At 39.3% G+C, this 72,089-nt stretch overlaps 1 long non-coding RNA gene across 3 annotated transcripts; it reads right to left on the reverse strand.

Moving 5' to 3' along the window:
- Positions 1–14,488: 14,488 nt before the first annotated feature.
- Positions 14,489–36,820, reverse strand: LOC130609089 (uncharacterized). Of its 3 annotated transcripts, none has more exons than XR_008974712.1 (4): positions 36,663–36,820; positions 22,106–22,262; positions 20,828–20,895; positions 14,489–14,624 (listed from the first exon to the last, which is right to left on the reverse strand). It is a non-coding gene; the product is annotated as an uncharacterized LOC130609089 (long non-coding RNA). The 3 variants fall into 3 exon arrangements; XR_008974713.1 differs by having other exon boundaries at positions 14,489–14,670; XR_008974711.1 differs by lacking the exon at positions 14,489–14,624 and having other exon boundaries at positions 20,376–20,895.
- Positions 36,821–72,089: the final 35,269 nt, after the last annotated feature.

Here is a 72,089-nt window from a genome sequence, read left to right on the forward strand (position 1 = left end):
AGCTCTGGGGCCTCCAATATAAGAAGAACGTGGACCTGTTGGAATGATTCTAGAGGAGGCCATGTAGATGATCAGAGGGCTGAAGCACCTCTCCTATGAAGACAGGCCAAGCGCAAGGGGGTTGTTCATTCTGGAGAAGGCCTGGGAAGACCTTTGAAAAGCCTTCTAGGATCTAAAGCGGCCTATGAGAAAGCTGGAGAAGGACTTTTTACAAAAGCATGTAGTGACAGGACAAGGGGGAATGGCTTTAAGCTGAAAGAAGGTAGATTTAAATTAAATATTAGGAAGAAATTCTCACTATGAGAGACATAAGACACTGGCACAGGTTGCCCAGAGAAGCTGTGGCTGCCACATCCTTAGCAGTGTTCAAGGCCAAGTTGAATGGGGCTTTGAGAAACCTGGTCTAGTGTAAGGTGTTCCTGCCCAAGGCAGGGGGATCGGAACCAGATGATCTTTAAGGTCCCTTCCAACCTAGACCATTTTATGATTCTCTGAATATTGGCAGAAGGCCCATTAAATAACTAGAAATGGAATCATATATTCAGTTGGAAGGTAGAAGGGATGATTTTGAGCTTTAGGATGATAGATCAGTCAGAGCTGATAGTGCCAGTGTCATGAAGGATGCAGAACAAGCTACAAAGAAATATTGAAAGAACATAATGTAGCAAGAAATTACAAAAGTAGATTCAAACAGAGACACAGCTGTGAGTCCTTTTGGGGGATACAATGTAAAACTCAAAATCAAGGAAAAACAAATTAGGCTGGGTGGCAGGAAAGTCTACGTGACAAAGAAAACTATGAAAAGATGGAAGAGTTCCCTACAGGGAGACATAGGCGTTCCTATGCAAGATAGTAGAACAAAGTGGTAATTAATCTGAAATTGGCAAATGACAAGGTTGGATTAATTGATTTCATGTTCAAGCTTACATACCCCCTCTCAGTTAAAGGAACCTCCAAGTTGCCAGGTTTTGGTCCCAACAAGGTGCTGGCTGGATTAGAATTAAAAAAAAAATAGCATTATGAAACCCTTAATGAAGAAGAAACCTAGGGAAATTCCAAACACAGGTTCATCCCATTTTTTCTGTTTCCTTTTTCTGGCATACTTACCGTATGAAACATGAATATAAATCAAATAATAAAATGATATATTAAGTGCAATGGAGTAAAAGCATATCTAAAAGCTATTACAGGTAAACCAAGGACATCCATATCATGTTCTTCATCCAAGTAATAATATAAAGCCTATTTGAGTCCCTTTTGGGATTTCACACTTAGAAAACCAAATATGCAGTTTATTCCTGCTGAAGAGACTTTCTCTCATTATGAGCCCTCAGACTGCTGTGTTAAGCAAAACACTAGAGTTACCACAGGATGAACTCTGAAGCTGCCTTACCCATTTCATTTATTCTGTCATATTTGTTCATTCCATACATTACCAGAGCATCTAAATCCCAGGCTTTCTTCCCCAAATCTCCATTGAAGATTTTCTTTACTGCTTCAGTGAGTGTCACAAGGCTCTCTTCTCCACTGGGGCTGGTGTTGACTGTCTTTTTGGCAGTGTCTTTATCTCGTAACATTGCAAGAGAATACAGCAAGACTATCTGTTTATCTTTCATCAGCTTTGAAGTTGTTTCAGTGTATACAGGAGCCTCTATGTCAGAGGACTTCTTCTAAGTACAAAGTCTTTTCTGCAATATCACCCCAACCATGCCACTCTGTCTTGCACAACAGCAGCGGGAGAGCTGTTGATCTAGAAATCTGAAACGCTGCCTCTAGATTTTCAGGCATATCCTTCAAATTTTGTTGTCCACATTGAGGAGACTGAGCACTTCTTTCAAATGTAGATGTCAAAAAATATTTGCAAATCAAAACTGGAAATGAAGTAATATACTTGCAGGCATCCTTGAGAGAATGTGAGGTTCTTGAAGGTGTGCACCTACCACTTGTTTATATGTCACCCTCATCCAGCTGCCTCTATACACTACCAACGTACAGTATAAGCATACTCCATTTGCAGTAAAGTAGTTGAGTTCTTGGCCTGCTTTGCCACAGCTGTCAGATTAGTCAGTTGTTTTGGGGTTTGTTTATTTCTGTTTTATCTGAGTTGGCTTTATTCCCAGATTCCAGATAAAAGTGATATCATTTTGCTCGACCATCCCATTCCAAGCATTAAACACCCTGACTTCAGGCTTGGATGCTCTAAAAGTCTGCTAAAACTCTCCAATATTCACTATCTGCCCTCCCCTCTGCACACACATGCACACACATAGTAAGCCACAGGAATACAGTACTGGGGAGAAGCCGGTGCATAGAAGCTTGAGAGTGTGCTTGGCTGCTAGTGGTTGGAAGCTACAGACTAGTCAGCAGGGCTAAAATAAACACAACGTAGTTTACTAGTATACTAGAAGGCTACTGATATAAGTTGAAAACTAGTGGTATTTTCTTTAAGATTTTCCCTTTAGCATTGGTGGGTACTGACATCTCACATTTTTGTGATGAGAATTTACTGAACAAGTTACTGACACTCAAATGAAACAAAGCCTCCATCTTCTGGAAAGTTTCATCAGCAGGGTGACTTCTGATAAAGTGCTGGCATCATTTGGTATTTTGTTTACCCCATTTAGGTCTCTGTGTAGTACAGTAAATCTGTAGTATAGGACTATCTATTAAAAACAGGAGATGTGTAGAACACTTCGCAATGCAGCACAGTTCTGTGCCTCCTATGCTGGACTGCAAAACTGCATATCCCTGCATTGCTTCAACTTTTGTTCTGTCCATGCCACCTATGGTCAGCTATCTAAATGGTCCAGTTTAGTCAATATGTAATTGGTATACTAAATTTAGTTGTTAAAACTGAAGTTACTCTGCTGTTATACTCTCCTAGTATACACAAAATTGCAGAAATTTTCAGCATTCATGTCTTCGATATGAACAGCTAAATCTACAAGTTTGGAGAGCTGCTCTCTCCTACCTCAATAACAAGAGCTTATTTGAATGTGATTTTAGCTTTAGCTTTTTCTTGAATCAGGAGCACTACTTCTGTAAAGATCTTTTCTTGAGACAGATGTCAAAGTGCCCGGTATAAGCACCATTATTGGGAAGATATTTCTTCCCTTTCTGTTGTCTTGCCATGTGAAACATGAGAAAGAAGACTGTGATTGCTTTTGGGTCCCCAGTGAAAGAGATATTGACAAACTGGAAAGTATTAAGTGAAAAGGTCATTAAGATGTTTAGGAGGCTGCGGAATATGACAGGTGAAATGAGGCTGAAGAAGTGGGTTTGCTTAACCTGGAGAAGAGTAAACTAAAGGGGACGGTGGGAATCTAATTGCTGTCCTATACAACTTACAGAGAAGATGGTGTCAGGTTCCTTTCAGAGAAGAGCAGTTACAGGAGAAGCAGCAAAGAATGGAAGATGCAACAACAGATATTTTGATTTATGGAGAATAACATTTACACAAGGGCAGGCAAATATTGGAGCAGGATGCCCAGAGATGCTGTGAAATCTCTGTCCTTCAGTCCTCAGAAGGTCAAAGTGCTCTTTTACCTACTCTAATTTTGTCTTGCTTTATACTGGGGATTGGATCAGAAGATCCCTAGACATCCTTTCCAACTCAAGTTATTCTATGAGTGTATAATTCCATTGAACAGTCAAAATATTGGTGGAGGATGCTCTAATCTCGAAAGGCAATGGAGAAGCACATTAGCATTTTGTGCTTGTTTTCCTTTTCTTTGGAATTCCCCAGGGTACTATCATTTGCTATTGGTTGCATTAGAACAAAACAGTGCATCTTTTGGCACATGTAGCATTTTATAAACAAAGGAACTAAGTTGTTTGGATTTAGTAGGAAGCCAGAGGGACATTAATAAAACCATGCAACACAGTTAGAAGAATCAAACTGCAGAAAGAGCTTCTTAATTTCAGATCAATCACCTATTTCAGTGGACATCATGAAAACAAATGTTGATTCTAGAAAATCTAAAAGGTAATTGGGAGCTTCTCTTGTAAATTCTGGACACTGCTAATGTGAAAATGTTCCTTGAAGCTGCTGGCATCCATGACAACCTCAGAATCTGCCACTTTCACAGATATCAAATATATACTGGAAATATTTATTTTCTCCCTCAAGCCAAGATCTTATTCTTCACCTCTATGCAGCTACTTAGGGATGTAGTATGTATATGTGAAGAGTGAAAAAGAATCACATGATGGACGTAAAACAAAATCCCCTTAGAATATGCCAGATGCATAAATCTAGAGCTTCTTCAAGAACTGGATTCTGGGCTGCAAGACTTCAGTACAAGGTTAGGTTCTTAAATTAGGGATTTTATTCCACTTTAAAAGAAGAATGATATACAGAAAATGACAGAAGACAAATGAAGAGACCACATGCTAGCATATAAATGGACAGAGACAGAAAATTGTTTTTTGTGTTTATTTAACACAGCTTAAAACTAGCAGCAGCTTATTAGCCCACATTTGAACCATGCTCCTCTTAATAGATCATGAACTGCTACATCTAATTTCTTTTTTCTACTCACTGTTTAAAATTGATGGCAAATGTTGCAGTTTGACCATTTTTTTTTATCACCCAGTAAGTATTGGTCAGGCATCTGAATAATTGTTTCTGCATATGCATTACAATAACGATGCACAAAGCTGTCTTGAAACTGATGAGGCACAAAATCTCTCCTGATATCAGTAGACCACAACTCCCTCTTTCCTAACTGTCGCATTTAGTCCATTTCTTCACTGTTTAAGGCTTTTACCTAGTCCGCAGGCTTATCCTTAACCTCACTTGCTGGACGACCATTCTTTTTTCCTTTTCTTCTGGATATGAAGGTCATCATTGTGTTCTCCCTTCTGTATTGCTTTTAAAAATACCACTGTTTCTTCCTGCTAACACTACCTGTATCCTCCTTCCCTGGTTTTATTGGGACAGCTAAGTGGGAGAGGTGGGAAGGGATATGGAGGTGTGAACTATGTATCTCTTTTCTTCTCAGACTGGCTTAAATTAACAGGGTTAGAACTTGAGGTCTTAAAAATATGAGGTTTTAAAAATCCCCTGGGAAATTTAAGAAGACCCACAGAGGTTTAGCTGAATCTTAAGATTAATGGCCTACATATTTTTTTTTAACTAAGCTGTTTATTGTCTGGAACTTGACTTATTTTACTGAAACTAGGGAGAAAAGGGAGGATAAAGACACACACAAAAAAGTATTTTTCTAGGTAGGTGAAAGTAATTTATATGTATGTGTGGCTAAGCAGACAGATACATTGTATCTATAACCTTTCACAGACACAGGTTGGTTTGTATTTAAATGTAACTCAATAAAGGCATTTGGGGAACTAATTTTAGGCTGACAGTTTGCTTGTTTCAGGTCATTATGCGTTCAAAAAGCTAAAATCCTATTCCCGATATCCTGGCCTTGAAGCACAGCAGCCATAATATGCTAGTACGGTATGTAATGCTTGTGTCACTGTATGGCTGCCATAGCAAGAAAGAATTTTTTACAATTAAGTGCATTAAAATAACATTCTCTGGAAGTTCAGATTTTGTGATATTAGACTCCACACCTGAACTGTTCAGTTCAAACCCTTTCTTTTTCTTTTTTCTTTTTTGTATTATGCAAAAAGCAATTTTACTGTTAAATTTGGTTTTGATATGGTCCAATAACAATGCAAAATGGATGGAGTCTAATAAAATAACTCAGAGTTAAAGGCAGGTCTGAATTCTTGGCTTCACTATCATTTTACCTGGACTTGATAAATGACATTGCCTGCATAGTAGACAATATGAGTTGTCATATTTTTCTAAGATCTTGTCTAGTGGAAAAGTTAATGTATTTTTTTTTTCTCCTTCTGAATTTCTCAGTGTGGTAATTGCTATGTATTTCTTAATTTAATTTAATTTTATTCTTCTAGATGAGAACCTTTAAGTTGTTCTGTCAGGATGTCCTTTGATGCCAGGTGCATGTCAAATCTGTGGACACACACTTGGGTTAGAGACTCTATTCATACTCTGCACATTAACAAATGAATCACCTAGAAACCATGTTATCAAATTTTCTTTGACAGACCGAAATTCATTTACTTGACATTAGAGGTTGCTTTTTTCTCTAAAAAGCTTGCATGATTTTTTCCTTTAATCTACCCATTTGCTATGAAAGAAGAATGTAAAGAATTTGAACTAACTGATTTATTTTTTTTTCCCCCATTTCTGACTTACTAGAGATTTTGCAAAAAGTTTTTTAGGTCTGTATTAACAGTTGGATTTGGAGTTTTTTTTTTAGTTTTGGATACTCCTAAAGATTAAATATATAAATTCAAGCAGATTTATAGAATCATGCTATATTGTAAGATATTGCTGTTTTTTTTTTAATAAAATAATCAAAGTTTTAATAAAGGAATAAATTTACCTTGGTTTTGGGGAAATCATGTTGACAAACCCTTTACAAATCCTTGCAAAGAAAATGGGGAAGATCAGCTAAAAGAATTGTGAGTAATAGAAGTTATGGAATGTAGGCGTTTGGAGTGGGATATTAATTTTGTTCACAGTAGCTCTTAAGTTGCTGTATTTTGGATTGGTGACCAAACCCATGCTAGTAACATACCGATGTTTTAGCTTCTGCTGAACAGCGCTTACACAACATGAAAGCCTCTTGTATTTCTTGTGCTGCCCTGCTCTAAATAAGCTAGGGATGCACAAGAAGTTGGGAGGGGACACAGTCAGGACAGCTGATCCCAAATGACCAAAGCGGTATTCCATAGCATACAGCATCATGGTCAGGAATAGAAGATGGGGAAATAGGAGAAGGTAGGGCACACACACGCAAGCACATGTTCAGAGTTATGGCATTTTTCTCCCCAGGTAACCATTCTGTGTGATGAAGCCCTGCTTTCCTGGAGATGGATGGACACTTGCCTGCTAATGGGAGGTGGTGAATGAATTCCTTGTTTTGCTTTGCTTGCAAGCACACCCTTTGCTTTCCCTATGAAGCTGTCTTAACTCATAAACTGGGATGCATGGTCTTCTTGGTGGAGGTTCACATTCTCAGGGTCAAGCTGATTACTAGACATATTTTAAGAAAGAATTTTGTCCCACATAAGGCTGAAAACAATAATATTTTTTTTTTATCTTTCTTTTCTAGTGTTTCGTGACCTTGAACTTTCAGGAACCACTTTGCCTTAAGGATTTGGACAATGCACTTCATCTCTCCTGTTCTCCCCCTGTGGGTTTGGCAGTTCTCCAGGCTTCTGGTCTTTTGTTCTCAAGGTTTTGAATCTGACTTAGGATGCTTTGTAACATGTTTTATAGCAGACATGAATGGATATTCATTTGTGGATACAGATTTTGCTTTCTGTCATGACAGCAACAGTAGAGAGAATGGACCACCAATGCAGTCAGTGTGATCCCTGTATTCCTCTGGGAAAAAAACAACCAGTTGCTGAGGTCAAACAAAAAGTGCAGAGATAAGAATCAGGTCAGTGATTAAGAAGAGGGCTGTTAAGTAGTGAAAGCAATCAGTGAGCCTAGAACCATTCATTGCATGTAACCTGATTACATTAAGACTCCATTCTTACCAATGCCCTGCAGAAGTACAAATAGCTAAGATAAGACTAATAGTAACCCAGTGAGGGAAAACTGAGTTTAAGATATATGAGCTTCCCTTGTTAGCTGCAATTACATCTACACAATACTTCAGCTCTGGGTAGAGCTGCCTGACACCACTGTTTCTCCAGGGTTTATATCCTTCAATTGCGTACATGACTAGAAGTAGGAATTAACCTACGTAAGTGTGAGATAGTTGGAGAGTATAATAGGAAAAATTGCACACATTACATTTTTTTTTTCTCAGAAACTTGATCCTTTTCCTCCAGCAAACCAAACTACCATACTCATGTGTGACTGCTCTTCTGAGTATGTTGAAGAAATTGTCCTTGTTTAATTGCTGTTTTTTCTACCAGTTTCTTTTGCATCAACGTTTCTGTGAAGAAATATTGCCTGCATTTCTTCTTGTGAAAGCTACTTCTCCTGCACGAGTTTAACATAAACTTTAGTATTTTAAAGAAATTAATTACTATTCTAATCAGTTTGCTGGTGTCTATCTGATCCCTTTGGACTCATATATACTTCTAAGATAGATAGCTTTTTTTTCTCTACTATAAGCCAATCTTCCTTCATAACTCATGCACTCAGACCCTTAATCATATTGCGTGGCCTTTGCTGTGCCTTTTCATTATCAGCAATGTCCTTCCTATAATAAGTAGAGTTGATTCAGCTGATACTCATTAGATATGCTGTCTCCTCCAAATACCAAATGTTCCTGCAATATTCGGAGGAATTCCAGTGAATGTGCTATGGGAGATGAAAGTGAGAGAGGCAGCCATCTAATCTTCCAAACTTAAGTGTCATCTGGTTTTCAATGACTTTGAATATCAGTTTAGGTAGTTGTGAATTGGCTGTTGTGCCTGGTTGTACACTGTGCTGACTTCATGCCCCTTTCTAACACTTTCTCCTCAACATAATGTTAGAGAGGGGAGAAAATTCTGCATTTGCCTAAGATACGGTAATGTGAGTTAATGGAGCCCCTTCAGCCCCTTCAAACAGATCCCAGTTCACCATGTTAGGAGACAGATGGGGCACTGACGTCAGCTTCTGAATATGCTGGCTTATTTCTCTGCCCATGGACTTGATCTGTAACTAAATTATATCTTGATTTGCTCTTGAATTTCATTAACAGTATGATCAAAACTAAAAATATGATGTCAAATTATGGCCTCTGTAAATCTGATGGCTTTAAAAGAGCTGTGTGACAGGTAAATTAGTAGGGAATTTGGCTTAAGGAGACCAGAAGTGCACAATATTCCTAATGTAGTCTCATTACTGCCTTATTTAATAGAAAAAGACACCGATTATATATACAATGTAAATCCTAAGGCCTTTTCTGCTTCTGCCAAACACTGTAGAGAGGGATTTACTGCATTATCCATTATCACGTCCAAGTCTATTCTTGGTTTGTATTGTGCTTCATTTTAGGCTATAGTCTCTGTGGATAGTTTTGATCCTCCCTACTCTTATTACTTTATATTTCTCTATGCTGAACTGCATAAGCCAATTATCAGACCATAAACCTCAGCTATCCAAAACATTTTGAATGTGTATGCTCTGTGCCTTTGTGGCTGCTGCCCTCCTCCTATTTTGTGCCATTATCAAACAAAGGCATATTTTAAATATTGTCATACACGCCCCCCCCCAGCCCATTTCAGAGTCATTCTTAATTAGATAATGATTAATTAGATGTTTGTAAAGTACTTCAAAGAAAACCCAACAAAAACCAAAATGCTATAGAAGTGCAAAATATTAATATGCATCATTGCCAATGTTATTAACAATGAGCTTTGCTGCAACAACCCTGTCATTACTGTTCGTCATCTTGAATTGTCCGTTCCTTTCCAGCACGAACCATTTCCTCTTTACAAGCCAGCTTTTAATCCAATTCAGTGCATTTACTCTTTGTAACATGCTCTCTGACTTAGTAAAAAAGTCTCTCTGTAGTGTCATGTGGCACCAGGAGCAATTGTAAAATGCAGACAGATTATATGACCATCCTTTTTCCCCTGCATTAACAATCCAGCAATGTGTTCAAAGAATTCAAGCCAAATTGGCACACATGCTTTTCTTTTCAAGAATCCATGTAGTATCACCCTTACCAGGGGGTTGCGCTATATTGTGAGTACCCCTGTTGTGCAGAAAAAAATGCAGAGAACAAGACTGCTGACCTCGTAAGATGAAACTCGATAGGAATGCAGATGATTGTCTTGGTTAGTTTCAGGCGGTGAATTGAAAGAGAGAAGAGAGGGAAGGCATGTTTAAATGGGACCATGCTCTTTTCTATGATAATGCCCTGTTCCACTCCAAGACGTCACCTAGCTCTAAGTTTACAGAGGTCCTGAGTTTTAAAGAAAAAATCTGCTAAATGGCAGTAAACCAGTTCTAAGCCTAAAGCTTTCTAAACTGTAAGTAGCCTTTTCAGCTGAAAATTATGCTTTCAGTTAACACAACTGATGCAAATACAGTCACTTGGCAGTCTCTGCTCATCTACATCTGTTAGAACAGCGTGAGATCTGCTTGCCTGTTGGTCAGAGCCTTGCTCCAACATTCAGGTTCCAGGCAATTGTAAGTTTACATGGGCAGACTTGAAAACACTATGGAAAAATTCGCTTTTCTTCAGGAAGTCCCTTCACTGTGCCAACTGAACAACACTGGCAACATATGCCAGCTACAGTCAATTACACTAGCTTATACTAATATGACATGCAGAAATAAAGGCAGGCAAAAGAGTCCATGGCTCTCAGTAGCTGCCAAAAATGAAAACTGCATTGCCCTAGGTGCTGCAAAGACCATAAAGAGCACATCAGGGTATAAGCATTAGAGCCAGATGGAAAGAAGAAATATTGAAATGGTTAATAAAAGAAATGGAAATTTGGAACTCGTCCCAAGAAATAGCTGACAAACTACCAGCCCAGAGCTCTGTGGTAGTCAGCAGCAGCCCTATAGCACAGGGGAGTAGAGAATAAGATCTATAGTCAATAGCCTTTAAGTCTAGGAAAAGATCCTGAATGGGACTATGCATAGTGCAGTTATAGCTTTTCCTAGCAGGATAGCCATCTGACTCCTAGTCCACAGTCAAAGCTGAGACAAAAATCAATAGAAACCCCCCCTATAGCTATGTGATCCAAAGCCAATAAAGTTGGGTACATTTTCTGAAATGAAAGTTGCTTTGCTTTTATGCTGCTGACCTTCCTAAGGCTAAATACATAATCAGTGATTCTACTGTTTTCTATGTTCCTTTTGTTTGTCCTAGTACATGCCAGTGTCTGCAGAACTGAGTCTTAGTTCCCTATATTTAATAGTCACTATTAACAGTAGATGTCCTTTTAAAGACATTTTTAAAGACACACATATGTTTGAGAAAATGGCCTATAGGTGTGTCCTGCTTTGACTGGGATAAATTTCTTCATAGTAGCTAGTGTGAGGCAATGTTTTGGATTTGTGCTGGAAACAAGGTTGATAATACAGGGACATTTTAGTTGCTGCTGAGCAGTGCCTACAGAGTCAAAGCCTTTTCTGCTCCTCACCCCACCCCACCAGTGGGCAGGCTGAAGGTGCACAAGGAGTTGGGAGGGAGCATAGCCAGGAGAGCTGACTCTAACTGACCCAAGGGGTATCTCATAGCATATGGTATCATGCTCGACATATAAAGCTGAAGAAGAAGAATGACGAGGGGGACAGTGTCAGTGAAGGCATTTATTTTCCCAAATAACAGTTGTGTGTGATGGAACCCTGCTTTCCTGAGGATAACTGAACACCTGCCTGCTGATGGGAAGTGGTGAATGAATTCCTTGCTTTGCTTTGCTTGTGTTTGCAGCTTTTGTTTTACCTATTAAACTGTTTTTATCTCAACCCATGAATTTTCTCTTTTACTCTTCAAATCCTCTCCCCAGTCCCACTGGTGGGGGGGAGCGAGAGGCTCTGTGGGCTTTAGTTGCCAGCTGGGGTTAAACCATGACAACATGTTAGAAACAGCCTTCAAATGAACTTGTAGATATCAACATGTGATGACCATTAAAAAGCATCTAATACAGATGTTCCAGGAGAATGAACATCTGTGGAAAGTAAGCATAGGATACACCTCCAAACCATAGTCATAGTTTCAACTGTTTCACCTTGTAACTTCTAAGGACGGAGTCTGGGCTAGGTTGCTGGTGTTCATTTGTGTTCCGTTCTCATTACATTTTAAAAAGAAAGCCTCAGTCTCAGTTGTAGACCTTCTCAATAAACAGAAAATATTATTTTAAAGACTAACTGGTTATGCAGGGTTTCAGAAAGACACATCTCATGTTTTACTGGAGATGTTTAGTGGTGATGATGAAGCCAGCTGAGCTTTCAACCAGTAAAGGCTACCTGGTCTCTACTCCATGTCTCCCTTGTTTAAAAATGTGCCATGGAAACAACACTTTGCTGCTGCTGATTGCAGTAGATTCATTGCTTTCTTCTGGGAGCTCCGCAGGAATAAATATCACAGAAGGAGGTGTGCTGAGGTCAGCCATTGTATCCAGGATAGTCGCAGCAGCACAACCTGAGTCTCTGCCCTAGGTCTTCCACTATAAAAAATTTATAAAAAGAAAAAAGTTAACTTAATGAAAAAGAATTTCAAGCTGTGGAGATCTTCAGCAAAACCTGGGTTTTGCTGGTCTTCTCTATGCTACCAAAAAGCAACAGATAAAAAATGTGCAAGTGCGGGTGTGTGCATCAACCTGAGTGGCGCAGCCTAACCAACTTAGAGAGGGCTTGCAACCTGCAGCGGGGAAGAGACCCTTGTGTTTGTCTCAAAATAACTCAAAAGGAACTGACAGCTCGTTATCTCTCGGGCAGACGGCAGGGGGAGCAGAGCAGGGATTGGCTCCTCCAACGTGGAAGTGATGCTTCCCTGTGTCGTCTGCTCTGAGGTCCCGAAGATCAACTGGCCGGCAACGAACTGCCCGAAGCCAGTGGCTCAGAAACTGCGGCGCCTGCAAGGGCACAATGTAAGCTGGGTCTGGGGCTCATCAGAACCCCTATGGATGAGCCTCACCTGGGGGAACTTTTTGGGAGAGCCTGGCCCTAGAAAAAAGTAAAATCGTCCTTCAGCTGTGTCGTGTGCATCTTGGACAAAAATGGATTCTCTGATTACAAGGACTACAGATGAAAGGGCTTCCAATCGCTGACCAAAATGTGGACTGGATCCATGGGGTGGTGAGCCTATTTTTCTGTTTTCTTTCTTTTGTTTCTCCTTCTACTTTGGATCTTTTATAATAAGAAGAATTTGCCAAGACTTTTGTTCCTCCTGACAGAATTTAGGGAAGTTTATGATAAAATTAATTGTTGTCTTGTTTTTCAGTCTATGGAGGGCCTGGGGTTTCTCCTGTGGGCCATGCAGAGTGGTAAAGGATCTGCTTCTGGTTCCACCAGATGAGAAGGGACACAACCCACTCAAAACCAGCTGTGAGTGACCTGTGTCTGGAGCAAATCTATCAGCCTTTCTAAGTCAGACTCCTTATGCCTCAGTTTTATTTTTCGCATTTTATAGGTTCTATTGTGCTCTGTATCTATACAGGTAAAATCTCCTACTGCACCCTTGTGGCCTCTTCTTATGATCTTTTCACCATTTGTTTAACCAATCATTTTCCAGTTTACTTGCAGTTTCTGCCCAGGTAGCCAATGGCATATTCCGTTTAGTTTTTTGAATGAGGTCAAATTCAGGGTGACTCCAGTTCTAGGGGGAATGGGGGAAGGGAGCCTGTTAATATCACTTGCAGAACTAAGTGTTAAGAGGGTGTTTTATGTACTCCTCAGTTAGTTATCTTGCCCTCTATTTACACCCTACAGCTACTGGGGCACCATAAAGGGGCCAGAAGGCAACAAGGGCCAATTCTGCAGCAGCGTAGTTGGAGTAAATCAGTGCCAATGTACTTCAGAGAAGAGTCCCTGGACCTATTTTGTTCTGTGTTTTAGATACAGCCTAAGAATTCATCACGTGAGCTTCTGCTTTGTGAAAAAAAGAACATTCTTCAGGGTCACTTAGAAATGTTGGCATCTATTTACAAAAATACAACAAAGTTTAAATTAATGGAGTCATAGAGGAGCCCAGAGACGCCTCCTGTGATTCAGTGGGGTCCATGTCTACCAGAATTATATAGTCTTTAGTAACATTTTTCCAAGGCTCACTTGCCTCTTTTACTAAGTGTGGATGGTAAGCATAGCAGCACCAAGGAGTATAAGAGGTATACGCCATACAGCAGACACGCAGTACTTATATAGCAGCTTTCAGAAGGCATTTCCTTGGTTATTCCCTATCATCTTGAAGAAATGGATATGGGGCAACTTGAGCTCTTTAGCAGAATGTTAGGAAGCCCAACAGCCCATATTGTGAGATGTTCAAGATGTGAATGGTGAGATCTCATTATGCAAGTGTGTACTTCAGCCCTACTTTTTATGATGACATTGGGTGAAGCAGATTTATTTTTTTTTAATTTAAAAAGAAATAATTAAAAAAATGTTCAGTATATGTGCTGCAGAGTTCTTGGGCATTTGTGTAGCTCTTGCAGATTTTGCAGGCTATCCCTGAACTTGCAGAGACAAGTACATGACAACCCAGGCTGAGGGTGAAATGTGGTAGGTACGCTGGTGAAACCTTATGAAGCACCTTGAAGCTAATGGACAACTTTTCAGTTTCCAATAACAACTAAAAAGTCTTATCTTGTTAGTATTATGTTGAAGAAGTAATGAATCACATATACTGTTTTTTATGCATGTTACTTTTTCTCTTAACCCCCCCTTGTGTTTTTTATCCCTCCTTCCCTGCCAAGTTCACTGCAATATTTTCCATTGAGATACAAACAGAAAACATAAAAGTCACTACTGCTTGAAAGTGTCTGAAATTAATATAAAAGCTGTGTTTCAAATCATGAGAGTGATGTTTTCATACCAGGAAAAGAAGTACTGCATGTCCTGGTTTGTAGCATGAAGTCATGTGGAAATATCTGAGGATGCAAAGTCTGCAGGAGACATGTAGCAAACCCTGAAAGAAAAAGGAGCCAAACTTGGTGCAGTTTAGTTCTTATTGCCTGTAAAAAAAAATCTCTATCATGTGTTAGCTTCTGATTGATGCCTGTGCTCTACTTGAAAGAATGCTAGCTCACAAAAGCATGATGAGAGTTTAATGCTCTGGACAATCAATTACTAGTGTTTAAGCGTAGACCCTGTTTTTTTGCCTTCAATTATTTCTAATAGCAGGAAAAACAGTAATAGAATCCATTTTAATATTAGGTATAGCAGTGGAAATTATTCTGCTCTTTTGGGATAAATACCTTTGGGATACTTTTTTCGATAATGACCTTGAATTTAGACCAGCATTTTGAAACTCAAAATCCAAGTTTATCTGCTTAACTAATCAAAACTTGAATCTGTACCATTGAGTTTAGACAAATCTTAAGGTCACTGTAAACTAATTGAACTCTATCTTAAAATGAAAAAAAAAACCAAACCAACACAGGTGATCCCTTTATTTGAATAAAGTGAATTTAAGAAGTGATGATTAGTTCTTAATTTTCTTTTTCTGTCTCATATTCGACAGCTACTCTTCAATTATTTCTTTCAGACATTAAAGAAAACATTTATTCAGAAACCAGAATACAGGGAAAAAAGGGTAAAAAAGCTCTGGGATCACAGCTGATATTTCCAAGTTAGACAATATAACTGGCTTCATTAGATATGAAGTATATAGAATAGATATGGTATGGGTCTTTTGAAGGAAAAAGGCTCCCTGCTGCTTTCTTGCACTTTCGGGCTATGCAAAGTGAAAAAAAAAAAATTACCACTGACTAAGAGCATGCATATTGATAGCTCTTGTGGCATAGACAGTGCATAATAACTTGATTGTCATAGTAATTTGATTGTTTAAACTTTCAAATGTCCATAATATGTCAAATATTTTTGCTTACATGCAATTTTTATGTTTCTTTGAACAATACATTGCATGTTTTCCTCTAGGTTCTCTTTTGAAAGGTATGAAGGCCCCTTCTCCTTGCTAAATCAGAAATGTTTACAAAGCAATGAATTTAATGACAAAAATCTCACAAAAGATTTTAGTTGTTCGGCTTAGAAGAAAGTATATTAGATTAATTTTTCTGTCACTTTTGACCTATTCTGATTGTTACCCAAATAATAAACAAAATACACAATAATGTATTTGTGTATAAAAATGATTTTGGGTAGCGGCTTCAAACAAAGTCAATATTCCCTAACTTTTTTTTAAAGGAAAATAATGACATTATTGTAATCTATTCAATGGGGAAAAAAGAGTAAATTTGAAGTTATTTTAATAAAAAAAATCTAGTTCCCTAAATTTTTGTTACTCAGTATAATATTGTGAATATTTCCTTTGTTGAGCTACTAATGGTTGGTATTTTACATGGTAATGAATAATCTAGTTTCTATTCCTCATTCCACAGCAAAATCGCTTTCATAAAGAGGTCTTATAGTATGGATGAAGAGAACACCTAAAAGAACATTTAAAACCATGCTGGATGTGGTTCTGGGCAACCTGATCTAGTTGAAGATGTTCCTGCTCATTGCAGGGGGGGTTGAACTAGATGACCTTTGAAGGTCCCTTCTAACCCAAACTATTCTATGATTCTATGATATAAATACAACAAGGATATAATCTGAATGCTCTGTCTGAATGGGATAACACAATTTCAGATAATAGGTTTGCCTTCATCTCACTTAACTTCATCCATACAGAAATTAGCTATCTATTCAGAGGTAATTGTCTAGCTTCTATCTGTTGTCATTGTACCCATAGAGGAAGCAGAAGGAACCTGCAGGCAGTTATTTATTTATTTTTTTATTTTTTTTTTTTTAATAAAAGCACTGCTTGAAAATTATTAGATAAACTGAAAAAGAGAGATTAGAGCAATGTCTGAGGTATTCAAAGAAAAGGGCATTTGGTTGTGCTGAGGGAGAATGTAATGGTCTCAAGAGAAACTGCTGTTGATGTTTCTTGTGGACTGTTTTTCAGATTCACCTTATTTATTATTTTAACTAATGTCTGTGAAAAAATTTAGAGGTTGCTAAAAATGGGAAGATGACAAAAAATAGGTGTTGTAATACATAGGAAGATAAAAATCTCTCAGAACTAGCTGACCTTGAGACCTTTTGTGTAACAGAAATGGTCTGACTATAAGTGTACAATGGAAATACACATTGTAAGCCTACCTGTAGCAAGAGGTTTTTTGTGACAACCAGAGGCCCATCAGCAAGAATTAGCAAAGGAAAGGAAGATTCTGGGATTACAAGACTATTTTAGAATGAGTGAATGACCATGAATGTATGATGAATCCATGAAAAAGTTAAATGTATTCTTTTTCTGGATCAGTAGAAACACTTCCAAATATTGCAGAGAAGTATATTGACATTGGAAACTACCATATGAAGCTCCATCTGGAATTATATTCAGTTCTATAGCTGAACATAACAAAGGTTAGATTCACACTCAAAAGAAACTAAAACTGATGCCCAAAGTTGCTTAGAAGACAAATAATTTCTCATGGGGCCTAGATAAATTCAATCTAGATAATAGCAGAAATATTTAAACCACCAGAGACATGAAGTTCTCAAGTAGACTTCCCATAGGATCAATAAGAATAAAAATGTGAAATAATTTCATAATGGAATTTATTACATTTTTAATGAGGTTATATGACATGGTCACCTGAACAGGAAGATGCTTCAAGACTTTAGAGATCTCTTGCACTTCTGTGTATTGTCCCTAGATGCTTTTAGGGTGGGTTATGCTTCATTAGAAGAAGTGGAAATATTCTAAATGTTGTAGACTACTCCCATGCAGGAAAGATACACTAGAGACTTTGGGTTTTTTTTGACGAACACACTATGTTCAGCATGGTTAAATATAGGTGTTTTTCAGATAGGTTACCTGCGACTTTTGTGGAAACAGGTACTCTAAGGAAAAAAGTAATTGGGTAGAAACATTTTGGTTTAGAAAATAACAAAAATACCCAGAGGTGTGGGTTACATAGTGGAGTGGATTAAGTTGAATTTCTCCTCTTATACTCAATTCCTTTTTTTTTTTTTAACATGTTCAGTATAATAGATTTTGAGCTAAATTTTGAACCCAGAGTTTGAAAGGGAAGCTATTTTCCTCCACCTACAATCTCCTATTGGAATGTATGGCAGGAAAGTGAAGGAAACTTACTCTTGCTGCTGGAAGATTAGGAATTTATTCTGCTAAAAATGTTTGATTTTTCATCCAATTTTATAGATGTTATTTAAAATACAGATAAAAAATAATTGTTTGCAAAGAAGCTTAAGAAAACCAAGCCTTTACTCTCACGTAAATTAACTGTTGCAAGTTTTCTGCATGTGAAAGGGAGAAAGAGAAAATCAGCATTTCTTGCAAATGTTTTAATCTATGAGAGTTCCAACTAGCCAGAAGTTCCAAAAAGCAATTGCATAAATAAACAATAGGCTTTTAAAATAAGGCATAAGTAATTCAATTGAGCTATGGGAAATCCAATCCAAGTTTTGTGCTAATGAGGAACTATCATAAATATTCACATTTTCTTAGCATTAGCCTTAAAATTTGCTACCTGCAGGTATGGAGATGGATGAAGAATCTTACACTTAAACCTTCACTGCAGAGCAATCAAGAAGGAAAGAAAGAAACTTAGCTCACCCGGGTACATCTTTAGTGAGCAGCCACTAGCAACAATTGTTGCAGGAACCTCATTGATCTTGGGCAGACAGACTGAAAAGTCAGAAATAGACCAATATAAAAAGTAGAGCAGTAGAAATATTCAGTGAATGGCTATGCTGGCAGGATGTGCTGTTACTGTGATACGAGCTCTGAGGGTGCCTATTTATTATTTGTATACGATATCATGAGGACAGAGTTCATAGAAATTAAATTTAGCAAGACCAGAAAAGTATTCTATTTCTGCATCTGTACTGCTGAGGCCAGCAGCTCAAATAATATTTTTTCCTTGACCCTGTACATTCTGCAAAAGGTTTATGAATGGGAATTATAAAGACTCCCTGTTTTGCACGAACATTCACTCCCTTTGTTTGTACACACAAAAAATGGTGATGGACTATCATTATCCAAATTGATAGCAGCTGTGCTTAGTAAAAAACTGTTTCCATCAAATCTGTTGACAAGTCAGTGGTAATAAAAAAATAAAATGTCATATGGTACACTGAAACTCCTGAATTACTTGTCACAGCCCATTTAAATGTGGACTGCATTCAATCCAAGGAATTTTCTGTAAAATTAATACATTTGCTAGGCCCTTTAGTACAGATTCTACTATCCTCAGGGGAGATATTTTGAAGATAACCTTAAAAATCTAAATATTTAACTTCCTTTTACATTTGCATAATTTAATTAGAAACTTCCTTTTACCCTTTTTCTTCTTTTTTTTTTTTTTTTCTGGTATATTTCAAGGTTTCTACCATTTTATTGTTTGAAACTAATGTACTCCCATATTAACTCACCCATGAACTCTTTTTGTAGTACCAAGTGACTGGAAATTTATTTATACTGTATTTTGCAGGAGGAAACAAACCAGCTCTTGCAGTCAAAACTGACCGGAATTTATGTGAATAAAGTGTTGGGTCAGGTCCTAGCTAATAAGTTTTTCTGAGTAGCTGGGTGCATTAAGTGCTGCTAGCTTGTGTGTGGTGCCAGGCTAATCACAATCATGGCTTCAGTAGTTGCTATCAGCTCCCTGTCAGAGGCCACCTGCAAAATATCACATCCTAAAAAAAGCACCTAGCACTGCTTGTAAGTATTTGCAATGAGGAGTTGTTTACTAAAGCTTAATACGAATATTTGATCTTATATTTTGAAGTTTGCAGTCGCAGTCACAATCTATTAAATTTCATGCCTACCTTTCTTTATGGTCACAAACTTAGGTTTCTGGTGAGATGCAGTCATGGCCAGAAGCAAAAAGCAAATGGGGGAGAGGTTTTTTAGAAGACATGTTGCAGTCTTACAGAAAGTGTAATACTACTTTGCAGTTCAAAAAGTGTGCAATTTCTGAAGAAATCAGTGCCTATGATGTAGGGAAAAGCCCTCCCTGTTTGGATGTCATATAATGGTATGTCAAATTTGATTGCATGGTGCTGACAGACAGCAAGTGTAATTGAGACCTTTTTCTTAATGATGTTATGGACATAGGCAGTGGATGTATGTCCTTGCTTGAGGCAGTTTACAGTCCCAGTTGAACAGACAAGGAGACCTCAGGGAGTTGAAATAACTCACTGTTCAGGGCCTGAGCCAGATTTAATGCAATTTTTCTAAACCTCAGTGCAGTGACTTGTCTAGTACATCATTTTACCTTATGTTCTCAACAGAAAGCAAAATAAACGTACAGAATCAAGTGCTGTAGATAAGAGAGACGCTAAAACGAGGAGATCAGAGACAGGCAAAAGCCACTAGATACCTAAGTTCAAAACAGGGAGCACTGTGGAAATACAGAAGGTCACAAGCAACAACAGAAAGAAAAAGGAAACTTATTGTAAGACAGCAAATAGCGTGTGCGTTTCCTGTTCTGAGAACAAAATACCTGTCTCCTGGCTGTGCTCTCAGAGGTTTAAAACCTCAGGTAACAGAAGGCACCATAAAGCCAATTTCACTGGTCACATCATGGCAGACTGGCCAAGTCCTCCCTTCACAGGCTTGGAAACTGACTCCCTGCTCCTGGAGCAGAATCAGGGGCTAAGATCACTCATTACCTGATTCCTATGGCAATAAAAGGCACTTCAGCCTCTCATCTGCTCCTCCTGCTTCTCCCATTTTTCTGGGAAACTGAATTTTCTGGCTGTGAATTTACACTCCAGTTGAGGCTGACATTACTTCTGATGTGTGCTGGTTTTGGATGGGATAGAGTTAATTTCTTGCAGAGTAGCTAGTATGGAGCCATGGAAAATTAAGAGGCTCCTTTAGAAACAGGGATATCAAAAATTCAGGAGAACGGAGTTTTCTTTCATTAAGTATTTGAAAACAGAAAGGAGGTGGTTTTGAAGGAAGTGGGTTGAAGGCAGAGGTTACCTACTTTTGTCATGAGAATGCAAAATGTAAAGATATATGGAGAAAGTGCAATTGTCAGTCACTTTCACATGGCAGATTTTATATGCAGTAATAAGTGAGACAAACAGGCACTGAACAGGGCTTTATGGAAAGCAGTTTTGGCTCAGTTGTACCTCTGCCTCTCAGGGTGTCTCCCATTAGTCACTCAGCTGATGAATTTGCTCAGCAGTGGTGGCAGTTTCTAGAAAAGAAGAAACAGCTCTCCAAAGATTCAGCAGTTTGGTTTAAATACATTTCCTCTCCCATGCCTGCTCCACACTGGGCTCCTGTCTCTCTCTCTGCAGCTGTTGCCTGTTTCACGAATGCCCTCTCCTTCATGTTAATCATCCCCATTCATCCTTGGAGGCAGCTGGAGCCAAACAGCACCACATTTTCATAGCTATGTCATGGAAAGATATTGAACTTTCAGAACCTGCAGAATTTAATCTAAATCTAGAAGCCACCAAGATTTTTGTTCAGGATTCAGAAGTATTCAGCAATTTCTTGGGATTCAGAAGATTTGAGTTCAAGTCTGATGTCTCCCTGGAGGTTACGGTCTGGTGTGGCTGGCATGGTTACCTGGTAGGTGTGGCCTCATCTACATGAACTGGTTCTGCATGAGCTAACCATAGACTGCTAGTGCTAAAAATGGTACAGAAAAGCTCAGGCTGTCTGTGCTAGAGCCTGCTTGCATCTGCAATCTGCATAACTTCATTGCATGGTGTTTTTCTCAATAAGTTGACCTGGTCATGAATATTTTCTGGCTTGAGTTGGCAGCAGTTTGAGAAGCTCTGCACTGCTTTCTGTGATTTGTTATAAGCACTGTTTTCCCCTATTAAAAGTAGAGGTAATGTTACTTGCAAAACGTGCTGAGATTTGTGCTGAGATGTAGATTCAAGGTAATATTGCAATTCCTTTAATGGCTTCCTTTCAAACTCTGAAACAGGGCCATGTGAATTGTTTCTTCAGCTGAATTGTGAGATTTAAGTCTATTTTTGTGACTGACAAACACTAATCCCTCACATTACAATATGATTTTTCCATTTGACCATTACATGACACTTGATGAAGTAAGCTATTATATAATTGTTGTAGTGAAAGGCAGTGTATTTGCCCACTTTTAGACATTTCTGAAATGTTAATATATGGAGCTATTGCTGCAGCTGTCTCAGATGTGCCTGTCCTGTGTATGGCATGTACTGGATGCTCTAATTAAGCCCATTTTCATTTACTCAGTGGAAAAAAAATAATAATCAAAATTGGTTTTTGCACCAGGTTGGCTTTTTAATTGGGATGGGGAAAATGAGGAACAGAGGAAGTGAGTTATCTTCGGCAGGAGACTAAGCATTTTTTTGTTTGGAAAATCATTGATATCAGTCATAGTATTAAAACTAGCCTTTAATGCTATTCACTAGGTTTTTGTCACAAGCTACTAGCGGGATCTGCAGATGTCGTTGGAGTTGCACAGCTGAGGTATGATGAAGTGTTTTCTTCAAAGATAGTGGCTTCCACTGGGATCTGGATCGCTAACGGGTTTGAAGAGTTTTCCCTAGAGGTTGTCAGCTGCAACTGAACACATTAAAATGAGAGAACAGTTCAGTGGCTTATGTAAAATGAGATGGTGGCATAAATCCAACAGTTCAGTACACAGGTATCTCCATCTACATGCTAAAACTGGAGATTTAGGTTTTTTGTGCCAGGAAAACAATTCACAATGCAGAGAGACCACCTACTATCAAGGATTGCCAGACTCCAGTTTTCTAATTCTGTCTGCAGAGTGGACCTTATTTTTCTAGGATGTGCTCTGGTTGTATATTTTTATATGTTATTAAAGAAGAGGTGGGAAACTATGCATCTCTCACAGAAATTGATTCCCACACTGGGACACAGAGACTTGATGTTGGTCCAGGGTACCCCAAATTCTCCCATACTAGGTAAAACAGTTTCAAGAGATGGGTCTGAGAGACTACTCTGCATCCTGGCCATTATGGTATACAACATGAATACAGAAGCCCCTGAGAACTAGAATCACAAGCACCATCATAGGTGCTTTCAATCCCAAGTGCAATCTTATTGAAAAGGTCAAACTCCAATATCTTAAGAGGGAAAATCAGGAGGCTTTTATGGGTTGCAATGACAAATATATATTATTACAGCTCTGTCAAGAATTCTATAGGAAGGATATAACTGAAAATATATGTTTTACAATATACCTAAAGTTCTTCCTTAAATTTCTAGGGTTTTCCATAAGGGCTTGGCTGGAGTCTGGAAATGTTAAATCACCTTACTTGTGAAATGCCTCCTTCATTGCACAGACAGATGCTTGGGGAAGCTTCCTCTCATGCAGATATATGGACCTCACTTTTTTTACTGAGTTAAAAAATAAGTGTCATTATAGGCATGATAACCAAGTAAAGTTTTGTAAGAAAGATAATACTGTTTATTAGCAGGAACCTTCAAGATAAGTACAGGTCCAGGAGCCGCTGTTCTGAATTTAACTTTCTGTTAAATAAAATGTTCAGTAGATATTATGCCTCCTTTTCTGGCTCCACAGGTACCAACTGTTTTTTCTCTCAATTGTTTTAACCAATTAATAAAATCAAATTGAATTCAAAGCAGTTGTTCTCTACCTGTGTTTACCTGGAAAGGTGGTTCAAAACTGGGAAAGCTAAACATGCTTCAAAACTTGGCTTTTTTTTCCCCTCAAACTTCTGCAGTTAGTTGATAAATTTAAAATGCAAACAAAAACCCCTGTCCTGGGTGTAGCAGTAGCAATCCTTTTTTCTCCTTGGTAGCTGGCGCAGTGCTGTGTTTTGACTTTCAGCGTGGGAACAGAGCTGATAACACTGATGTTTACTCTGTCCAAGAACGTTGTGAGTCTCATGCTCTTCCAGGGAGGAGGGGAAGCTGAGAGGAAGCAGAGACAGGACACCTGACTCAAACTAGCCAAAGAGGTATTCCATACCACAGCACGTCATGCCTGGGGAGGTAACTGGAAGGGCATTCTCTGCTCGGTCAGGCTCACTTCGGAGGGTGGTATCGTATTCTCTTCCCTTGTTATTTTCCTTATCATTATTATTATTGGTGGCAGCAGCAGCAGGTTTGTGTTATACCTTAGTTACTGGACTGTTCTTATCTCAACCAGTGGGAGTTACATTCTTTTGATTCTCCTCCCCACACCTCCGGGAGCGGGGGGGGGAGTAGAAACTGTGCAGCTGACTGGGTTTAAATCACAACAATCCCCTCCTTGCAAACCATACCTAACTTTTTCCCCTTTTTTTCCCATTTTTTTTTTTTTCACATGTACCACTTTAAAAAGAAGAATGAAAATGCATTTTACTGCCCTCAGAGTAAGGTCAAAAGCAGCCTCACACTTACTCCATTGACAGAGTCATCTTTCTGACTCTGACCCTATAGAAGCAAACCATTTCTGATATGTATTGCATTTACAGGGATTTTGGAGAAGGGTTGAGACATATTGTGTAACTGCCATTTCATTGAAACATGCAACTGTCATGTTATGCAGCAAATAATGAAGCGCATTACAGGCATGGCCTTGAGATATGTTTTAATTTTTTTTCCTTGTTTTCTAAGGGAATGTCTTCAAGCTGATTGATAGTGAAGCAAAAGGATTTAACAAGTTTGGAACTTGCTGGAACTTAATTTTCTATGATCTCAACAGAGACTCAGTCCCTTTCAGGATATGGCTCTAATTTTGAGGGCGATAAATTACTCCTTTAAAGCACAGCTAGTATTCTGCAGAGAAGTGAGAGCTGTATTTTTGTTAAGTGCTTAAAATAAACCAAAACAATAACATTTTAATGTTTGCATTGATGTGAAGGTAAAAATAAATTTTCAATTAATTGAAGCTGTGGGAAAAAGGAAGAGTCACGACATACCTTGCTTCATTGAATAAATACTTTACAGTAAAAAGAATCAAAGAAATTGGGAAAATCCCAATCTCAGTTTTGACTTGCATTTAATCATGAAGGTGGTAAACAGGAAAGACCATTGATTCAGGCTGGCAGACAGTTTAAATGAGTGTCTTAATTGTATAATAGAGCATATAAAGACTTTTTATTCAGCCCTTACTGGCCTTGTGAAAGCCATGTAAAGCCTATGGCTAATCTGGCCTGAAAAAGCAAAACATTTAGGGAATATTAAAATAAATCATATTGACATTTTCAGAAAAGCAGTGTCTGTTTATAGCTGAGTTGGGACTATTTGCTAAATTAATGTTTAGTTTCATCCTAGTCCAAACCTGCTTTTTTTTCTTTTGTGATTAAGCCATCCAAACTACTGCCCATTCTTTCAAGCTTAAATCTATCCAGTTCTATTGATTACTTGCCCCATTCACATAACCTTACTCACCAATAATCCAACTCAAGGATTTTGTGCTCTAATTCTAGGCAATGTGCATGTGAAAGGTGACATCTTCATCAGAAGACATTATGATTTTATCTGGGAGTTGAGGAATAGTTGATAGAACAGACAGATAAGGGAGAAGAAGGAAACAAAATGTGATTAATATTAGTGTAATAAACAGTGATTAAAGCACAGGAAGTTTTTTTCACATGTCAGAACATATCCCAGCAGAGAAGATATTTAAAGACCTCGGCACAACTACCCTATAGATGTCCCATAGTTCTGCTCAAAGACAGGGCTAGGACTAAAACGTCCACGTTCTCTGGGTCTGACTAAGCCAGGTTTGTCATCTCTCCCACTGCAGGGATGAAGAGAGAAGAGACCGCTTTCCAGGGCTATGAGTCCCATCGGCTGTGGGTGCTACAGGCATTGGGGCTGCCCAGGGTGCTCCCAGGCAGTTCACAGGGCTGCTGAGAGGATGGGGAGCTCCATGCATTTCTCCAGGGTCTTTAACAGAATCGAAAATAAACTCTTATGCACTTTTAATTGCATAAGAATCATCAGTGTTAGATGGGACCTCTGGAGACTGTCTAGTCCAACCCCCCTGCCAAGGCAGGGTCAGCTAAAGCAAGTTACACAGGAATATGTCCAGGCAGGTTTTGAATGTCTCTATACAGGGGGACTCCACAACCTCCCTGGACAACCTATCCAGTGCTTTGCCAGCTTCAGTGTAAATAATTTCTTTCTTACGGCACCACACAGGTGTAGGATGTGATTATAAAATCACAATGTAAATGCACATTCCCAGATGTTGGATTTTTTTTTTTTTTGTATCTGTGCAAAATTATATTTCCAAACATAAAAGTTTTGTTTTTAAATTACATTGATAGGAAAGAGGCTTATTTCCAGCTTCATGAAGGGTGACGAACAGTATAGGAAATAAAAAACTTGGGTGAAATACTATGATTCTAGTGTGCTTGCTGCTGAACTACTGTTTTGTGATTTTGGCCACTGCAGCATAAAAACTTTGTAATACTTCAAAACAGGGATAAGGAAACCAATTCTATTATTACTGAGAAATGAACTATGATATGAATGTAGGCTTAAAAAAAACCATAAATCTACAGTAGCCTAGAATTAGGGAGAGTGAGGGGGAAGTTTAAAATCTAAATGGTACAGAGTATGTCAAGCCAAGTTATTACTTCCAGCCATGTACAGATAATAAAGGAAATAAGGCATTTGGAGGAGATGTGAGGAAACCCTCTTCTATTCAAAAGAGCATAAATGTGTGAAGTGGCTTACCAGGCAACACTGTTGAACTTAAACACTAGGGCTATTCAAGACACTATAAGGTAGTGTCTCAGAGGGATCATAGTATTGAAAATGTAATGAGGCGTAACTTATCCCCGGAGATCCCTGATCTTATATTATATATGAAAGCTATTCTTGCAAAACAGTAGCTGAGCCTGCATGCAGTCTTGGAGGAGCATGCAAAGGCAAACCCACACTCCATTTTCTTGTTTTTCTGTGGGTTTATTGTGTGATTTTTTGTTTGGTTGGTGTTTGTTTTTTTTTTTGTTTTACCACTACCTATTTGTATCCTGAGACTGCCAGTGTTGCAGGGAAACTGCATGTGTATTTTGTCTTTGGTGCAGCTTCATGTACAGTTTTGGCAGCAGGTCCAACAGGTTAAGAACAGACAAAATCTTAAAAGGGAAGATTCAGGCAATTCACACCTACATCTTTCTGAACATACTGCTGCTGGGGAAGGAGGCAGGGTTTTGTGCAAAGAAAAATTCTGATCTGTTGAAATGTAAAGAAGAGTCAGAGATGTGATGTTCTTATTAATGTGGCCTCCTGTGATTTCAATGCTGATTTTCCTTATGCTCAAACATTGTGAAAAAGGTGTAGCCTGTTTAGCTTGCCTTCTTTTTTTTTCTTTGTTTCATTTTCTTCAAGTTCATTGTTTTTTTTAGCCTCTTGGATCTGGAGTTGGTTCAGCTTGTGTAGGAGGGGACAATTTTCTGTACTTTGAAGAAGCTTAGGTTGGAAGCCTGGGGTCAGATGAGGCTGAGAAAGAAGTGGAAGGGCAGAGAAAGGTTGTAAGGAGGGGTCTGGGAGAGCAACATAATTATATCCAGATCCTGGAAAAGCAGAAGAATCTGCATCCCAGCACTCCTCTGCACTGTTATTAAATGCAGCAGGGAGATGCATGTTGTTCTATTAGCTGAGCTACAAGTAGGATAGTAGCCCATTTCTGCTGCCTGTATTAAGCAGAAGAACAACATATATAAAAGGAGGTGTATGTTCTTGTGAGTTTCATTTATCCATGGATTGCAGTGCTGTCCTCAAAAATGAAGGGGAAGATGCAGATAGCCCGCTGATATAGATAGTACTCAAACTCCAGGTAACAATGAGGGCTGCCTTTTCTCCAGCATTTCTACATGTGTAAGACTCAGTGGGTTCCTTGTAAACATCCTTTATGGACAGTGGAAGAAAAGCATCACTTTCCTATCTATGTTTAGTTGTGGACCAGATTTAGGAGGGTCATTAATCTCCACTTCTCCACAAGGGAGGCCAAACAGTGCTTTTGATGTCCTGGTTGGCAGAGGTGAATGTGTTTGGCCCTATACCTGGGGAGCTGCAGTCTGGGCCTTTCTCTCCTTGATGGATTTTCAACCCAAAATTTCTAATTTCTAGCATTGTCTTAACTGCCACATTGCAGACCATCTTTGGGGAAGGTGCTTTCTGTCTCCTCTAATATAAGAGTGTTTCAGACATAGACCGATGGTCCTTTAGGTAATTTTTCTTATTTTTTTGACATTACTATGTAATGAGTGCTATAGGGATAACCACAGGAATTCAGCACCTGTATGAATCAGTCCATTCTCTAATGTATCACCTGGCTATACAGCAAATGTGTGAGGGGGTTTCTGAAGTGGAGTTTGCTTTCAGACCACCAACTTGTTAATTTTACAGATTTATTAAAACCCAAATTATATTAATTGTTTCTCAACCTCATCTTGTGGCAAAGAGGCCAAAGTTTATTAACATGCCACGTATGAGAAAACAACTCTTTTCACTTAAACTTGTTTCATCATTTCACTGATACCTCTGTCATTTGTATGTAATTTTGTTCACACACTCAATAACTGTCCTATTTCTTATCCGTGCTTAAGTCAGCTCAGTCTGCTTTCATTGAAGAGACAAGCCATATTTTTAATTGCCTTCTTTGCCTTTTTTTTATATCTTTTCAAGTCCTGCTATAATCTTTTTGAATTGGGGTGGCTGAAACTGTGGACAGCATTTGTGATGCAAGTACAGCCTACATTTACATAGTAGCATAAAAATGATTTGTCCTTTGTTCTCTTCCTCTCTCCCTTCCCCCCCCCCATGCCTACAATTCTATTGCCTTTTTGACTGCTGCTGAGCACTGAGTTGATGTTTTCAGAGAACTATCCACAGTAACTCTTAAGATCTCTTTCCTGAGTGGTAATAGCTTATTTACAGCTCATCATTGTGTTTGTATAGTTAGGGTTATTTTTTTCCCATGTGCACTTATCAACATTGAATATCATCTTCCATTTTATTCCCTATTCACTCAATGCCATGAGCTCCTTATGCAACTTCTCACAATCAGCTTTAGATTTAAGTAACCTGCATAATTTTGTATCATCCACAGCCTTTTTTACCTCTTTATTTACCTCTTTTTCCAGACCATTTTTGAATATGCTTCATAGCAAAGGTTCTCTAGTAATCTTTCTCTGCTGTGAAGACTAACCATTTATTCCTACCTTTTGTTTCCTAAGTTATGGTGGGTATTAATTCATAAGAGGACCTTCCCTCTTACCCAGACAGCTCAGCTTCTCCAAGAGGCTTTTGTGAAGGATCATGCTAGTGGCTTTTGGAAATCGAAAAGTGCTGCACAGATTGGATCACTGTTTTCCACATTCTTTTAGGCATCCACAAAGAACGCCTTCTGAAACAGCTTCTATACACAGAAATTATACTGCTATTTCCCAACCATGACATATTTACTGCTGTCATAGAATCATAGAATCATAGAATAGTTAGGGTTGGAAAGGACCTTAAGATCATCTAGTTCCAGCCCTCCTGCCATGGGCAGAGACACCTCTCACTAAACTGTATCACCCAAGGCCTCGTCCAACCTGGTCTTGAACACTGCCAGGGATGGAGCATTCACAACTTCCCTGGGCAACCTATTCCAGTGCCTCATCACCATTACAGTAAAGAACTTCTTCCTTATAGCCAATCTAAACTTCCTCTGTTTAAGTTTGAACCCGTTACCCCTTGTCCTATCACTACAGTCCCTAATGAAGAGTCCCTCCCCAGCATCCCTGTAGGCCCCCTTCAGATACTGGAAGGCTGCTATGAGGTCTCCACGCAGCCTTCTCTTCTCCAGAATGAACAGCCCCAACTTCCTCAGCCTGTCTTCATAGGGGAGGTGCTCCAGTCCCCTGATCATCCTCGTGCCCCTCCTCTGGACTTGTTCACCTTCCATTCCAACACTCCAGTCATAGGAGCCATCCCACCATGTTTCTGTGATGCCTATTATATCCTACCCCCGTAGATGTGCATACATCTCTAATTCCTCTTGTTTGTTCCCCATGCTACGGGCGTTTGTATAGAGGCATCTGAGCCCAGCTCCAGCTGAAGCCGGCTCATTGGCTGGAGCAGCTGGGATACCTCTACATTGCTCCAAGCATTTATTATAGGTTCTGGCAACTGACTGGGTGTGTTGGGATGGAATGATGCCCCCCTCCCCCAACACATCTAGCTTAAAGCCTCCTTGACCAGTCTGGCAAGCCTCCTACCAAAACTGCTCTTTCCCTTCTTTATCAGACCGGCTCCACCAGCCCCCACTAGACCTGGCCTACAAACTTGGGTCCCGTGTTCAAGGCACCCAAACCCCTGACTATGACACCACCCTTTTACCCATTTATTAACAGTGCTAATCCTCCCAGATTTTTTTAGGTCCTCCCCTGTATCCTGGAGAATTGATGGAAAGACTATCATGATTTTTGTTTTTCTTAATTCATGCAAAAATGATACAAGTTACTGGCCAGTTGTTCACTTGATCTCTCCAAGCCCCTTGCTAGTAGGTTTGGCACCTCCTATTTCTCTGCTATGGAAATGGTTAGGAGATATTATACAATTCTCTTATTAATTGAGCAATCTCATATTGAAGACCCTAGCAAACTCTTAATATTCAATTTACTCTTTTTTTCTGAAACCCCTTTCTTTGTCCAGTCAGTTTGAGATGGCTCTCCAGGGTTATTTTCTATCTGACATTGTGCTTTCTGAATGGTACTTTATGCACATTGATCACCCACTGATGAACACTAGCAAACTTCCGGCTTCTGATGTGTTTCACGATTAGCTTTTATGCCATTAACTAGTTGTTCTTCAAAATGTTTTCTACCTGTCTTTTTACAATTCTATATTCAGCTTCCTCAGCTTCTATACTTTTCTGTTTTTCTTAAGTAGATACAAATTCAATTTTTCTGAAGGATTTTTGCATCTAATAAGCTCCTTCATCTTTTAACCAGGCTAGGGTTTTTTTTTTAATTCCATCTCTTTGGAGGTGGATTTTTGTTTGTTATTTATCTTGAGCTTCTAGTACATTGTTTTAAAACACCCTATAGTGCCAATTGCAAACAGTTTATGATGTTACGTATCCCTGATGTTTTTCAACTTTTTCACTTTTTTTTGTAGCTCCTCTCTAATAGTAAATATGACTGTTACAGATATTTTTGTGGGTTTTGTTTTGTTGTTTTTTTTTTTTTTTATGACTGAATATCTTTAGTATAGTCTTGTTTTGAAGCACACATACGCGAAAACACATGGGAATAGTTACTGTCACCTGGGTTTCTGGCTTCAGAAAGCTATTTATGATTACTGCAAATGTAGACTTCCAATTACATGCCTTTTTTTGTTGTTTTGTGGGCTTGTCATTGTTGTTTGTTTTTTTTTAAATCTTTGCAAATTCTTTTGGAATCTATTGGTCACTGCTATCAAACTAACAGTCTTCAGTCAGTGCTACAGCTCTGGCAATCCTCTTATTTGAGCAGGAAAATGAGTCCTATGGACTCTGGAGTATGATTTTGTCTTGTGAACTTATTTTGCTTTTGATCTTGTTAATTTACCTCAGTTTTTGTATTGTACCCTTCTTCCCTCTGCTACCTGCACATTTCTCAGTACCGTCCTGCAAGCCGTGAGCTGTCTTTACCATCAACACACACAACTCATTGCTTGCCTGATACCCACACAAACAACCTTCAGTGTGACCACTTGAGGAAATACCAGTGTTTTGTGGCAGGTTTTAGTTTTACATGATGTAGGCTTTTCTTCTTTCTCTTGTTTGCTATTTGTCTATTCATTTCTTGTACTTTTGTGATTAATATGCAGTCAAACAGTTTCTTTAGTTGACCTCTCCTGAGTATTGAACTCCCAGTGTGTCTGAACTTTCCTAATTTTGATGACTGCCTGAAACTTTGAGCAGTCAAGAATGCAAGAGTCATGAGCTATAAGGACATCAACTAAAGGAAAAACTTCAAGCTCTGTTCAGTGTTTCTAGAATGCTCACTTCATATTGGATCACTCCCATGAAAATTAAACCTCAGACCCCTTCTTCTGAGATTCTAACTCTCCAAATAATATAAGAAGTCTGGGTTACCCTAGTGAGATTAAGCAACAAAAGTTTTAAGTATTGCATTGCCTACTGCCCATGATTTTTCTCTTTTTTTAAAAATTAGACATCCAATCTCACAGTCAGAAGCATTTCCCTGAAATTTATTTTGTTTCCCTTTTTTAGCTTTGACCCACTATTTCTAGGAAAATTCTCTGGTAACATAGGAAGTAATTTCTTTCACACCTAAGGGGAGCACAAACATCTTTCAAACATTTGCAGATTGTTTCATGCCCCCTAGTCATCCCTCTGCACGCTACGTATTACTTCCATTAAATCCTAAGGCACAGGTTGTACTATAAAGCTGAAAGCTCACAAGAGCACTAGGGAATGTCTCTGTCTCTTCCCCCCCCCCCCCCCCTTTTCTTCTTTTCTGCACAACTTCAGCAGGCCTTGCGGAAAGTAGCATATATGCATCCACAGGCAGAATCTGTCCCTGTGAATATGAAGAAAGCTGTGGGCCAAATGATGTTTTTAGTCACACCAGTGGGACTCTGTTGACTTCAGTTTTACCTTCAGGAGGTAGCCTTTTGTGTGTGCTAGGTGAAAAGGCACAGCTCAGACAGTTCTTAAAAATATTCTGCTCTGTTCAGTGCAAAGTGCCACAAAAGCCAAATCCCCAAAAATCCCCTAAATTGTCCATCTGGAACAGGTGTTTACAGTCATATAAACAAAATAAAATTGCTTTTTGCAGACCTAGAGTCAGCCTGCTACTAAAATGTCTGGCATCTATTTGAAAAGCAAGCAAACAAAGACCTGACAACCAACAGAAAAACTGGGGGGGAGCAGAGGGGTGAGAGAAGGGAGTAGTGCTGAGAGATGAACTAAAAAGCCCTTCAAAGATGCAAAGGGGGGAAAAATATTGCTCAGGCTAATGAGAAAATTCTTGTTAATAACAACGTCATTTATAATTTTCCCACAAGTTTTCACCTCATGGCAAGACTTACAATTGACAATGTGAAATCATCCCACAGAAAAAATCTTATTCTTTTAAAGCCACAGAAGTGGGATATCACTATTTTGGGCAGATAAAAATTTGTTGCGTGGTCAAAGTTGGTTAGAATAAAGAGTGACATCAGAAGAAATCATCTTTGTCCACTTTCACCTGACCTAACATCTTACCATTATCTGCTAATTTTTCCTGCAATAGGTCAAGCTTGACACTCTCCTCTTTTTCTCTTCCCCCCCCCCCCGAGCTTTTTAGGCTAAGTTAGAGACTATTCTCTTTACCATTCTTGCCAGTTGTTAAAAGATGACATGTTACTTGATGGCACAAAACCCTAGCAAGACAAGAAATAATATGTTATATGTACAGAGGGTTATAACACCCTGTAACAAAGGAATAAGAGATTTGGATGCCCAGGGGTCTGAATTTTTATAATTCATCAATAGTTACAGAGCTCTTTACAGAGCTGGTTACAGATGCAATCAGGGATTAAGTCTAGGTTTTTCAAGCGATTACTGAAGGGAAAACTGGAAGTGGGTAAGGAGAAGGAAAGGGGTGAGAGACAAATAATGGTGTTAAAGGATGAAGACAAAGAGAAGACAGTTTCCTGAAGAAGTGTGAATACAGTCACAAACTACAGATTATGAAAGACTAGAGTTGGTAGACTCAGGATTCAGAATGCCTTAATGCCTTATTTATATTTTTGGGAATACAGTTCTCATGATTTAAGAATTTACATCTGCAGACATAAAAGGATTTAAATAGGGTTGTTTGGTTGTTTGTTTTTTTTCTGGAGTTTGTTTTGTTTTAAGCTTCAAAGAAGGATTCACCAAATTGAAAAGACTAAGGACCAGTAGTCTAAGAACATGTCTACAGGCTCACCTCAGCTAGCTTTACACTAGTTAATCCTGGTTGGGATAATGCAGTTGTGATAACAGTTGACTGTGGGCAGGATCATGCTGAAGTATTTACCCAGATGTCACTCAGGCTTTGCAGCTTGGGTTGAGCTTGGTGCTGTCTGACTGCCTTGGTAATAGTACTTAGTTTAACTAGTTTAGAGCTATTATGGTTTGATATATCTATATAAGATTGTAATGTAAATGTAGCTACAGTAGCCAAACTCTATTAACCACTGCTTTTAACTGCTTTTAACCACTAGGCTGTATTACTGCCTCTCTCCCTTTTAGTTTTCATATTTTTTCTGTAATGTTGCACTTCAAAAATAACTCTGTTTTGGCAACCTTTAAGGCAATGTCCGGCTGAATTGAAAATATTTCTCCCACCAATTTGTACCAGGGGTATGAATTTATACATATACAGTTTATACAAGGGGTTTCTCTTCCTTTTTATACCACCTTGACAACTATATAAATGAGATAAATTTTTGCCCTATGGTCTACTACTCCCATAACATGTTAAAGTGTTGTGCAGATTTTTGATGATTTTCTCTTTTACCTGCATTAAATTATACACTAAAATTACTTCGACATGGTCCCTTAGCAATATTTCCAATATATTTCTCTCAACTGAAATGAGACTTAGCAGGGTTGTCCCCTGAATCTTCCCTTTTCTTGAATCTGGGAATAGCTTTAGGACCCCTTAAGTCCTTGGGTATGATTACACGCCTTAGTGGCTTGTCAAAAACCTTTGCTGAAGGCTTTCTTATTTCCTTTGTTACTTCCTTCAGGATTCTGGGGTACAATTCATCTGAGCCTGGTACTTTGTCAAATATAACAGTCCTAATTGCCTTATTATCTTCTCCAGTGCAATAGCAAAGCTTTTTAACATTTAACTTTCCCTCCAGGAAAATGTCTCTCAGTCCTGGAGATGCTACCTTCTTTTTTTTTTCTTTCCCCTCCACTTCCCTCCTGCCCCACAATGAATAATGAGGTGAGGAATTCATTTAGAGCAAAATCAACCTCATCTGTCATTAACTTTCCATTTATGTTCTTTAATGCCTCTACTCTTTCACTGCCTCATGTTGAATTCCAAATATATATTTAGAAGCATAGAATCATAGATGTAAGGAATGGAAAAGAGCCATTAGGTAATCCAGTTCATTGCAGTACAAATGGAGGATTGTTCTATGCAGTGTATTTCTTCCTTGTTCAATCAGTTTTTAAGGTCCCAAATGTTTCCTTTAGAGTCACTTTAAAGTTTCTCACAAGCAGTAAGTTTCCTCCTGATAGTTAGCTGTTTTCCCTTTCTTAACATTAAGAATCTTGTCTAAATTAAATGGTCTTGCATCACTTTATTTGTATTTTTATTTTTTCTCTGTTCATCTTTTGTTTCATGTTTTTAAGCTTTTCAGATAGGTACAGATGACCATTCTCTTTTGGGAAGACATTTTGGCCCTATTTTCACACTAGCTTTCTGGAGACTGAATTTCTCATACTGATAATGATATAAAAATTGAATCAGAATACCAAGTTGGAAGGGACTTCAAGGATCATATGGTCCAATTTGTCTAGGCAAAGCATGACGTAGACTAGATGGTCCAGATCTAGCCCAGCCAAATCTTAAGTGTCCAGTGTAAATGATTTAAAAAATCTTGGAGAGAGGGCACAGAACGGGGTGACTGGCTCACACTTCTCAGTAGCTAAGGCACAGGCTGCTTGCATAGAGTTCACCAAGTGTAATAGCTGCCATAACTGCCACATAGTTTGTGACCTACGTATCAGCTCTTCACTGATTTCACAGCAAACCGCTGCTGAATAATCTGCTGTCTAAGTCTTGAATTTATATGCTGCAACTGGTCCAGAAATCTATTGTAGGAACTGGACTGTACCCCCAAATTCATTTGGCCTTTGTCTAGCTCAGCTTCAAGTATCAGAAGTGAATACAATATTGTAGATTCCCAATTATCAGAGTCATATTGGCAGCTTGGTGTAATCCATGAGCTTTTTAGTAGTTACAGATTGTTTATCTTTCTTTGCTATTTCATATAATTTATTACTCTACTGAACCTTATTTCTTTTTACATTTCATAATTTTTTCAGGCTTTCTTCCATTTATGTTTTGTTCTTTGATATTTTCAGGTGTTCAGCATGGTTCAGCAGGGTTTTAATTTTCCTCATCAAGCTGTGAACCTCTTCCTTTTTCTTTCTAGACAGCTTAATATGGTTTGACATTTCCCCACATTTCCAACTGTCTGTAGCTGCTTCTACGTGTAGCCGCTGTGATTGGAAATGACTGCATATGATTATTGTTAGACTTAATATTGTGATTGTACTGCTGCTGGACATTGCTTTGAAAGAATGGGAACTCAAAAGAAAACATATTCTGCTCACAAATATTTTATTCCTAAAAACAAGGCCAAATCATGAGCCAAGTAAGCTTCCCATTCAGCTACAGTGAAAAAATACTGAGTGTTTAAAAAACAGGCAGCCAGCATTATAAATCTTTGACAGCATTATAGAGTCAACCTAGTATACTTCTAAGTAGGAAACTATGAAAAGCACATATTCTGCATTCTGTCTTGTATCTTTTCCACTATTCCTATCCCAGCACTTTAATCATTCTCTTCAGGATACACAATATGTAAGGAAACACATTATACACATCCTCACAGTATCTGCATTGCCTCCTGTATGAAAAAAGAGTTCCGCCTGCATCATGCATTCTGATTTGCACCATTATTCCTTCCTCATATGGTAGGAGGGAGATCGGAATAAGGTACCCAGCACCCATTTGCTTGTAACTTCCAAAATTACTTATCTATTTCTTATAGTCAGACCTAGTAGAAAAGTTTTTTTCGTGAAAACTCTGTGGGAAAGCATTGTCCTGCTATGGCAGAAAGTTTTACAATTTAACTAGATATTTAATGAAAAAAAATTATATTTATTTGTGTATTTATTTTAAACCTGAAGCCTCTGAGTCTCAGTTAACTTTCCTTGGTTTATGCCAAGTAAAAATACTAATACATAGTAAAATGCTGGTTTGTTCTTACCTTTTCCATGTTATTCAAGTATTTTTACATCTCTGCAAATACATCTCCGCAATCTTGTGGTAATATTTCTGGGTAAAAAGAATTTTTTATTAAATCAGAGGTCTTTCAGGCAGGGAGGGGTTTAAGTATAACTGATCTCTATTAGAACAGAGGTATATATTGAGCCATCAGGCTCCTTAACTGCATGAAAGCTGTGCTGAGCTGCTGTAGGCTTTTATACTACCTGGGTAGTGGTGTCTGAGTGGAGATGGTGCTGTGAAGTCAGGGATTACAGCTACTTTGCACCAATCAAATAACACAAAAAAGCTGAGTTAACCTACTTCTGACCACAATCACAGGCAATTTGCAAAACCTGGGAAAGTCAGGTCAATCCTAGGATCTGTGAGTTTAATTTACACTGGTGGCATATCTGAGGGAATTGATAAGATTACACAGGTATGGATGCTCGGTGATGAGATCAGAAGGAAAAGGTATTATCCATGAAAGCCATCGGCAGCAATTTGAGGATGGATAGAGGGTGCCTGGCCCATGAGGAAAGCAAGAGTAAAATATGTGGTTTGTCAAGAGGTCAAACAGGTGCAGTTAGTTAGCAAAAGGGGTTTCCCAGCTATAGAAAGCTTTTTTTTTTTTTTTAACAGAGGCTCCCTGTTTATCATTATTTCAGAAGAATCTACCCAAGAAGTAAAGGCACTTCATAAAGAAAAAGTGATGAGACAATCCTAAACTACTCTTTTAGAAATATAATATCCATTTTATTTGGCGGTTTCTTTTCAGAATGAAGATAAGCACACACAGCTGCAGATCAAAAAAAAGACTTGAAGCTAGACATGCTTACTCTGTTCTGTGTCAGACTATTTACCAAAGAAGCTGCCAGTGCTGTCAGTAAATACATTCACTTTGCACATTCTAGTCAACCTGGGATTAAACCAGTTTAACATCATCTGCACCAGGACTCAATGTACCTGCTGTTTTTTTCAAAACAGTTTGTCCATTTAAACTGAAGAAGGTGAGGAAACTCTAAGTCCTTGTGTTCAGACTCATTGCTTTTTATTATGGATATGCTGTCAATTAGCCTTGCCCTCATCAGCATCAAAATTTACTATGTCGTGCTAAAATGATGGAAATTAAAAAAAAAAAAATTAGTATTTACCTGCTATTTTACTGTAAGTCAAGCCAAAGGCAAAAATCATCATCACAAATCTTGCAACATAACTTGGCAAAGATTAAGCTACTCTTTTTTTTTTTCCAAAAAAAGCACTTCCTTTATAAAAAGAAAGAAACAACTTCCCCCCCCCAAGACAAAAGAACAAGCAAATCACAGAAGAAAGGTCATCTGAAGATATAGCTATTTAGCTCCAGATTCCAGCCAGAGAAGCATTTCAGCCAGATTCCAGCCAGAGAAGCATTTCAGATTCAATCTGAAAGCATACTTATGCCAAATTCAAATCCTAATCCTTTCCTCCCCTCTGCACTTGATAGTTTCTGTTCTAAATGTCTTTAAAATAGGTATTCTCTCCCCACAAAAAACTTACCACAATGGCAGCTGTTTAGGAAATAAATTAAAAAATTGTTGCCGTTGTGGAATAAGATATATTTAATTAAATAAAATAGAGAAAGAAAGTGCTATTACAAGAACATAAAACTGTAAGGCACGAGATAAAACTAAATTACTACATGGCTGCTCAATTTAATCTAATCCCTGAAGATAAAGATGGAGTCAGAAAATTGCATGTATTGTGAAATCAACATAAGCCCTAAGCAAATATTAACTAGGGGTATATAAACTGATTTATTATAAATACAAATATGAATGTGTTAAAGTGTGACTTTCCTCAGGGGTTGGTCTGGGGACCAGTGATTTTCACATATTTGTTGGTGGCATAGACAGTGGGATTGAGTGCACCCTCAGCAAGTTTGCCAACACCACCAAGCTGTGTGGTGTGGTTGATACACTGGAGTGAAGGGATAACATCCAGAGGGTCCTTGACAGGCTGGAGAAGTGGGCCTGTATAAGCCCCATGAAGTTCAACAAGGCCAAGTTTAGGGTCCTATACCTGGGTCAGGAAAATTCCAAGCACAAATACAGGCTGGGAGGAGGACAGATTGAGAGCAGCCCTGACGACAAGGGCTTGAGGGTGCTGGTTGATGAAAAGCTCAACATGACCCAGCAATGTGCACTTGCAGTGTGGAAAGCCAACCATATGCTTGGCTGCATCAAAAGAAGTGTGCCCAGGAGGTCCAGGGAGGTAATTTTGATCCTCTATTCTACTCTTGTCAGACGTCACCTGCAAGCAGAGTGAGTGCAAAGGAGGTCACAAAGATGATCAGAGAGCTGGAGCATGTCTCCTTTGAAGACAGGCTGAGAGAGCTGAAGTTGTTCAGCCTGGAAAAGATAAGGCTCTGAGAAGAACTTTGTTTTTTTAATTGTTTGCTGTTTATTACAGTTCTACTTACTAAATTATTAGGAATGCATAATGTACATTCAACACCATGTAAGAGATTCTTCACAGTATCAAAAGACTCAGATGTTTCTATAAGTTAAAAAGTCTATCTAAAGCAGTTCTACTTATTACTTCTATGTCTTTCCTGAGAAGTTCACAGAACTTGTATGAACAGCAGATAGATAAGGGTAATTTGTGTCTATGATAATAGAATCATAGACTAGTTAGGGTTGGAAAGGAGCTTAAGATCATCTAGTTCCAACCCCCCTGCCAACGACAGGGACCACACACCCTAGACCATGTTGCCCAAGGCTCTGTCCAACCTGTCCTTGAACACTGCCAGGAATGGAGCATTTACCACTTCTCTGAGCAACCTGTTCCAGTGCCTCACCACCCTCATAGAATAATTTGGGTTGGAAAGGACTTCAAAGGTCATCTAGTCCAACTCCCCTGCAATGAGTAGGGACATCTTCATCTAGATCAGGTTGCCCAGAACGACATCCAAGCTGGTCTTAAACATCTCCAGGGATGGTGGTGCATGCACCACCTGTCTGGGCAACCTGTGCCAGGATTTTGCCACTCTTGTAAAAAAATTTCTTCCTCACATCCAGCCTGAATCTCCTCTTTTTTAGTTAAAAAACATCGCCCCTCATTCTATTGCAACAGGCCCTGCTAAAATGTCTCTCCCCATCTTATAGACACCTTTTAAGAACTGAAAGGCAGCAATAAGGTCTCCTTCTAATCTTTTTTCTGAGCTGAACAACCCTAACTTTTCTCAGCTTTTCCTTACAGGAGAGGTGCTCCATCCATGTGATCATTTCTGTGGCCCTTCTCTGGACCTTCTCCAGCACATACTACATTTCTTCCCTTCCCTCTAGGTTCTAGTTGAGGGGTATCAAGATCAATGTTGAATGACGCACACATAAGCAGTAAGGTCCCAATTCACTGCAGTTCATCAGGTTTCCTTGGCATCTAAACTACCACCCAAATCACCACGAGACTCAAAAATAACGACTCCCGTGTTTCATGAAACTCACTTTCAAGTGCAAAAGGTGCATAATGGTTGCATACTGCAAACATTTATATGTGCTTACTTTTAGTTTTTACCTTTTGGTGAGCTAAAGATGCAAAATCCCTAGTACCCGACCCATCTCAGTCACAAATTGCTGTTGTTGGATTTTGTATTGGACAAATTATATTGATCTGCAAGGCAGATTAAAACCTTTTAGACTGATCTTACTGTATCTGCAATGAGTATTTTATGTAGTTTTCAGTGAATCTTTCTTGCCCTTATTTATTTTTTCAACACTGTTTTTGTAGAAGGGTAAAAATGATAAATTTGAGCTTTAATGGTGTATCTTGGTATCTTTTTTAATATTACAAGCGAATACCCTGAACTATTTTGAAAGACAGCTGCTTTGTTTGTGAAGTCAAGCATCCAAAAGTAATTGCTATGGGCTATGCACTGGGCAAGAACCAGAGGTAAAACTGGTATGATTTGGGCACCATCCATTCTCTGCCTCAAGCAAAGTCAAGGTTCCATGGTAGAAGGTCTGTATGTGGACCTGTGTGCAAGCAGAAATGAAGCAGTCAGGCATCATGCTGGGACACTTCTATTCTACAGTAGGGCTGAACCCTGTAGCTTTACCCTGCAGTTTTTCTCTGCTTTGTAAGTGGAACCTATAACCAGCTTTTTATCATTTTTCCTCCCAAGCTAATTCCCCCAGTCCTGGACCCTCAGTTGTGTACAGTACCTATTGGTTAGCTGAAAGACAAGCTCTGAATTGCATTGGGGGATTATTTTTTTTTACCCTTTGGCAATGGAAGCTGTCAGTGGGCAGTGGGATACTCCTGAGATCCAGTGTGAAGTCCTCAGCTTGCTCTGGTTAAGGGTACTAAAAATCTCATGCAGCCTAGGTGGGGAGAGAACAGAGGTTTTCCACAAAGTCCTGGATTTTAGTAGGAGGAGGTATTATGGGGTGGTTCCAGCTCTCTGAATGTGAAGAAAAAGTATGACCTACTACCCCAAGGGGCCTGAACATGAACAGCATATGTGTGTGTAAATTATATGTTTCATAGGAAGGAAATACCAGGCAACAGGGATGTAGCACATTCAAGCCAGGCTCCTGATGTGAACAACTGGGATCGTGACTACCCGGTGCACAACAGTAAGTACATACTAAGTGTAGGTTAGTGTACCTGGCTGACTTCCCAACACTTTGCTGGGAAGTCTTGTTCTTCTTTCTGGTTTGCATTTATTCTTTTTCTTACTGCCCTTATGTAGCTTTCAACATTGCTTCCTAAGCAAGGACTCTTCTCTTAGAAGTCTTAGTCTTCAACCTCTCTGCTTCTCACACCAGCTCCTAGTCCAATGGACTCTAATTCATCCAACCAAGTTGATCGAAGCCCACTTTTCCTTCACCAAGTATTGGCTTGTCTTTTTTCCACACTGATGTTCACTGCTGGTCTCCTTGCATGTTCACTCTTGTCTAGCAGTTGTCTTCTGTCCTCTTTATTTAAGCCTCCTTCCATGACTCCTGTCCCCAAATCACAGTCATCTCTTTCCCTCTACCTTCCAGCTTCTCCTTCCTGGTTTGAAAATAGATCCTTGAGCATTCACAGAGCACTTGCTTGGGTGCCAGTAGAAAGGGGCTTAGGTAGTCATGTTTTATGTTCCAGTTTTCACTCTTATTCAGCTTTATGCAAACTTCAGAGAGAAAACATTCAGAATTTCCTGGAGATTTGAGCTTACTTAGCCATTTAATGACAACAGGATGGTGTGGAAAATTGGAAAAGGGTGGAAGTGGTCATGAAAGAGGGAATACAGCCTGTTGCTGTTCTAATTGCAGAAGTCCTTTATGATGATGTAAAGACTGAGTTATTTAAAAAGATATATATTTATTTGGTTTTGACATCTACTTTGGACAAATTCTCGCAGGTTTTCACAGAAATGGCAAGAAGACTGTCAGACATGACAGACAGTCCTGTCTTGTTTAAATTTTTTTCTCCACTCCAAAGGATGATAAGCGTTTCAAAGAAGGGTTGTCATGAGTATTTGTATGTGGATAAAAAGTATATGTATTTATGCTAGTCTCATTCTCACAAATTTAAATTTGACTGAAAATTAAAATGCATGTAGATTATCATAGATGATGTCAACATGATAGCTGATATTTATACAGTTATGAAAACTGAGAATATTAATGTGGAATTTGGGGCAATTTAATGCTGGTGTGGGTTTTATGTATTCTTAATTTTCTGAGTTTAAGACTTTCAATTCCACTTTCCACTCACATGCTGTTATTCTTTGCTTAGCAAGTCTTGAATATCATCTGTGAAGGTGTTCTGAAAGTTCTCACTGAAGCACAAAACCAGATGAAGTTCTTCAGCCTTTCCTTTAGAGACTTGGATCCATTCTGGTTTAACCTACATATGATTTGCTTAACAAGGGGAAAACAAAAGAAAAAAAATGGAAAAGGAGAAAAGAAAAAAAATAAAGAAACAAGAAGGAACTCCAGATGGAAAATGAGAACACTAAATGGATGGATTCTGATCTCTTGTCTGACAACATTTTCATTTCTTTTGACTGCTGCTCCATGAGCCTGATATCCCTATGCAGTAAGCTGTTAATGGTTTTTGGGTTCCTAAGTTCACTCACACTGACACATCTTTCTTTTCCTTCTCTCTTTCTCTCTGTCTGCCTGTCTGCAGAAAACATGCTTTCAAGATTTCAAGATTTCTTAGAAGACTTTTCCTGAGTCAGTTCACAGCATGGACTTTTTCATTCAGGATTGCTCTGGAAGACATCTCTTTTCCATTATTTTGCCTATTCAGATGTAGCTAAGGAAAAATAATGTACTAACAGAAGGTAGAACCAATAGGTAGTTTTTAGTTAAACTCTTAAACAAAACAGGAAAACAAATGAGCAATAAGTAGCTAGGAAACTTCACAATTGGGACAAAATGAATGCTTCTGTTGTTTCATTTATCAGGACGTTATTATATATCTGTAGCTTGGATGTTATTAAGCTAGATTGGCATCGTTATCATCGCTTTTAAAACACTATTAATTAACAATCTGTAAACAAACTACTAAGTATCCTGTGAGGGCAGAATATAGGAAGACACTTAAGCATTGTGACACAGAATACTAAGATATCTAAAATTTAGATTTTCAGTTGTGTGAATGGAAATTACATTGCTCAGTTAGGTTCATAGAGTGAATAAAAAAGTGAGGCATCTTGTTTGCAGCCACAGGAACTGGAACAGAGAAGAGTCGAATTTAAATTCTTCATTTCTTCCTCCATTTACAAGGGTATGAAACCTTTTCAGAACCTGAAAAGTTTTCCAGCATCTGTGTGCTTGGATGACATTGGTACTCTTGTGCATGATAATACTTTTTTTCTTTTAAAATGATGGCAGTGGTGATTCTGCTTCTCATTCTTTGCATGGTAAGCAGTATTTGCATTCAGAAAGTGCTAGACTTAGATGACGTTTTCCTTGGGCTCATGGTGGATTCTGTAAGGTTGCATGTTGTTTCTGTTAAATTATTGTATGCTGTGGGGTATTCAATACCTTCTGATTTGCCTTCTGATTGCAATTAACTTCAGAATCCAAAACCATGAGTGAATAAAAAAGAAATCACTCCTTGCGTTTCTTCTTTGAGCAACCTGTTATTTCAGAACAAATGTTCAAACTTTCATACACACATTCTGCTTGATTGCAGCCTTCTGTGTGATTTCTTTTTTTTTTCCTTTTAAACCTTAGATATTCACCATGAATTGATTCAGTCCATTTTGCATCAAGTAATGTAAATCTTGAAAAATCCTTAGAGAATTCAAACCTGAACTGGCCAGAGCCTGGTAAATATTTTCTGAAGTATAGTTTTGAAGATGTGGTGCTTAGATGTGGTTTAGTGGTGGACTTGGCAGTGCTAGGTTACCTGCTAAACTTGATGATCTTAAAGTTCTCTCCCAACCTAAACGGTTCTATGATTCTATGATCAAGTTCTTAAGCAAGCTAAGTATCTCCATTTCAATTAAAAGGTGGAAAATGGTAGAATTAATGAAAAAGACTTTTAAAAATTTAAGTCTTGTGCTCATAAATGTTTTTGCATCAGATGTAAATTCCATCTTTGGAATCTTGCAATACAATCTTTAAGACAGGTAGTTCCTTAAAAGAGTGTTGACTACAACTGAGGAGGATTTGCATTGCATGTTGGACTTGCAGTTTGTGATAGCAAATGAAAAAAAATTATGAGGACCCTAAAATAATGTTATAATATGTCTTATATAGCTATTTTTATTTTCTAAGCACTATTTAAATGCTGTTTAGTAACCAGCAATTCTCTGAGACTGGGTATTTAGGATTACAAAGACTGGCATATGTGATTAAAGCTGTTTAGTATACTGTTTCTGTGGACTATATCAGCTTCTTAAAAGAGGTGCTAAAGGAATTTTCTGCTACAAAATTATAGATATTTTCTATGATTTTTTTAATTGTATTTAGCCTACCTAGTTAGAATTTAACTTTTGAACTAAAGCATTAAGATTTTGGAAATCTTGTAAATATTTCAAAAGCAAGAAATCCTTATAAATGTCTTCAACTGCTTAACTATCAAAGCTATATAAAGTGCAACTGAAGATCATTTTCTTCTGCCTGTCTGGACATTTCCTGTTGTGTTGCATCTATAACTACTTGGCACAGATCTGATGGATTTGTTGCTTCAAAGTCAATGCTGTTGTTGCTGGCTCTTTCCACAGATTTCTTTAGAAAAGAATAATAATCAGACAGTAAAATAGTAGTTCTGTCTACTCATAATTTTGTAGCTCAGTGTTAATAACCTTGCTTTATCTTACTGAGTATTGTTCACACTTCTGCACTCTGCTACATATCTAATACAGTCTCTAAAATTATAGCTGTAGAGTAATTTAGGTTGAAAATGTCTTCAGGAAGTCATCTAAACCAACCTTCTGCTCAAAACATAGCTCACTTCAAAGTTATATCCAGTTTCTCAGGTCTGAATCCAGCCAAAGTCTGAACACATCCAAGGATGCAGATCCCACAGACACCTGGGCACTTATGTCAGTGACTGACCACTCTCTCTTTGGAATTAAAAAATATAAAATTGATAATATTCACTCTTTGGCCTATCCCTCTCTCACACACACACACACATCACAGTTGTTAGATGAAAATTGATGTGGCCTAAATTCTATCTCTGTCCCCATTCACAGTACTTCCTATTGTCTGGCTGTAGACCTTCAGAGGCACACAGTCAATAGAAAACAGCAGGGGCCAGGGCTTGGTTGAAATGTAGGCCACCTGAAACTAAGCTTTTGACTCTGTCATGCACAGCTGCAATTTTCTACCTTTCTTCTAAATACCAAGCACTTTGTCTCCTGTCATATAAATCAGCCAGAGCCAGATTTTTCTATTCTAGCTGGGTTTGTGTGCCTTCTTCCTCACTGGGTGCCTTCCAGTAGTGCATTAATCAATATGACTCAGAGCTGTCTCTGGCATTTTTGTTGGTTTAGCCAGCTTCTCCTCAGAGGCTACCTTGTAAGGCCACCTTACAAGAAGCATCGCTTCTCTTAGCCTTTTCCATTTGTAGGAAGGAAAGAGCATTGGGAGAGAGGATGAAGTTGGTTAGGAAGAGATGAGTCACTTTTATTTAAGACATCTCTTTCTTTTGATCTTGTGCTGTCATTTTCAATGTGAATTTCTGCTTTTGCATTATCTGCTAGAATGTCAGATCATTGTGATGGAAGCCAGATACTGAGCTAGATAGATGCACATATGCAGAAGTAAAGACATTTAATTAAGACCAGTAGAAAACTAATATTGTGGCAATATTTAAAAATGGTATATGGGACAACCCAAGTAATTATAGGCCTGTCAGGCTGATATTGATCTTCGGTGAAACAAGGGAACATCTGATACAGGGCTCAGGTACTAAAGAGCTGAAGGATGGAATTAATGCCAATCAACACAAGTTTATGGAAAATAGATCCTGTCAAACTAACGTGATATCTTTTTTTTTCAGATTACAAGCTAGTTTTTAAAGTAATAGTATTGATGTACTACATTCTGCAAGTTATTTGACTTGGTAGTGCATAACACTTTCATTAGGATACTAGAAAGACATAAAATGCACATGGCACATTAAATGGGTTGTAACCTTTTCTTACTGATGGATGATAAAATTGTAAATGCACTGTCATTCTATGGCAGAATTTTTCAAAATTTTTTTTCTCGGACACATGTATTTTAACACTTTTTTAGCATGTGGGAAAAAGTATAAGGTTATCATTGATGATCAAAGTAAAATTTACTAGTGAGGAGCATAGTTCACTTTACCAGTTAGACTGTGAGTGTTTGATGAGCTGAACACAAATCATATCTAAGACCAACTGTGAAGTCCTACCACTAAGAAGAAAGAGTATACAGTAATACTATTTTTGTATGTTTAATGGTTGAAAGCTGTAGAGAAATAAGAAGGAAGAAGTAATATCTGTTAGTAGGCCAAAGAACGCAGTTGAAAATGTGGACTGTCTTCTTGGTTGAGTGTGTCTTCACTTCTCCATCTATATCATCCAGTTTAAGAAAAAAAAAATCTTTTACTATAAACCTTTCCTTGAAAAGAATGTTGGTCATATGAGTTTGAAGATTACCTTGGAACACACCATCTTTGAAAAGGCTACAAGGTTAATCAGTAGCTAATCTGTGGTTAATCAATCCACTGCAGACTGGTTAAGTAAATTAATCTGATTCTCAAGTACATAAGCAAGAAACTCTTGTGTTGCTATTCCAGCAGTTAATTATTATTGCTCTTAAAAATATGTTGCAAATTTAGGAAGAACAAAATGCAGGAATATTTTTTGGTTGAAAAATCTAACTGGAGCTGGGATGGCAATTTCTTAGTAGGACTAGATGATTTTCTAAAATATAACCCTGAGACACTACACAGGAACTCTCTTGGGATACCTCTGTATTTCTTTTCTTACTGGACGTTTACTTACAATCCCATTTCAGCCTGCCTGAAGCTGCAGTATCTCAGACTGTGGTTTTCCATCCTTTCCCAAGAGGTAATGTTACACATAATACTGGTAATAGGGTTTTTCCCTTCTGTTTTAACACACTCCCCCAAATCTTTGAACCTTGATTTTCACCAAAACCATCCTTGACTAGCATATTCTTCCCTTTCTCTAAAGTACATGCTGGTTTTTAGTGTGCATCAGAGTATCTTGGCTCCACTTCAGTCCATCCTTCCATCTTTAGCCAAAGTCTTACCTCTAGCACCTGAACCCTTTCAGAAGCTTCTTGTAAACTGACATGCCATCACTGTCAAAGAACAAAATAGTGTTTATGCATCGTGTCAGTGAATTAAATCAGGATATATTGTAATATCTGATCTTATTTGACACTACTGCACATGTGCCACAAAGCAATAAAGAAAAAAAAATAATAATCTGCATCTAAAGACCTGAATGAGCCAATTGACTACAGGATATTTCTATTACTTTGACATTTTATAAACGTTTCTCTTAAGACTTGTCTGCAGTTGCAAGTTAATTCAAGCAAAGGTGGGCTGTGAATTTAAAGTGAAACAGGTACTCCTGAGCAACTTCATGTACTTTTCTGCTGGAAAAATACAGTGGTCTACTCTTACTCAGCAGATCTGGAAATTTCCATTTTTTCCATCTGAAAAACTTCAAGGCATTTCAAAGTAAATGCTGACCCATGGTGGTTTGCAGAACTAGAATAATTTTGGAGTAATTGCATGAGTAAAAAGCATATTTCTTTCTTCAAAGTCCAAAACTGAGTAGGGCCTATTCTTCCTCACTTCAGCATTGTTTTTCAGCCCTACTGAAGATTTCTTCACAGCTGCTGGCTTTTTTTCAAGTAACAGCAAGTGCTCCAAGAGATACCTTTTGAATGTACTCTAATAGGTCCCTTTTCAGCTTCTCTAAAAGCAGGGAGCTTCTGCTTTTCCATCTTACTTTATGCCATCTAGCCATTCATTTTCTATTATAAGCATATTTCCCCTAAGAGAATTCCCCATTCTACTGTTACACTGAGTTTTCATATGTTTCAAGACCTCCTTTTGGGGAAACTTTCCACAGACTAGTGGATACTATTTTGCTTCCCCTCATTTGTGTATCTGAATTTCCTCTGACTTAAGTTACTCAAATGCCTATCATATCCATCTCCTACTCGTCCTTGGGGCTAATTCACTTTTGAAGTTTATGGAGTGGAGCTAGTTCATTTTTGCTGTCTATTGACTAGTTTTAAACCTATTGTTTTCTTTTGTTCTAATTGCCCCATAAAGCAATTCTTTAGCGTGAAGTATGGAACATCAGTGTGTGTCAGATATCAGGCTTTCATAACTAATAGTAAAATTGTATAAACTGTATTTAAATGTTATAATTGTGCCCAAAGGCCAGAGATAAAGAACAGTCTGGTGTTGTGTAAATGGATAGATAATAATTGCCTATTTCCCAGTGGTCATACAAGCCAAAACTTTTTTTTGCCTTTTAACTTAATTAGAAATAATTAATACTTATCACTTTTGACATCAAAACCCCAGACTAGGATCTTTTTCCTCCCACTTCGCATCTTATACTTCAGTCTGTTTATTTAGTCCACCTAAGAAATAGTAGGCAGAAATAATGTTTTAATCAGCCATTTTAGGGCACACTAAAGAATATTCCTGACTGGGAATGGTAAAGACTGTCAGATCCTCCTTTGAAAGGAGGGTCAAAACTATAATCTGTACACAGCCATGGTATGATGGAGGAAAGAGGGATGAAGTCTCCTTCCTGTGGTGTGTTATATGATGAGGTTGCCTCATCTGTAGTGAGCTCACACTTAGTCTGCATCATGTTGCCACTTGCCTCTTGCTAAGAAAAACGGCAGCATTTTGCTGCTGGGGTAGCTGGTGAGCTGTGGGGTAGCTGGAAACAAAAAACTGGGTTAGTGACAGAAGCAAAACCTTTTTCAGGTCTCTGAAACTGAGGATACTAGTCAAAATTTGAAGGCACTTTGAGTTTATATATTAGCATAACTTTTTTTTTTGTTTGCTGTTTCATTATCGACTATCCGTGGTACTCTGCTTGGCCTTTATTTTGGATGATGTTTGTACAATGAGTCTTTGTTATAGAATCATAGAATAGTTAGGGTTGGAAAAGACCTTAAGATCATCAAGTTCCAACCCTCCTGCCATGGGCAGGGACACCTCACACTAAACCATGTCACCCAAGACTCCATCCAACCTGGCCTTGAACACTGCCAGGGATGGAGTATTCACAGCTTCCCTGGGCAACCTATTCCAGTGCCTCATCACCCTTACAGTAAAGAACTTCTTCCTTATATCCAATCTAAACTTCCCCTGTTTAAGTTTGAACCCGTTACCCCCTGTCCTATCACTACAGTCCCTAATGAAGAGTCCCTCCCCAGCATCCCTATAGGCCCCCCTTCAGATACTTAAAGGTTGCTATGAGGTCTCCATGCAGCCTTCTCTTCTCCAGGCTGAACAGCCCCAACTTTCTCAGCCTATCTTCACACAGGAGGTGCTCCAGCCCCCTGATCATCCTCGTGGACTTCCTCTGGACTTGTTCCAACAGTTCCATGTCCTTTTTATGTTGAGGACACCAGAACTGCACACAATACTCCAGGTGAGGTCTCACAAGAGCAGAGTAGAGGGGCAGGATCACCTCCTTCGACCTGCTGGTCACACTCCCTTTGATGCAACCCAGGATACGGTTGGCTTTCTGGGCTGTGAGTGCATACTGTTGGCTCATGTTAAGTTTCTCATTGACCCACACCCCCAAGTCCTTCTCTGCAGGGCTGCTCTGAATCTCTTCTCTGCCCAACCTGTAGTTGTGCCTGGGATTGCTCCTACCCACGTGTAGGACCTTGCACTTGGCATCGTTAAACTTCATAAGGTTGGCATCCGCCCACCTGACAAGCATGTCAAGGTCCCTCTGAATGGCATTCCTTGCCTCCAGCGTATCAACCGAACCACACAGCTTGGTGTCATTGGCAAACTTGAAGAGGGCACACTCAATCCCACTGTCCATGTCATCAACAAAGATATTGAACAAGACCAGTCCCAGTCTTGTAGTACTTACTAATACTGAATTTTAGTAGTTTTTTTTCATCCAGTCACCTAGTGTTACCAACTTCCTCCACAACTCTTATCAGCTCCAGATTGACTATGATGGATACTTTTGTAATGTGAGGTTTTGTGTATCACAGCTATTTCTCATTTACTCTAAATATTTATGAACAAGTTGCACCACAACAGCTCCATGCAGGAGCACAGCAGCACCTGAGGAAAATGAGGATTTGGAGGAAGGAACTGGTCACAGTTTGTCCTTACTGTTCCTCCTTTCACAGTCAGGGCAATCTGAGTACAGGGGGCAGTGAAGCTCAGAGATGACTCCAGCAGGAACCTTGTCTGAGTCAGGAAGCATCTGTTCTACAAGGTATCATCCAAGATGATGACTGGATCAGGCTAGAGCAAGGTTTATTTGAAGTTATATCAGAGCTACTAAAGGAGAGTCAGTGCTACAGTTACTGTCACATTCCCTGCCTTCTGAGATTGTTATGATAGAGCACGTCACAGGCCTAGATTTCACTAACGAGGTTAATCAAGACCCTGGGAAATGGGTACAGATGCTGCCTGCAGGGTTAGGTCATACACACAGGGTCTGGTACCATGCCTCTGAAGAGATAGTTGCAAACCTCCTCTGGCAAATGATAAATCATGGACCATTTATTTTTATCTCTTGTCAGTAATCTATAGAAGGACTCAAACTCCTTAGGAATTTTTAGTGAAGAAAATGTTTCATTTCTACTTCTACAACAACAGGTTGCAGTCCCCAAATACATTATTTAATTTTTCATTCTTGGTAACACATTGTCAAATTATTTTAATAATGATTAAATTATCCATCCATTAACAAAATAGGAAAACAAATAATCAATGCTGAACCATTATGGTTTACTGTGTTCCTTTCTTCAACAATAAAGGGCTTAAAATAAAGCACATATCCATATTCATATCCATCATTTTTGCTTTCATTTTAACAATATTGGCTTGTTTTAGAAACTCCTTATTTTTCTACTGTAGGGAAATAGGAAAAGAGATAAAATTTTCAAGATGTTCCCTGTGTTCTGAGTTTTCAGTGAAGGCTAACATAACTGTTGTTTGGTAGATTAGGAGTTTTGTTTTCAACCTACCCTGTAAGTGACTGATACTGTTCTGTGTAGTAATCTAGGTCTTTCAGTTTACAGGCTTTTAGAGGAACAAAATACTAGAGATCCCATGGATACTGGTGTGTGGTGGAAATTCTGGATCACTGCTGAAGATTTTGCTCTCTGTGTTCCTACAGAGCAGCCAAAGTTCCTATGGGATTGGGTCTTGTATGAGAAAATCCACCCCAAATATAAATGCAAGACATAAACACCTTACCATGTAAACCCAGTAGAAGAGGAAAGCAGAAATGTTTTAGTAGGGGGTTTTAAGTTGCCATCACTGTGCAGATGTGGAAGAATGGATGGACCCACAAGTTCTCTGGTGCATTAAAAGGCACTGGTAGGGGCAGCTCCAGCCACCATACCTGGGTGATTCTGTCCTGTAAGCAGAGTCCTCAGACTACACTCTGTTTCTGGAGTTTGACGGATTTGTACCATGCTGGAAAAGTAAAACCTAAGAGAAAGTGACATTAATGCAGTCTTATCTCACCTTTCCTAAAGAACAGGCTAAACAGTTCAGTCCTTAGCTGGCAAACATCTGTGTTGCTGCATTCATGCAGATTATGTCAGTTTAGCTGAATGCAGCCTTGTTCTGGAAATGCAGGCTGCATCTGTACTACTTTGTAGAAGAGGCTAAACATCACCAGCTGGTACAGCACAGTTTGCACCCGTACAGATAAATTGTCTTGCCTCCTAAAACAGGACAGCTGTAGCCAAGGCTTGGTTTGGGGATTTATGGGGCTACACCAATCTTGAACAGTGCCTACGTATTGTCTGACCAAAGGGAAGACATACCAAGGACTGTGCTGGCAATGAAATAACTAATATGAACTGTTGTGTAATTCTTGGGCAGTACCCAGGCTCTGGTGGTTCACTGATATGGATCCAGCTGCAGGTGCTTAATACACACAGCCTATATACCCCTCATGGGCCAGGCAAGTGGCCTGAAGAGGCTTCCTCTTGATGCAGCACAGACATTCCATTGTGGTACATGGCCCTGCTCCTGAGCCTTGGAACTACTCTGAACCCATGTACCTGAATGGCCTTTGTTCCTGGAACAGGAACAGGCTGGAAATGTGCCTTATTTGAGACAGTCTGACAGGTTGTTGGTGTACGTGGCAGTGAGTAATTTCACAGAGCAAAACTGATTTTACATTAAGCATTTCCAGTCCCATTTTCAATGTCAGGCAAATTAATGATATGCAGAGTTTGCAACTGGATAAGTTATAAACAAAGAAAAGGACTGTGTTTGTCAAACTGGTGATTTTTTACCAGTTTCTCACTCAGTTCCAATTCTCAGCTATCTCCCAGCTGTTCTGAGGATTAATTAGTTAATATTTATGGAGCATTGTGAAGATGAAGACTGCTAGAAGGGTGCTAAATGTTTTATTTACGTGGTTTATTAACAGCAGCCCAGTGATCCCACATTCCCTATGTTCACAGATTTCCACTGCAGGTTGAATCAGGATGGCTTTTATCATGATGTAATGTATTTTTATTGCGGTACTAGAGCAAATGTATCCTTTAAATTATGTGATTAGTTTCAGTACAGCTCACTCTCCAGAATAGCTATCATAAAGCGTGAGACTTTGAAAGCATTGCCAAATTTAAATTTAGGCTTCAGTCTATGATTTCATGTAAAAAATTCATGCACAGCCTCATTTGTCAAGCAGCATTATTGATTTTATAATGTGTAATGTTTTTCTTATTGAAAAAGTGTTCCTAGGCCTGAGCTTATTAGCACAGTGTTGATTACTCTTTGGGGGAATGCAAACGTTTTTTCCATTTATTAAAGATGATAAGAAATGGGAAATCATGTTTTTATATACACATTATGTGAATGAAAATTATGGTTACTGATTAAATAATATGAGGCTTGAAAATTAAAGTGTAACATGTTTCCCCTTTATAAAGTTGTGTAAGTTGCTAGAAAGTCTGTCTGTATTTTCCACACCTATTACTACTGTTACTTTTCCCTCTTTTTTACTGCAAAGATTACATAAAGGCGCAGCACTGCCTCTGTCTTTTCTGAAATTCCTGAAACTGAAATGATAACTCTCTGCTTGAGACTTCATCATCATTCCCATAGCAAGCAGCTTCAAACATACCAAACTATTATAGTTTTTGTAGGGAATAAACAGTAAGAGAGAAGACTGCTAAGAAATCTAAAATTGAAGGGGGTTGGGATTTTTGAGGGGTGGGCTCATTGCATTGTTGTTCCTTTTTTCTTTTTTGCTTGGTTGGTTGGTTTGGGTTTGTTTGTTTTTTTTTTTTCTTAAAGATACCCAGCTTTTTCTGGTTTAGGGTGATGATGTGGAAATCTCAGTTAATTCTCTTACTAACTGAAGAAAGAATCAAGCAGCCTTCTCTCCTTACCAGCACTTCCTGTATAGTTACAATGATGTAAAATGCCGCAATAATGTAGCGTGGCAATATTTAATGAGTAAGGTACAGATCATGATTCTGGCCTTGTTGAAGGCAATGTCTAAACACTTCTGACTTCAGTATGGCCAAGACTTCATTTGTTATTTTTCCATGACTCTGTTCAGGAGGTACTGAGTCCTGTATGCACTGACGTGTGTGTTCAGTTCTCAGTTCCTCAGATGAAGGTTCAGATGATAGAAAAGATGCTCAGTTTGTGTTTTTCCCTAAAAGCTGTCTTATTTGCACATTGTTTTTCACTAGGGAAATTGCTGGCAGAAGCTCCTCTTACGCAGTGTAAACACATAAATAAGCTTTGCAGCAATTAATCTTGGTCAAGTTTCAAGACTATCCCCCCATCTCCACTCTTTTGGAATCCATTATCAACTTCTTTATTGTTAACACACCACTCAATTTGGCTTTATAGACTACCTGTAAACTCCATCTATTATGCCATATTCATGTGTATATCCCAAGTTTTTCTCCTCCTTCCAGAGGACTCTCTGGAAATACATGTTACTTTCAAAACGCAGCACTGGGCTATTATGTTGCAGGGTTGATAGTGGCTGAACAGGCAACTTCTAAGTAATTCCTCATGTCCTCTCCTTGATAGCTCAGTCTAGCTCTCCTCTGGAGACTCAGTGGCAGGTGGCAGTAAAGCTGAAATTAGCTGAAATCTTGCATTCTTTCAATGATTGTCTTCCTCCCTAGAATGCAAAACAAAGGTAGATATCTGCCTTGAAGGAATATGATATGGGTCTTGGGCAGGCACAGCAGGGAATTCATTGCAGTATCTTCTTGTGAGTTTTCAGTCTTCTCTCCTGCTTAAGTCCACTCGGATTTTTAATTATCTTTCAGATCCTCTTCATTTTGCTTGCTCAGAAATACAGAATAAAGCTTACCCCGCTTTCCATCCAATTCATTCACAGTCTTCTGTTGCAATTATTGTACTATAATCCTCTCTCTCTGTTTTAATCCTTTTCCATAGTCAGTTTATTTCAGAATTAGGATTCTTATCCTTTGATCTATTAATTTAAAGTTTAACCTTATGCTCTCTTTCTGCTTTTTATTTGGGTCATTACTGAGGATTGCTTAAGTGGGGAGGAGAAGGCAGAGCAGGGCCTTTCGTATTACACATCAAGGATCTCTAAAAGGAAGGCATTAGAGGAGTCTTCCTAAGGGATGGCTGCTGGGAGAAAAATGCGATTTGGATTTGAAAGTTAAGCAGAGTAGGGAAGCTAAAAGTGGAAAAGCTTTGCAACATTACTGTGATGTCTTTCACTGAACAAAACAGTTAAATTTGCTGAATAGCTTCAAATAAGGTACAGCTGACATCTTTCTAAAAGCAAAAATCCCTTCTTCTCAGCACACACACCACACCCTGTAAATTGTTCTGATTTCTTCCAAAGTGAATAATCTGTCTTGGTATTAATGATTGAGAACAACAACAACAACAAAAAAACAAATCTACTTTTTGAACTAAACTTTTCCCTTCAAGTTGAACACTCTATTTTTTGCAGGAGCCCGTTCATGTATCCACAGCAGCAAGCTTAACAGCAATATCTTTAAGAGAAAAAAGGGAGCACACAAAAACTGAAAGACAGAGTGGTTGCCTGAGTGGACAAGACAGAAAGAACACTACACAGTTAAATAGGTGGGCTTAGCACAAGTACTGAGCCATTCCAAAAATGTGTACCAATTTTGCCTTGTTTTCTTTTAGGTGCAGCTGCTGGTCTCCTCCTTTGCAGGAGAAGGGGCAAGGAGTAAGGGTGGTATCAAGGATGTGATTCATGTTTGGATTGCCAGAGATGTCCATAGTGAAAGGGTTTCAGGAGCTCTGAGCTGAAATACTGCTTTAGCAGCATATTTCCTGTGTAACTACAACCCCACCTGGCCTCAAAAACAACCTGTGCAGGATGTGGGATCTTCTCATAGCCGTAGGCAAGTGCATGTTTGAAGAACCAATAATGTCAATGTGGGATGTTTAAAGTAAATATAAAGAAAATTTAAAAAAAAGTTGTAAAGACTTCATGAAAATGAGAGTAACCGCTTCTTCGGAGTCTCTGCAATCTGTCATGTAAATAGAAAAGATAGAGATATCTGCAAAAAACTTCTAGTACATATGGGGATACATTTCATATTGTCTATCCTACACCCAAAATATTGCACTGTGCTCATTTGCATATCAGTGGTTTAGCAGCAAGTGAAAGTGCGAAAAACTGCAGTCACCATTCTCAATTTGAAGTGTTCTTTAAGGTTTGTCCTTAATGACTTAATTATTTGTCCACCTGATATACAGTGCTCTAAAAGTATGTGCCTAGAGCTGAGCAACACCTCTACAGAAAGAAACCATTTTGGCAAAATATCAAACAGAGAAAAAAAAAATTCTGCTTCATAAACCAGCTCTCTGCAGGCTGTGACTTTTCCTGAGGGGTAAAATAAAAACTCGTGCATTTGCTTATCCAGATAAAAATGGTTCAATTTCAAAAAATATAAAATCCCTAAAATAAAATAAAAAATATAACAAGTGGATCAGCTCCTTTAAGTCACATCTTTGAAAGTAGAAGATATTGTGGCTTAATCTTAAAAAGTCTTGCCTGTAGTGAATTGTAAATAAATTATCAGACAATTCCAGTGGTTGCTCTTCATTTATCTGCTTTTTTTTTTTTCCCAAATCAGTGTAATGTCTAAAAACCCTGATGCTATAATGAATGCTGATCCTACAATAGAAGTGTAAATCCATATCTGAAAATTTATGGGAAGCCTTACTGGTCCTTACCCTCCCTAGTGTGATATTCTGCTGTAATGATGGCAGTGGTCAACCCACAGTAAAAGTGACCTCTCTTTATCTGTACACAAACTGCACATACTTTTTCATATTTTTTGACAGTTACTATAAACTTTAAAGCAAGTCTCCAGATCTTAACTACTTGAAAAGTGACAACAAATACACAGAACTCTCCTAAGCCTTGAAACTGGCTGTGACTCCTGGTTCTGGACCAAGTGGTCTTCAGAGTGTGAAGAGGCATTTAGCTGAGCAGCCTTTGTTTTTTCTCCTCTGGAAAAAAGGTTGGTGGTCGGTTGGTTCTCTTTATATATTGTTTTGTGGCAGTTGGAGAGCCATTAGCGGTGCATATACCCCTGCTTTATGGTATATAGACAGTCAAGGAGATGAGAAAAGATGCCTTGTAGTCTAGCCTATTATTAATGTGTCTGCTTCTTTAAAAGGTCAACCTATTTTAACAATCAATTCTGTGCGAGAAAAGTTTTTTGAAATGAGTGCTGTGATATTTTTCTGATTTTGATTCTCTTAACCCCCCTTGTAAAGTAATAGAAGTATAAATATTAAACATCCCATTTCCTTTACAGCTTGGATTGATTGTGGGTGGAATTCTGACAGCCAAAATGATTCATTCTCTAAAAACAAAGAAAATCATTTTGTGTGAGAGTAATAAAGTACAACAGAACAAATAAGGATGTGCAAAATCACGGGTACCAGCCCAAAACCTAAATTGCTATGGTGTTATGATTCAAACAGCTGTTCTGCCTAAGGGAAGGATGTGGATTTGTCCCCACAGATCATGCTTTCTGCTCTTTACTTCAATCCTTCTCTGTTTCACTTTCCACTGGGATCTTACACTTGGGCCTTGGTTTTGCGTTTGAGCTCTACATAAACAAAATTCCTTATGGGACATCTTCATAGCCTCAAAAATTTGTTGTGTGGGTTTGATTGTGAAGCAGGAGCTAATACTGAAAAGAGCACATTCTACAGTGCTGAGTTTATTCATTCTTTTCTAAAAGATGTATTCAGTAGGAAAAAAAAAAGAAAAAAGAATGGTGCATTTTTCAACAAGTACAAATACTTTCCAATCTTTTTTGTGCTTGTTTGTTGCAAAAAAAAAAAAAAAAAAAAAAAAGCTTTGATGGCTTAATGTCTTTGAGTGGAGTGTAATTTAACAGTATTTGTTCTATCAGCTGTGAGAATCTCAGGATCAGGTTGCATGCCAGGGCAGCAGTGAAACTGTTCTAATGAATATACCCATTCAGCTGTGGGCTCTATTGTATAACCAAATGGCAATTGTCTGACTTTCAGAAATTGTCTGACAGATTCAGCTCCTTGAAAATGTACTCTTTCCTCCTGTATTTCCAAATTCCTGGGCATGAACACCTTTATTTTTTTTTGCAATTTATTTTTTGACAAAGGATGAGGAAAAGGCTGAGGTACTTAATGCCTTCTTTGCCTCAGGCTTTAACAGTAAGACCAGTTGTTCTCTGGGTACCCAGCCCCTGGGTTGAAGATATGGACACGGAGCAGAATGAAGCTGTCGTAATCCAAGGAGAAATGGTTAGTGACCTGCTGCATCACTTTAGACACACACAAGTCCATGGGGCCAGATAAGATCCACCCAAGGGTATTGAGGATTCTGGTGGAACACCAGGAAACCAAATGCCTTTTTCTACTAAGAAGACAGATATAGTATGGCTAGAAACAGTATAATAGTATCAACACTGTAAAGTTGATGGACCTTGACACGTGACACAGTCCAATTATCAGTATGTTTCCTATGTAGTTTGTCCTTTGAAGACAGTTTCCCTGGCTAGCCTGCAAGGAGGAAATTGCATGTTGATAATGTGGTGTGAAGGCTGTGACCATTTGTTTAGAAATTGGATTAAAGTCATCAGCTTTTTCATGTTATTGCCTAACAGAAAGCTGTTAGAGTAATACCTTTAAATCACTTGCAAGTAAGTATCAAGGTGGAGATGAAAGATTTTATATTTCAGCAGGTTTCTACCATTTTTTACCCTTCCTCACATCTTCACAGTATTTTTAAGTATGTAAAGCTAATTAAAATGAGAATTGATCTGAGAAAAGAGTTTCAGTCATATTCTTTTCTATGATTTCTCAGTGAATCTCTGCAAGGTCTGTCTTCCCTAGAAATACAATGGAGGGGAAGCCGGATTGCTCTGGAATTGGTAATATGATGTAGTCTCTTTTATTTCTGCATTGTCAGTACAATGCCAGTCTAAGTCTGTGTGACTAAAAGTTGTTACTATCTGATGGCTTTTCAATGGGCTATTGGAAATGAGTTTCATGGTTCCAGTTTCCAGCAGTGAGGCATCCACATCAGAAAAGCCATCATTGCGCTTGGCAGTACTAATTGGCACCCATATCACCAGCAAAGGACTATAAGGGGCTGATGGTAGTCCCTTCAGATCAGAGCTTAGGGACACTGCTGTTGAAGCTTTTATTTCTGCTCCCTGAGCAGCACTTTTTTTTTTTTTTTGTTTGTGGACAGACAGAGACATTTCAAGGGCTGTCAGTGTGGTAGTTTTTTCCACAAGTTACTATATTCTAATACAAAACATTTTGACAAAAAATAAAATAAAACTAGCAGAGATTTACAATGGTTTTGTGTTTTAAGTACTGCATTTTTAACAATGTTTAGAACATATTAGAACTTGCTATATTTATACACTTAAATGTTGTTGCTAATTTTGGGGAACATTATTAAAATCATATTAGGTACCTGTGTGGCTTCCACAGTGTCGCAGAACTCTATCTTCTTAACATATTCTTACTGCATCTTTTTGAGTTTTGAACACCTAGTCTTGTCATTTTAGAAAAGTGAAATAAGGGATGTGGACAGATATCCTCCTCCATATCCAAATTCAGTGGCCTCTGGAAATCTGTCTTCAGCTGCCCTTCTATAAGTTACTGACTCCACTACTGCTCTGGCAGTGCAGTTTGTACGATATCCGTGCCACTTTAGCGAAAATCAGACTAACTCTTTTAGACCACCCAGTTATTCTACTAGAAGTAGCCTCGCAAATTTTGCTTGAATACAGTTGTATTTCATACAAGCCTTCACCAGCATTTACATGAACTCATTAAGTTCTTGACGTGTATAACGATGAGGTCCTAATCTCTTCTTCTGGCAAAGGGAAGGTTTTTTCCAGACTGGGAGCACAAGAAACCTGACTGATTTCTAGGGCAAAACCAAAGAAACCTAGGCAAGTGCGCATTTAGGCAAGTCTATGTTTAGATATTTACTACTGGAGAGAGAGTTAAAAATTATTAATGCTATTAAGAGAACTCATTGCAGAGTCAAAGTAAGACCTAGTTCAGTAGGTTACATATTCTTTAAGGATATGAATATTTCTTTAAGGTCAATGAGATCATTTACATATTTAATCTCAGGCACTTGCTTATACACCTTGGTGAACTGAGTTTTACAGTAATAGCATTGATAAAAAACTATTAAAAGGGTTAAAAGGAAAAGAACAGTGCTTGGGGAAGAGATGGAGAACAGGACAGAAAACAAGTAAGAAAGGGAAAGATGGAAAGAAGAAAGAAAAATCAGGAAGAGAAAAGCCTTACATTTCTATCCTTTTGTTAAAGCCAAACATTTAAGATTCTTTCAAAAATTACTTCTTACTTTGAATATTTTCCCTGTTATCAGAGCAGGAAGTGCCAAATACTGTAAGAAAACCTGTTTTAATGTTAATTTTGGCCGTGGACACTACCAGAGGTGTGAAAAATCTCACTACCAGCAATCTTTCACATTACATTTCAGTTTGTAGTTTCAAGCAGTTAGGATTAACACTTGATTTTAGAACCTAATCACAATTAAACCTGAACCTTTTCAGGTACTGTTATCACTAATTAGGAGAGCTGAGTCTGTTTACGTAATAATAGATAGCTATTGAGAGCTACTTCTGTATGGATATAAGTTCCAATGAACTTCCATTATGTCACTCATCAGCAAAGTGTGATAAATTAAATGGTGGAAGTCAACACCACAAGCTCTAATCAGGGTGAAAATTTTGCCCTTATAATAAAAGCCTTTTATACTCTTAACTGCTTAGGTCCTTTTTACAGTGTTTATAACTGTGATATCAGAATAATACCCATGATCTCTGGAAATCTTTTTTTCCAGTCACTGGTATTCATTAAGAATGAATATAACAGTTTGTGTTCTAAAAATTTTGATGCAGTAAAGAGTAATTATAGAATTTTATTATTAAGCAGTCTATGTTCCTAACGAGAATAGTAGCTGAGAAAAACATTTATGAATTGCCCGCACAAGAAAAATTGCTTTCAAGAAAAAAAAAAACCAACAAGAATAGAATGGCAAGTAACTTCTTGGAAGAGAAGGAGCTGTCTGATATCCACAGTTTTACAAATTACCAGCTGTGAATTTTCATACTTCCTCTGATGTGTGTGCCATTAATCACTGTATGAACTGGTATAATAAACTCAACACAGGCTTGAAATGCTAGATATATGTTTGAATGTATTATCTGTAAAGAAAACAAAATCTGTACTATTACAAAATACCTTAACAAATGGACAAGTCCCTTCTCATACTTACAGGGCTAAAGGAAAACATTAAAAAAAGACTATTTCCAAAAGAGGACAATCAAGATTGAAATCTCTTTTAGTAATCAGAGATATCTGAATCAGAAAATAATAGACATAGGGTCATTACTGTTGCTGATCACCTTTATTGAGGTTAAGGAAGGCATGGTATCCCACACTACCTGAACACCTATAACCTTTAGTAAGCCTTTAATAATACATGGTTCGCTGTGTGATTGGTGGTTTTGCTGTCATCTGTTGTTCCTTATCAATATCTAGCCTCCAACAAATATATTTTTCTTCCACAGAAATGGTCACTAGGAATAAGCTCAATAGCATATTTTTGTAATAGCTAGACCTATGATGTACTAAACCCTTGCCTATGATGCAGTAAAAGAAATTTATTTACCTTTGAGTCTTTCTACTGACCATAACTAAGTGAAAAACTGTCTTCAGCATCAGATTCATGGTACAGTCATGAAGCCCCATTGAAGCCTCACGGAAACCTTTAAAAGGATCATTCTGTCTGGAGAAAGTTTTGCTTACACACAATGCACTTATTTATTTATACATATATCAGTGGATGAGTTATCTTCAACTGAGCGTCTGAATGCATGGGAAAGTTGACAGACACATATCAGAAAGTTTTGTTCTGATATACTAAATCCAAAAAGAAGGAAGTGAAAGAAAGAATGTCTGCTTGTGTATGATGTGCTCCTCCCTTGGTTTTCAGTCTATGCACAATGCTGAAATGCTGATTCAGTTTGAGGTCTTTTTAAAGATACTATACTGAAAAAAATGGACTATTTCTGGTCGTTATTTTTGGACTGCAGAGTAAAATAAAAGCTTAGATAGTATTTAGAAAGCCACATTTCCAAGCTATGCTGTGTGTTGTGATAGTAGCTTCCATCAAAATCAGACATTTTCTACTAACAGGTCGTTGGGCGCTACTGGAATATTGTCCATCCTCATGTTTTTTTTTTTTTGTTTCATCTCAATTGCTGAGGTGAGTAGCTCGAGAGAGGACGCCTTCAACACCGGAGCGGGGGCAGATCAGCGCCCAGGAGCCTCAACTCAGAGCGGCGAGAGCCACACAGGGAGCCCCAAGTCCCCGACAGGACCCGTCCAGGAGCCGGCAGCTCAGCCGACGCGAGCAGCTGACTCATAGGGGGCGGAGCCAGAAGCAGCGGCGCCAGCCCTGACTGGGTGAAAATCTGCCCAGGGTGCGGGAGCGGCCAGGAGCACGGCGAACAGGGTAGTTCAAGGCAGTTCGTGCGGGATGGTGAGCATTCGTCGTATGACCAGAGTCTGCTCTGGGAATTCTGCTCTGGCTGCCCCGGCGATGGCCAGCGTAGGCACCCAGACAGAGCCGATGAGAGGGGAGGCTGCAGTGCAGAGCTCGGGGTGTAGAGAGTGCCTGCACTGGTCTGGTGAGGGAATGGTGCACAATGGGCAGGGCTGCACTCGGTGCTCCCTGGTGGAGGTCCTCGTGCAGCAGGGGCTGAGCTGCCGGAGACTGCTTGTAAGCTAAAAGATGTAAGGGAAGCTGGGAGGAAGCAGCAGTACCTGCTCCAGGTCCAAACTGTGAAGGGGCCTCAAGCGTCCCCTGTAGCTCATGGAGGAAAGAAGGAGGCCGTTAACGCAGGAACCTGGGAAACAGCAACAAAAAAAACCAAAAACCAACAACAACAACAGGAAAAAAAAAAGGAGTAAGAGGACAATTAAAAGCAAGGGACTTCCTCCTAAATCGGTTGTCCCCACGCAGAACCGCTTTGCTTGTCCTGCAAGGGGCTAATAAGGAAACACCCTCGCACCAGAAACAACCGGCTAATGCACTGGTAAAGATCTCTACTGGTGCTGCCAGGAAAAAGCAGTGGTTCGTAGTAGTCGGAGAGTCTACTTCGAAAGAAACAGAGGCACCCATCTGTCGGCCTGACTCAGTCTCAAGGGAGGTGTGTTGCCTACCAAGAGCATGGATCAGGGATGTTGCAGAAAGGCTGCCTGCTCTAATAAGTCCCACTGACTATTCACCACTTCTAGTGATCCATGTGGGTGCTAGTGATATAGATAGTAGTAGCCTGGAGAATATTAAGAAGGACTACAGAGTCCTGGGAGAGGTGGTTAGGGGCTCTGAAGCTCAGAATGTCTTTTCGTCAATTCTCCAGAATAAAGGGGAGGACCTTAAAAAAGCTAGGAGGATTGGCCAGATAAATAAATGGTTAAAAGGGTGGTGTCATAGTCAGGGGTTTGGGTGTCTTGAACGCAGGACCCAAGTTAGTAGGCCAGGTCTAGTGGGGGCTGGTGGAGCCGGTCTGAGCAGTTTTGGTAGGAGGCTTGCCAGACTGATCAAGAAAGATTTAAACTAGATGTGCTGGGGGAGGGGGGCGTCATTCCATCCAAACACACCAGTCAGATGCCAGCACCTATAATAAATGCTCGGAGCAATGCAGAGATATTCCAGCCGCTCCAGCCAATGAGCCGGCTTCATTTGGAGCTCGGCTCAGATGCCTCTATACAAATGCCCGTAGCATGGGGAACAAACAAGAGGAATTAGAGATGTGTGCACATCTACGGGGGTAGGATATAATAGGCATCACAGAAACATGGTGGGATGGCTCCTATGACTGGAGTGTTGGAATGGAAGGTTACAGGCTCTTCAGAAAAGACAGGCCTGGCAGGCGGGGAGGGGGAGTTGCTATTTACATTAGGGATAGGCTGGAGAGTATGGAACTCTGTCTGGGGACAGGTGAGCAGTCGATAGAGAGTTTGTGGGTCAGGGTTAAAGGGAGAACAGCGATGGGAGACATTACTGTGGTGATCTCTTACAGATAATCTCATCAAGAGGAATCTGTGGATGAAGGACTTTAAAGACAGATAGGAACAGCCTCATGCTCGCAGGCCCTTGTTCTCATGGGGAACTTCAGCCACCCTGATATCTGCTGGAGGGACAGTATGGCCCGGCACAAGCAGTCCAGGAGGTTCCTCAGTTGTGTGGACGACGACTTCCTTCTGCAAGTAATAGAGGAGCCGACAAAGAGGGTTGCCATGCTTGACCTCATGCTCACCAACAGGGAAGGGCTCGTTGGAAATTTGATGCTCCAGGGCATCCTTGGTTGTAGCGATTATGAGACGGATGAGTTCAAGAGCCTCAGGACAGTGAGAAGATCGTGCATCAAGCTCACTGCCCTGGAGTTCAAGAGAGCAGAATTTGGCCTCTTCAGGAACCTGCTTAGTGAGGTTCCATGGGATATAGCCCTAGAGGCCAAGGGGGCCCAAGGCTCTTGGTTGATATTCAAAGATCACCTACTACAAGCTCAGGAGTACTGTGTCCCAACTAGAAGGAAGTGCAGCAGTAGGGCCAGGAGACCTCCTTGGATGGATAAGGAACTACTGAGGAAACTTGGAAAAAAGAAGCTTATAAAAGGTGGAAGCAAGGGCAGGCAGCTTGTGAAGAATACAGGAAGTTGTCTGGGAAACTAGGGACCAGGTTAGGAAATCTGAGGTCCAGTTAGAATTAAACCTGGCTAGGGATGTTAAGGATGACAGGAAGGGATTCTACAGGTACATTGCAAATAAAAGACAGACTAGGGACAACATGGGCCCTCTCCGGAAGCTATCAGGAGAACTGGCTACCCTGGATTGGGAGAAGGCTGAGGTTCTTAATGACTTCTTTGCCTCAGTCTTCACTGGCAAAGGCTCTGACCATACCACACAAGTCTTGGAAGGCAAACACAAGGACTGTGAGAATGAAGACCATAGGTCCACTATAGGAGAGGATCTGATTCGAAACCATCTTAAGAACCTGAACATGCACAAGTCCATGGAACCTGATGAAATCCATCTGCAGGTCCTGAAGGAGCTGGCGAAAGAAGTTGCTAAGCCGCTGGTCATCATATATGAAAAATCATGGCAGTCAGGTGAACTGGAAAAAGGGAAATATAACCGCCATTTTCAAAAAAGGGGAAAATGGATGACCCAGGGAATTTATGGACCAGTCAGTCTCACCTCTGTGCCTGGCAAAATCTTGGAGCAGATTCTACTGGAAGGCATGCTAAGGCACATGAAAAGCAACAAGGTGCTTGGTGACAGCCAGCATGGCTTCACTAAGGGAAAATCCTGCCTGACCAATTTGGTGGCCTTCTATGATGGGGCTACAGAAGTGATGGACAGGGGTAGAGCAGTTGATGTCATCTACCTGGACTTGTGCAAAGTGTTCGACACTGTCCCACACGACATCCTTGTCTCTAAATTGGAGAGACATCGATTTGATAGGTGGACCACTTGGTGGACAAAGAACTGGCTGGATGGCAGCAAAAGAGTTGTGGTCAATGGCTCAATGTCTGGGTGGAGACCAGTAACGAGTGGTGTCCCTCAGGGATCGGTGTTGGGACTGGTCTTCTTCAACATCTTTGTAGGTGACATGGACAGTGGAATTGAGTGCGCCCTCTTCAAGTTTGCCAATGACACCAAACTGTGTGGTTCAGTTGATACACTGGAGGGAAGGAATGCCATCCAGAGGGATCTCGACACGCTTGTGAGGTGGGCTGATGGCAACCTTATGAAGTTTAACCATGCCAAGTGCAAGGTCCTGCACCTGTGTCGGAGCAATCCCAGGCACAGCTACAGGTTGGGCAGAGAAGAGATTCAGGGCAGCCCTGTGGAGAAGGGCTTCGGGGTGTTGGTCAATAAGGAAATGAACACGAGCTGGCAGTGTGCACTAGCAGCCCAGAAAGCCAACCGTATCCTGGGCTGCATCAAAAGGAGTGTGACCAGCAGGTCGAAGGAGGTGATCCTGTCCCTCTACTCTGCTCTTGTGAGACCTCGCTTGGAGTATTGTGTACAGTTCTGGTGTCCTCAACATAAAAAGGACATGGAACTGATGGAACAAGTCCAGAGGAGGTCCATGAGGATGATCAGGGGAGTGAAAGACCTCCTGTATGAAGACAGGCTGAGAAAGTTGGGGCTGTTCAGCCTGGGGAAGAGAAGACTGCGTGAAGAACTCATAGTGGCCTTCCAGTATCTGAAGGGGGGCTATAGGGATTCTGGGGATGGACTATTCATTAGGGACTGTAGTGACAGAACAAGGGGTAATGGGTTTAAACTTAAACAGGGGAAGTTTAGATTGGATATAAGGAAGAAGTTCTTTACTGTAAGGGTGGTGAGGCACTGGAATAGGTTGCCCAGGGAAGTTGTGAATGCTCCATCCCTGGCAGTGTTCAAGGCCAGGTTGGATGAAGCCTTGGGTGACATGGTTTAGTGTGAGGTGTCCCTGCCCATGGCAGGGGGGTTGGAACTGGATGATCTTAAGGTCCTTTCCAACCCTAACTGTTCTATGATTCTATGTTGTGATCCAGCTGCATGCCAGTACAGCTTGCTGCTGCGGAATGTAAGTGGGCTCTCACACAGAAGTCGTTATCCATCCAGTTTTTGCTCCTAAGTAATATCTAAGCTTTTGCCATTAAAATACCATCTGAAATTAGAATCATGGAATCATAGAATCATGGAATCGTAAAATCATAGAATAGTTAGGGTTGGAAAGAACCTTAAGATCTTCTCGTTCTACCCCCCCTGCCATGGGCAGTGACATGTAGCACTAAAGCATGTCATCCAACTCTCCATCCAACCTGGTCTTGAACAGTGCCAGGGATGAAGCATTCACAGCTTCCTTGGGTGTCCCATTCCAGTGCCTTACCATCCTCACAGTAAAGATCTTATTTTTATATATAACTTGAATTTCCCCTGTATAAGTCTGAACCCATTACCTTGTCCTATTGCTAATTAATGTTACTTACACATTACTGTTACCAATTGCTTGTGTTTCCATGTAATAGACAAAGGACCACAAAGAGTCAGTTGTAGATGGGAGAGCCCAATAACACCAAACTCCAGCTACTCCCAAGCCCATCTCAGGAGTCATCAGTCAAAGGTTTATTTCCAAAAGAGCAAAGTAGCACAGTCAGGGAACCAGTGTCAGCAACTGAAGTCACCGCAGATCAGAGGACCCATGGGTCTGTGCTGCCAGTGACTGGAGAGACTGGAATGAGTGGATTACAGTGCCAGCATCTGGAGGGAGAGGAGTATTCATCTCAGTGTGTGGGCACTAGCAAACATCAAACGTCAGCAGCCAGTAAGTAGGTGAAGTGACTTGGGAGTCAGGGAGGTGTGTGTTTCTCTAAGGGTCAGACCACTGGAGCAGTAGGCTGTTGGAGGGATGAGGGGAGTCCTAGCCAGCTGACAGAGTCCCTGGGGTCTGGGGATGGCCTGAGAGAAGTGTGTGTGTGTGTGTTCATGCACATGTGTACTATGTCTTTGTACAAGAAGCAGCTGGGGAGAGCTGGGTTCCATGACCAGCAAGATGAGCTGTGTGTCTAATCCCAGTTACTGGATGGACCCACAGTTTGCATGAGCTGGTGTGCACAGGGGTGTCTGTAGCAGCGGCTGGAGTGGGTCTGTGATTTCAGGGCTCATGTATCCATTTGCTGCAGCTGGGGAGACTGGGACCCAAGCACAGCTTTTGGGCAGATTGAATGTCTGAGCGTGGCTGCTGGAGGGATTCACATTGCTTACCTGTTTAGATACATTCCTACTACGAACCTTCATCTTGCTCAACCAGAGAATGGAACAGGATGAGAATGTGATGCTGAATATTTCGCTGTGTGTTGATTTGGGTGAGCAGCTGTGTATATACGTGTATACGTGTTGAATAAGTGTGTTTGTGTGCATGTGCCTAGCATGTTTGTGTACATGCTGAGCCTTGACACTGGCTTAACCTGAGAATCAAGCTTGAGCTGCGGCAGTCTTGCCTCTCTGGGGCTGCTGGATTCAGCAGCTCCTAGCATTAAGGACTTTCAAATGGCATCTATCAACATACTAATATTGATATTTCTTGGTAAAGAAAAGTGAGAGGAAAATTGAAAAAAATGATGGACACCAGAGGACAAAAAGGCTTTCCTGTGAGGGCAACGTAAACACAAGCTGAGATAAAAAAAAAATGAAACTTGGAAATCTGACTTTAGATTTTGGTTATTATTAGTGTTTGTTATTCCCTTATATTATTCTGATAGTGGATGAAATGTTTTTCTTGTAAACTAGGGGTCTGGTTGTAATTTTGGTTATTTTCTTGAGCTGAGGGGACTATTGCAAGAAATGCTACATGCATAAATAGATGGACTTACAGGAAAAAAATGAAGTGAGACCTAGGGACTTCATGAATCCTGTGTGTTTGCTTATACTTTATGTCTTATGGAACAAGTGTTTTGCTGTAGGATCCTCTGCAAGTTGTTGTGTATCTCTTATCACATGAAATCCCTGAAAAACCACAAGACTTGTGTTTTTGATAGGATTCTGGGGAGTGTGATAGGACTGGAGAACTTGCATTGATGGCACTCATTTCAGAGCCAAGGCATTGACTTAATGCGGTCACAGCTGCTACATATTTTCTTACTCAGTGGTTAATGCAAGACAATTCAAGGCAGCTTATCTCTCAAGAGTATTCGCCTTGAGTGCTTCATTTTAAAAGTGTAGCGAGAATAGTTATTGTAAGAAGTGGATGCTTCTGTGTAAGGTTGTGGTTTTGTCCAAAGTCTCAACAAATTTCTATTGAGTATTCATCGGAAACATTTGACAAGTTCACTGTTATTTTTATGTGCTTAATGGCACCCTCCAAGGGTGTGTCTTGAAATGAACCTACATATGAAAGTCATGACTTAAATGACTTTCATAATACAGATACTGCTATCTATATTAATACAGATACTAGTGTCTCATACAGTGTCTTATACAACATTAGGCAAAGATAGATATATATTTATATATATATTAAAGGGAAGCAACGAAATTACATGATTAGTAGAAGATCTTGAAAACAGTGGCATGGAGACTTTTAGTGGACTTGACTCTCTAGAATGGTGAAGGAACAGCCAAAGTAATTCCCTTCTTTTAGATACTGCGCTGCTTGTGAGAGTCAATTTCTCCACAGTTTCAGCGCAAATAGCGCAAAAGGGTAAGTGGTCATTGATGTTACTCTCTTCTGCATTGCCTCAAATGAGCTAAAGATGAGAAGGTAGTAAACAGATCTTTTGAGTGTTGAAATCTGAGAACTGGAAAAGGAGAAATTCAGAGCAGTGTCTTTTCCCTTATTTCTGGAGCTCATAAAGTTGCTCTGAAGAAGAAATATGTACTTTTATAATAGACTAGGTGGTGATAAACATAAATTTTTGAAAATAGCCTACTGGGAAGAAACCCTTAGGTAACTCTCCAAAAGTTTTTTGTGGACCATCTTCCCTTTTCCACACAAACAGAATACTGTGTCAAGGATGAAACATATTTTCACAATAAAACTTAAACCCTGCTAGAGAATGCAATTCCTATATCTCCATTTACCGAGGACTGTTTTCCTCCTTTATTTCAGTTATAACTGCCTCACCTTTTTACTCTTTCTATTTGGAAACACAAGCTGATGTATTTGCTTGAACTATATTCTGCAAGCATGTCCTCTGGGGACATTGCATGGAGCCTATCACATGCTCAGGAGATGACTTTTTCTACTCTGCTGACACATTTCTGGTGGGAGTAGTTACCTGATCTGTCTTATATAACACAGTAACACAAGTCATGAACTGACCTTGCTTGTTATTGGACAATTACCATCTCTTAGGATATCTTTTATTATTACAACATATCACAAGTTTTCCGCATCATGTTCCAGGGTACATGTATGTCAGAGTCTTAAGTCCTATCTGACTAAGACTGATTCAGTTCTTTATGGAGATAAGAGAATCCTTTGTTCTCAAGCAGCTGTCATTTATCAGTGTTTCTCCACTCCTGGCATGTGTTGAAGGATCTGCACAGTGAGCTATACCTAGTTATATGATGACTCCAAAAACCAGCAATTTGCCTTTCTTTATAATTTTTTTTTTCTTTTTAAGTCATCTCAGTTACTGAGCAAGGTAGTGACTGACCCAGGAAAGACATGAAATGCAGAAAGGCCAAACCATTGACTCAGGGCCTGACACGATGCTGGAAGATTATGATCAATTGACAAAATTCTCCTGTCCTATCATCCTAGTTTTAGTTGTCTTCTGTTCTGTTTTTTGTTTTAAATACGTAGTGGTTGCCACTACTTGCCAAAAGCCTTGGCACTGCTGCCTCACCAGCTTCTGTATAAACAATCAATATCAAATATCTGTGACTCTGCTGCATTACCCACTGAAAAAATGAGCTGTTCTTGCAAGGAACTCGTAAGTTTTTTTGTTTATTTCAATAATTAACTCACAAGTTTTCCTTTCCAACATGTGAGAGCAGTTCTGCCCCGTGGGCTGTTTCTCCTTTTTTATCAGATAACACCACATGTGCTATTACTGCTCCATCTGTAGTGCTCCTGCCACATACAGCTGCATTGACTAAGGACAGGGGCAGGACACCTACCAGGGAGAAAGCCAACAACAGAATTAATACACAACATGTTTGTTTTTCTTCTCAGTGCTCTGATTTTTATCTTTTTTTTCCTTGGTGAGTAGTTTCTTTTCCTTCATGCTAGCTTCAGTTTTCCCCCTGCGTTTCTCCAGTGATGGTCACCACCCTGGGCTCATGGAGTTCATTCAATCCGGAGAGCTGATTCTTTTTCTGGGAACTTGCTTGCCAAGCAAATTTTCCCAAGTTCTCAGTGCTCTGTGTGTAACTGAAGTAATTATAAGATTAAGCTCATTAATAATATGCATAGGAAAATCACTCTTGTTACAGGAGCTCTGGAAAAGGGGGAGGTATTTAAATGTCACTGATGTGAATTTCTCTATACATCTATGTGTACATATATGACATGTATGCATTTTTATGTGTGTATATCTGATGTATATATATAGACTGTTGTAGATGCTGTTACAAAGTGCTGTTTCAAATGGAGCACTTACTGATAACAACTCCATATATCGTAAATTCTTTTAACACCCTGTGCTTACATAGTACAGCAGATTGCACATTCATTACATGATGACACATGCAATAAGGCACTGATAACAAGACTTAGTTCTCTGTGCATTTACAGTTTTCCTCCTTTTTTTGCCATTTTTTTTTTTTTCCTGTGGATTTACTGAGCTTGTTGCTGTGAAGTCTTTATAAGATACAAGATCCTTACTGTTTATTCAGTGTATCCTGTTTATTCAGGGTAAACTGCAAGGAAATTCAAATCGTCTCAAAAGCAAGAAGGAGTGGGAAGCAAGAAGTAATAGTCACGCTGGGCTGTGCAGGCAGGGACATGGGGTAGGACTCCACGGTGTGTGCTAAAAATTGCATGTCACTTTGGGCATGCATGGGTGCACACACGCAGACAGCATCCATTATCATTGATGGGGCATTAATAATTATTACAATGAATTTTAATAGCAAGGTAAAAATTAGGCCTTTTCTGCCATAATAATAGTCTTTAATGTAACAAAATCAACCCAGATTTTCAATGGAACCAGCAAGATTGGATTTTAGTTATTCATCTGCTCTGTTGATAATATACCACTGCATAGAGTGATGCTTCAAAAAGGGTTTTGTGTCACAAGTCTATTTTGGTCTGTTCTCACCATGGTGTCTCAATGGTGCCTTCTTATTAAGTCAGGTTTTTTTTTTCTTTTTTTAATCTCAGACTAAATGTGATTTAAATATTCCTCACAGGTGTTATCTAAATTAAAAAGGATGACTACTGCTAGTAGCATGCTTTCTTCTTAATAGCACAATGCACACAGCTTCTTCTGCTCTCCATCCTTGTGCTGCATGCTGCTTAACTGTGGCTTTTAAGGTTTCATCAATTTCTACTGATACTTTACTGATAAATAAGTAGTTCAGAAATTCAACTTCACCTAGTCTGAAGGGTTATGATGCTGAGAGGGTACTGAATCATTTCCTTGCTCTTTCTTTCACCTCCCACAGCAGGCAAATCCCACCCAGTAAATCTTCAATG

Source organism: Pezoporus wallicus, unplaced genomic scaffold, assembly GCF_028554395.1.
Source record: "Pezoporus wallicus isolate ANWC-B61680 ecotype Strahan unplaced genomic scaffold, APGP_CSIRO_Pwel_v1 contig_6464, whole genome shotgun sequence".
NCBI classification, from domain to species: domain Eukaryota; kingdom Metazoa; phylum Chordata; class Aves; order Psittaciformes; family Psittacidae; genus Pezoporus; species Pezoporus wallicus.